Source organism: Toxorhynchites rutilus, chromosome 2, assembly GCF_029784135.1.
Source record: "Toxorhynchites rutilus septentrionalis strain SRP chromosome 2, ASM2978413v1, whole genome shotgun sequence".
Lineage (NCBI taxonomy): Eukaryota > Metazoa > Arthropoda > Insecta > Diptera > Culicidae > Toxorhynchites > Toxorhynchites rutilus.
Window position 1 is genome coordinate 247,394,305 of NC_073745.1, and position 71,327 is coordinate 247,465,631.

The following is a 71,327-nucleotide window of genomic DNA, read 5'->3' on the forward strand; positions in this document are numbered from 1 at the left end:
AACACGAAGAGCGAGAGACGGTCAGTTCATTTGAATCTTACAGCTCACACACTCTCTTCAATTCTACAGCTCTTTTCTCTCCTTCATCATCATCAAAGTGAGCTGAAGAGCTGTTTGATTTTTTTTGCGAGCTGTTCCGCGTCAACTCACTTCAAAGAGTCGATTCTTCGGAACAGCTCATGAGCGGATGGCACATCTCTACCGACATTACCCACCCGTCTTTTTTTTTTGTTAATAATTCATCAGTCCATATATAAAACGAGAGGAAAACATCTTAAAACGATAAAAATGAACATTTTCTAGTTGAAAAACAAGTTTAAACATAATTGATTTAATTGCAAAATTGAATTCGCTGATGGTTATACTTCGGTTTGTGAGTTGACAGAGAAGCGATATTAGGTATGTACGGAAATGTAAATTCATTCGTAAGTGATAAATTTGAATTATTAAAATAATTGCACCGGTGGGGTCGAAATGTGACTGTCCATCCATTGCATGATGGAAAGTGAAGGGAAGGAAGGGAAGGTATTGAATTAGAGAGACTTTAAACTCTGAGAGTTCATTCGTCTCTAGTGAAGGGAAGAATGTTCAACTCGTTTTTATATTGCTTTCTCTTTTTGTTCTATTTCAGTTACTGGACGCACAAACACTGAGATAGATCGAAATTATTCCTCTCGCGAGCGACAAACTTCTACGCTTCGTATATTATTGACCTGTCCATATTCCCCCCACTACATGTCCATTATACCCGCATTGATAAAAATGTTCTACTCTTCGGCTTGTTTTAATTAAGTAAAAAACATGAAAAACACATTTTTATTAAACGTTTGGTCAATTATTTCGAAAACCAGTATATTGAACTGTAAGAAACTGCTTTTACGTTTTGGAAAACATGAGTTTCCAAAGAAACAATTGAAGTTTTCCTTAACATGTCCGTCTTACCCCCATCTCCCCTATATCGTTTTGGACTAATACAGCCATATCTCAAGGATGCTTAAAATAATTTTCAAAAAGCCAACTTAAAAAAGCGATTGTTCCAAAACATTTATTTGACAATGATAAAAAAATAAGTATTTCGAATGTAAATATATACTTTTGAGTTCGTTAAGGCACTTATGGGAATTTTCCTTCTAAGCTATACATTCACACCTCAAAGCACAGCCCGTGTTTCTTGGATTTACGGCCTTCTCTTCTCGTAAACAATCTATGAGCTCAGTCAACAGAAGTTTGCTTCCGTTTCTTCCATAAAATTTTCATGTGATACACTGTTTCCTTGTGCTTCCTTTCCCAAAGTAACTTCGTCATCCTACCAAGTGTTGGTTCATCATCGTTACGAGTCCAGTCCAACACAAAATGATATATTTGCTAAAATTGAAAAAAAAAAGATCTGCTTAACAATCCAACAATCGTAACAACGCTTTAAATAAACCTCTGAAAGCGTTCTGTTGTCACATTCGAATGATTCAATCTGACCATCGGAGTAACATAAGCTCCTGGCGAAGCTTTTCCATTCGTATCCCAAATGTCTGGATATTGTCTCCATCATGCCAGTGTCCAAATCATCTTCGCATTCCATCATCTGCTTGATAGTGTCCGAAAGTTTTAAATTGGCCCACTTTACCTGTCCATTGCCGGTGATTGATTTCGCTCGTTCCTCTCCTGTTTCGCAATTGAATGTGAAACTGTTTCCGATGTGAACATTCTTTGAACCTTTAATCTGATAAACTTGAACTCCCGCAGTGTTTGTTATTGACGTCTGTGGGGCAGTCAGCGTGTTGTTCTGAACATTATTAACTACATTTTGCGTTAGAGCTCCCGCGGTGGGACTAGCTAATTGCAGCTGCTGCCCCGATATCGCCGAATCGAAAGGTGTCACTAAATAACCAGTGGTATTTACTTCCGAAACAGCCACCTGAGAGTTATTTTGATTTGCAGGTTTATCACTGTCTTCATCATTAGTTCTTCTAGGAACAACAGCCGCATCGATTTCTAGTTTTGAACTAGATTTAGGAAATAGATTTGACAGAATATTTTTAAATTTGGCCATTGAGCATGCGTTTAATGCAACATAAAACGAAAAACAAAACTTTTCTTTGTTACGAAGAAATACATCATTCGTAAAATGTAAATCACAAACTATTTTGTATATGTCACGCAGGGTTGTTATGGAACGAGGGGTGAGCCTGAAAATTTTGGTATTCTTGTAATCGGAACTAAACTTTATGAAATGATAGAAATAATAAACCGTTCATTGAGTGAATATCATCCAAGTTCCTCCACGAAAACGGAACTGTGAAAAATGTTCCATTGGGGTGGGCTGTACGAAGATTCAAACTCCAAAAAAATAGAATGGATAACTCTCATTAGTGAAACAATTTCTAAATTTCATCTTTGATATTTTGCTTGTAACTCAAACCATATCCATAAAACTAATAATTAAAACCGTATGTAACTGGAAACGTGCTCCCGTGGCCGAATGGTGGCACTATCATGCCGGGGGTTCGGGTTCGATTCCCGTTCTGGCCGGGAGATTTTTCGTCAAAGAAAATACTTCCGGCTTGCACTGTGATCACGCGTATTCTAGAGCTTGCCACTCCAGAGTACATTTAAGGCGTGTTATTCGGCATAGAAATCTCAACCAAGTATCTATATATATGGAAATGGATTTCTGTCTGTCTGTCTGATTCCTATGGACTCGGAAACTACTGAACCGATCGACAATTTTCATGTCGATCGGTTCAGTAGTTTCCGAGTCCATAAAAATCAGACAGAAAGACAGAAATCCATTTATATATATATATATATATATATATATATATATATATATATATATATATATATATATATATATATATATATATATATATAGTATGTAGGGGTTTTTGGGGCAGGGGAAGGTTTTCGTGATAGTTTGAGACCCCTACCCACTCTCTAAGGAGGGGGGGGGGGCTGCCATACAAATTAAACACAAGTTTATACGTTAATCAAGCAAATGAAACGAAATTTGACATATTTAAGTTTTAGGATGCAATAAATGTTTCTATGATGGTTAGACTCTCCACCCCCCTCTCTAAGGGGGGCTGCCATACGAATGAAAATCAAGTTTCTACATTACTCGAGATTTATTCAAGCAGATGAAATCAAATTTGGCATGTGAATGTTTTAGCGTGCAATAAAGGTTTCTATGGTGGTTAGACTCTCGACCCCGCTCTTCATGATGGGCTGCCATACAAATGAAACTCAAATTTCTGCATAACTCGAGAATTAATCAAGAAAACTAAACAAAATTTGGCAAGTGGGGGTTTTATGGTGCAATAAATGTTTTTACGGTGGTTAGACACTCCACCGTCTCTCTCTAAGGGGGAGCTGCCACACAAAATTCAACGGGGTCGATTAGAAGATCAATCAATGAACAGTTCTGCGATTGGACCCATGAACTTGCTCATAGTAAGAAAACGTGAATGTTTGAAGGTATTGATAACAAAAAACAAATTTTGGGCGGGACGAAATTTGCCGGGTCAGCTAGTTACTAACCTGATCATCATCTAACCAATTTTCCAAAAAACATCCTAACATTTCCATTACAACTTTTATCATACATGACAATAACTCATGGCATTTTCGGAAATGTAAAATGAAAGTGATTCTTTACTCCATTTTCTTATGTCAGTCATTTTGAATTGATTCATTTTAGTGATATCAGTATTTCTTCTGGGCATACTTGTAACTGCTACTCGGGAATAAAACTAAGTGCTGGATTGCGTGAATTTTTACCGCTTCAAGCCTTAACCTTTTCTCTGCTGCCCAGTCTCGGACAAATTCATCTGCAGGTACGGCGCGTTATGCGCATGTCAGTCGTTGTATTGCACCAGACCAGTGACTATTGTGAAGAAGTGAAAGGCTGGCGAGAGCGTATATATACGCCTTTCGTAGTGAAAAGGTTAAGGCAGGTTTAGAGTTCCCGTGAACGCGAACGTGAACAAACACATTTTTGTTAATAATTCATCAGTCCTTATAAAAAACCCGAGGAAAATATCTTGAAACGATAGGAAGAAACAATTTGTAGTTGAAAAACATGTTTCATATTTCACAACGATTCTGAATTTCCACCGTGGAATCGAGATGTTGGTGAACTCACCGTAGTTCACCGACTTTGGTGAACGTGAACGTGAAAACAGTGGTGAATATAGACGTCAAAATATTTCCCCGTTCATGTTCATGTTCGAAAGTCCCAAGGCATTCTGAAAATTATTTCACCGTGAACTGTAAAGGTAGGTTTAAAGTTCCCGTGAACGTGAACGCGGATAAACACTTTTTTGTTAATAATTCATCAGTCCATATAGAACCCGAGGAAAACATCTTGAAACGATAGGAAGAAACAGCTAGTTGAAAAACATGTTTAAACACAATTCATATTGATAAAAGTGGATTAATTCAATATTTCACAACGATTCTGAATTTCCACCGTGGAATCGAGATGTTGGTGAACTCACCGTAGTTCACCGACTTCGGTGAACGTGAACGTGAAAACAGTGGTAAATATAGACGTCAAAATATTTCCCCGTTCATGTTCACGTTCGAATGTCCCAAGGTATTCTGAAAATTATTTCACCGTGAACTGTATAAGGATATGTTTAGTAATTCTCAAGTTTTCAATGAAAATTTTGATATGGATGCAATTTCATTCAATCGGATTTTTGCGCGGGTTGAAAAACTTCGTTGCTTCGGGATGATTCGTGAACAACTGTATATTTTTTCCGAATTACTTTATTGAAGATCGATGTTTATTTACTTCACGTTTACTGCCGAAATTTTAATATGAACGTGAACGTGAACAAAACCATTCTATTCACCACGATTTTATTAGTTGTTTGTTCGCAATGTAGTTCACCGTGAAATGATCGTACTATTCCACCACCTGTTCAAGTTCACGTTGCGTAGGTAATTGTTGGTGTGCAGAAAACGCTATGTAGCATAAAAATTAGACCTGATTTGTTCATAAACAAAAAGACGGGTAGGTAATGTCGGGGACATAACCGGAGAGATGTAGGACTACACCAAGGGGTGTCCATTATTCGAATATCATGCAGCACAGATCCCAGAATGATCAACTTTTCATGTATAAAATTACAGAAAAAAATCAAAAGATAAAATAAAATCTCAGCGCTCAGTAAACACTCAAACGTTTAGATTCAAATACGAAATAATCAAAATTTGTCGTGTAAATGTCGTGCCGGCAACACATACTTGATGGCAAGCATATCGTAATAGGAATTTACCGTCTGGTATCGTGATATAACTGGGCTTTGCACTCCTCATGAATAACTGTGTTCTACTAGTCAAGTCCTTTATTTGATACCCATATTGATGGGGCTTAGAGAAAATATGTCAACCGCCATTTTGTGGTGGTGGCCATAGGCTCTCCTGCTCTCCTGCTCCTGTCTCTCACTCTTGCGGTATCGCACCGCATACATCCCCGGCAAATGCAGCAATCTCTTATGCTGAAAATCAATTTCAAGATAGCGTCTTTCCAGCTTGGCGTCCGATGATAGAATGTGGCCAAGCCCCACCATCGCTCGCTTTATATAGCCATATAGTTAACGTTGTAGCGACCGCCTATATTTATTTATAATCTCTTTTTTGTCTCCCTCCTTCACCTTGTCTATACGTTTCGCCCGTACCCGTGGTTGCTTGTAATGAATAGCTGTTTGCTGCGAGAGCGCAGACAAAATGTATGGGAAAGTAGGGAATTCTTTCTTCCAATTTTTCATCAATTTGAACTTTATATGAGCTGGAAAATCGTAATGTATAGCATATAAACAATTGCTGAGGATATTTTCTATCAATATGTGTATTTGGAACCAAAATCCATTCATTAATAGAGGATGTATTAACGTTCAAAAACTGAACACTTTTTCACACCGAAATATTGAAATGGGCCCCTATATTGAAAGGTTAGACGTAGTCCTACGTCAAAATAATCGCCGTCATTTTTCATCCCCTCTCGCATTTTTCATGCCTTATCCTCATACTGTCTAAAACGAACCACCTGACAATCCCAGCTCCTTGGGGTGGCCGCTGATCAGTCGCCATCGCTGACGTAAGCAGAGATTCCAGGTGATTTCTTGGAATGTCTTTCACATTTCATTACGAAAAGGAGTATCTTCGAGTGTATTCACAGTCATATCGGAGGAGACTGAGATTAATGACTTACTTTTGAACAAGGTTTGATGGAATGTTCAATGTTTGTTTTAATTGGTATTGTTGTGTGGCGCATTTGATTGAACTTGCCTTGAGATTTTGAGGTTTGTTTCGGTGAATGTGAACAAAGTATATATTGCGCAACGGCGAACTATATTTGTGTATTTGGAAATGATACTCGGCTTGATGGACCGTTGACTGTGTGAATATGGCCCCAGTTATTTCACAAAAACGGAACTGTGATAACTCAATATGTCCATTTCAGCTTTGTAGTTTTGGTTGTAACTCAAACAATATCCATAAAACTGATTATTGAAACGGTATGAAAACGAAATTTCTTCGATTCGTGGAGTGGTTGTTTGAAAAATATAAAATATATTGTATAGTATAGGTCCAATAATAAAATACAAAGTCACAGTCATTCGAACTCTCGGGTGCAAATGAACTAATGTCTTCTAGAGACAATATGTATTCAGACCGCTGGAAGTTCTCCAGAGTTTGAAGTAAAAGTCGCTTTGTTGTTGAATTCATTATGTATGCTTGTGGATTTTCTGCTTGGAAAAGTTTAAAAAAAATTATAATGATAAGAGTGCGGATCGGGACGACCGTGATGTGTAAAAATGGAAATGAAAATATTCGCGGATCGGGACGACCGTATGGAAAAAAATGATAGTGAGTGATAAAGAGTGCGGATCGGGACGACTGTGCTGTGTAAAAATGGAAATGAAAATATTTGCGGATCAGGACGACCGTTTTAAAAAATGATAATGATAAGAGTGCGGATCGGGACGACCGTGCTGTGTAAAAATGGAAGTAAAAAGATTTGCGGGTCGGGATAACCGTGCTGTATAAAAATGGAAGTAAAAACATATTAAAATTATCCACAACATACTGACATCAGCAAATCTTCATAGGATATATTTGTTGTTCTCATTCGACAGCGGGTCGGGATGGTGACTGGATGATGCAGGTGACTGCGTTTTTCTAAATCGACAACAGATCGAATCGACCATGTATGGTTTTGTTTACAGCGGACCGCGTAGGGGGCCGATTCCGGACCACTTTTGCTGTCAAACTCGGACCACTTGCAACTAAGCTTCTGATTGGTTGATGAGGAAAATAATTGACAAAGATAAATTTACAAAAATGGGATTTCCAACATTTTCACAGTGTTGCCAAATATATTCAAAATTGAATATAGTTGTACTCAAATTTCATTTTAGCGAAAATTTCTATTATGGATTCTTTGTATGTTTTCGTTTCTATTATGTCTATTATGTGATTCTCTTAAAACTCATAAAACAAAATTTAATGGCACGTCGTTCATTTTTTTTTTCATCGTGAAGTGTAAACGGTAAGGCCCATAATCTCCTGATAAATAAAATGAACTATGAATTTAATTCATGTATTTCAACATATCATACTCCTACTATCCGACCGAGCGTTAGCGAGCGTCGGACGGCATACGTTTGCCCGGTTAAGTTTTGCTTTGAAATATATCGTTTATATTTCAGTGCAAAAATTAACCGGGCGCTAACGCTCGGTCGGACCTAACTAAAGGATCGTCTCCTATGTTTCAAACTAACCGGGCAATCGATGGAACACAGGTTTGCTTGCGAAAGGCCGCCGCTTCCGACGATGTAACAATAAAAAATGACAAAACACTACAAATAACAAGGCAACAACAATACAAAAGATATCTGAGTGCCAGTGTGTACAATAAAATTGCTATCTATTGAATTTCGGCTCCGGTGACGCTAATACGAAAAACCCGATTCAATCAATCAAATTCAATGTTAAAAGATTTGAATTTATAAATCTGAATCTCGCCAAACGGCAAAAAAAACCGAACGATTACTGTGGTAGTATTTACATCAAAATTATTTTTCTGAGTGTATAACCAAAAATTGACCATGTTATAAATGTCGTGATGACAGGGATTCACAAAGAGAGCAAAGAGAAGAAGAGTTACAAAGAAAATAATATTGACAAAACAGAATACGCAACATAGAGGAAGGAAAACAAACAAAATAGTTTGTTGTGTTTTTTGAGGCGGTGCAACAATGTCTAAATCTTGTTGAAATGATAATTGTTGGAATCAAGCATATTTCGCTGTATATTTTCATTGTATTTATATACTCTATAATTTTGTTCTGTTATGGCTTCTTTCCGTTATCGTTCTCTCCTGCTACAAAATCAGATATTTCCAATCTACCCGGATCGATAGATAATGTCAAGTACGTAAAACATCGGTTCAAACTTATCGGATGCTAAAGGTATAAATATATTTTCAGGCTCAACCCCGAGCAGTACAAATCACGCCACTCCAAAATAGTATCTATGATCATCGACGCGTTGCGAACCGATTTTACCACAGAAGACGGAAACATGAAGTTCCTTAACGAACTGATTACCAATGGAACTGCCTGCAAATATAAGCTACAAGTGCATCCTCCGACAGTCACCATGCCTAGGATAAAAGCGATGACGTCCGGAGCCATCCCAAGTTTTCTCGATGTTGTCTTGAACCTGGGAAGTCCCGAGATGACACTGGATACTTTCCTGTATCAAATGGTTCGCCAACGGCAAAATATAGTGTTTTACGGGGACAACACATGGACGAAAATGTTCCCAGCGATGTTTCTTAGAAAAGGCGAGAATGTGGATTCGCTGTATGTGAATGATTTCTATGAGGTAAAGTCGGTAGTATCGGTTTAGATAATAATTTCTAACAAAATGTCTCTTGCAGGGTGATCGTAATGTGACAGACAAGATGCGCAGTGAACTTAACAATTATGACTGGAAGCTGATGATTCTCCACTTTCTAGGATTAGATCACATTGGACATGTTGAAGGTCCCTTTAGTGATAAAGTGCCAACAAAGTTACACGAAATGGATAACGTGATAAGTGAAATATACCAGGCGATGAAGATATGGGTTAGCTCTATTGATTGCATTTGTGCGCTGTATAGGCCAATTCTGTACTATTTCAGGACAATAAATTTCACACTAAATCCCTACTGATTATTACGGGAGACCATGGGATGCGCGACTCCGGTGGCCATGGTGGGTCAACTTTTCCAGAAACTCACGTTCCACTCGTAGTGGTTGGGAATAATTGCTCTAAATGCGATGAAACTTATTTGCAAATCGATTTGGCGCCGACTTTTGCAACGATGTTGGGAGTGCCCATTCCATATTCATCCATCGGCTCGCTAATACAGCCACTCCTTAGCGGTGCTAAGCCAATGGAGAAACTATACGCCGTTCACTACAACACCAAAAGACTGATAGATAAAGTATTGCCATTTTATGATAACAACATCAAGCAGCAAGGTACACGACCATGACGCTTAGACAATTTGATATGAATTTAATCCAATTTTCTTGGAATGTCAGATTTTTTCATCCTTTATCAGGATGCCAAACTATTGCACGCAATATTTCTGGAGGATTCGGATGATGAGACAATCGCAAAGAAGGCCATTGACAAATATGTGGCCGCAAGTCAGAAGCTGACGAAGATTCTGATAAAGAATTACATTCGATACGATATGTTCAGTATTATGGTTGGAATAATTCTCGGTATCTCGGTAAGCATGAAAACTTTTCTTTCAATTGTGCAATTCCAAATGAAATCGTACTAAAAATGCAGATTTTAAAAACTTGTATTTTTGATTCGTACGAAAGTTTGTGTTCCGTTTGGGTTGGAGGAAATATGAGTTTTCCACAGCATTTGGGAATTTTTTGACTCAAGTGTAACTTTTGAATAGGGCGTATCGATTTTAGTGAGAGGAAGCTTTGATAATTTATATCCCAAAAACTATGAGTCCTACCGCAATAGTATCTTAGAAACAGTTATAGACTATTGATGTTAAAACGTGAAAAAAATATACACTGAGAAAAAAAATGAGCACTCTTTTTTTATTTGCAAAAAAACATTAATTTGAAATATCTAAAATACACATTTTTAATATTTTTTTAAATTTTAACCCACATGTCTTCGAATGTTTTTCAACGTAACTCCTAGACATATATTTTTACCATAATAATGTATTTGGAGAAGTTTTTGAAAATTATAAATTATTATGAACATGGCGATATAACACGACAAACATATTAAAAGAACCTATTTACTGTAAAAAAGACGATAAATTAGAAATATTTTTTTAAACATCTAGAGAATGGAATTTAGAACGAGATTGATAATGAGCTTTTTTGTTTTAAATCACATAAGGATTTAAGTGCTCCCGTGGTCGAGTGGTTAGCGTCCCACATTATCATGCCGGGGGTTCGAGTTCGAGAAATTTCTTCCGGCTTGCACTGTGGTCACGCGTATTCTCTAGAGCTTCCCATTCCAGAATAAATTCAACGCGTTTTATCCGACATATAAATCTCAACTACTATTAAAAATGACGCAACCTACGTTGAGAAGGCCAAAGTTCCAATGGGAACGTTAGTGCCATCCAAGAAGAAGGGAAAGAAGAGAGATTCATGATTTGTGCCTAAAAATGATTGTTAACATACAAGAATTCCAAGTTTCGAAAATTCATAAAAATTCGATGTTCCACAAAGTTTGTCAAAAATAGTTTTACCATCTTGGACTCATTTTTTAAATTTTCTACATGACTTCTATTTTATACTATCTGACCTGGCAAACTTCGTTACGCCCAAAATTTATTTTTCGTTATCGCATCCACGTTTTCTTACTAAGCGTTTATGGGTCCAATCGCAGAACTGTTCATTGGTTGATCTTCTAATCTACCCTTTAAAATAATGTTTTACTATAAAATTTCAGTGCTTCTACCAAAACTCGACATTACAATTTCAGATTATTTTCAGATACAATTCTCGTGCAAGATTTTTTATCTACAGTACATTAATTATGGCTACTGGCTTGATTATTCTTTGGTACTGAATAATCCCGAATTCAGGCAGCTCGCGCACACTTTGAAAATGCGTTTGAAGAACAGTGCCTTCGTGAACAAAATGTAACGTATAATGGAACACTGCATAGAACTAGTTTAGCATGATCGAGATGTCCTAGCTTTATTCTGCATCCTACGCTAAGAGACACAATGAGCTTATGTTTTCCAGCCATGCCAAAACCATGATTCGGTAGATTAACGCGATATTTGAGATTCATTAAGCGATGCCTGCATACTGCCCATTACAACACGTGCTTTATCATCTTGGCTCAAGAAACACACCTCTTTCGGTCTAAGTATCGAAATTAGGGGCGCGTGATTCCACGAATAAAAATGGAATTTTGTTACGTAACGATCATGGCTACCACAACCACATTGAGTTGCATTGGTGTGGTTACATTGCTTCTGTAAAAGATGCCCAATACGCAAACTCGGTTGAAGCGAAGGAATCAACCTTGAGAATCTGGATTGGCACTTTACAGGGTTGAAGTAAGAAGGTGTCGAGTGAATTATCCTTGTTCCTGGAACAAATTGAATTGACTGCCTTCTCACTAATTCCCCACGGAACGAGCCACGAACGGAAGCTAATCAGAATTATTCCTTTCAATAAATTGAACTGACTGCCTTCGCACTAATTCCTTACGGAACGAGTAACGAACAGGAGCTGATCAATCTATTAAATATCAACTAAGCGGGAGGATCAACGTGTACAAGATATTCACGAACTCCGAGCGCAGATTATACAACTATTACTGCGGACGTTGGAAAACTTGAATCTGAAGCACTCTCGTCAGTCGATTCAATAGGAAGTTTCGGACTTAAATCGTACGCCAAGATTCCAAAGACTACTTGCTTTATTCAGAGAACCTTGGGTTTTTATACAATTTTTTGTATCCTAATTCTAGCCTAAATTTAAATATAACATGTGAAAGAAAGAGAAAATTATAAACGTTCTTGCTCCTTTGCATATAAGTCCTTTACCTATCGCTTATCTGTGATTCAACAGATACAACTCCTGGCTAAAGCTTATCTAATGGAGGGTTTAGACTAGTGATATATTCATGTGAAGAAATATGATGAGATTTATAGAAATCGCATCAAGCGATATATGAATATATTCATTATAGCGTGAACTTCTATAATTAATATATTCATATTCTCGGTGAATTTATCCACCTGAAATAGAACTGCATCCAACTTTAGTGATTTCTCACCAGTGAGAAATTCACAAGCGTTTACATATGCTGAATTTATTCAAGTTATATATCCCTCAAATAAGTGTATCATATTTATTCTCACTCATTTACACTTATTTTCACGTGAATAAATCCATCTATAGCTATAGATCTCCCTAATGTAAACCCGCCATAAGATTCGTAACTGCATTCTAAGGGCAACGGAACCTAGTGCGATAAGAAATGTGTGCCTTGGTCCCTTTTCTTTCATTATTTTATTGCAACCGCTCCCGATAGGTGAGATTGGTATTTTAGGATCGTACACACGGTTCGCTTTTATCATGTATCCTTCCTCCGTTTTCCTTCTGTCCTTCTTTCGATCGTTTACGAAATAAAAATTGAATTGCCTAATTCATTCGATTTCTTACAGCTTCCCTCTTGCTTCGTTCGAATTCGTCAGCTTCTATCGAACAAAATTGTTTATTTCTTCTCGTACAATCAAATTTTCGTGCGTACTCCGATCCAAATGAACCATAGCCTAACTCTTACTAAGATACTATTTCGGACTCATAGTTTTTGAGATACTAAAATCTATACGCCCTTACTAAAATCGATACGCCAAATGCTGTGGAAAACTCATATTTCCTCCAACCCAAACGGTATACAAACTATCATTCGAATCAAAATACTCATGTTTTGTCATTTGTGCTCCCTTGGCCGAGTGGTTAGCGTCATAACTAACATGCCGGGTGTTCGGGTTCGATTCCCGTTCTGGTCGGGGGAATTTTTCGTCAAAGAAATTTCCTCCGACTTGCACTGTGATCACGCGTATTCTAGAGCTTGCCACTCAAAATGCATTCAAGGCGTGTTATTTGGCATAGAAATCTCAACTAAGTACTAATAAAAATGACGCAAGTAATACTACGTTGAGACGGCGAAGTTCCTCTAGGAACGTTAGTGCCATTGAAGAAGAAGAAGATGTTTTGTCATTTGTCGATTTCATTTGGAATTGCTCAATTACGATGGATTAATGGAAGCTTATTTACAGACCACGACTGTATCGGTACTACTCTTGTTACTTCCACAAGATGTGGAGATGATCCAGTTAGGAGTGAAGTCTCTCACCTGGGTGCCCATGTTGATTGTAGTGATCGCATGCAAACATTTCCTTGCATCACATTCCACCATTGATTCTAGTCTTTTGAAGAATAGCTATATAAGCCATATTTGTGCCATGGCAGCAACTTGCTGCCTTTACGTCAATTGGAGCATTTTCCGCAGTTCTCTAGCATTGATATCGAGAAGGACATTTCCCGAGTTCAAATTACGCTCGCTCGGGCTGTTGCTGTTGATTGGATCCATTTTCCATGTGCTATCCTTATCCAGTAGTTCGTTCATCGAGGAAGAGCATCAAACGTGGTACTACATCACGAATTCGCTCTTCCTCATGTTAGCGATGTTGGAGTTAAGAATAATGAATCGGACCATTGTCCAAATAAGCAGCTCACAAATGCACGAGAACCTGCTGGTGCACTGTCGGCGCGAAAGGCAAGAGTTTTGCATCGGCGCCGTTTGTTTCCTTGCAGCTCACATTGCTCTTAGACGCTGGAACCAAACAGGCGATAAGTGGCAACATATCCCCGACGTGGGTGACTGGCTAGGGAGAACAGAGAACAAGTTTTGGTTAAGCCTAGTGTTGTTTTTCGGTAAATGACCTTTGTATTTTAGCGTATGATCTGTACAATAATTTTTTTTTTCAGGTCTGTGTTTCGTGTTGATTGCCTTAGGTCACATTTCGGGATTTCTAACGACGATACTGAGCATGACAGCGTGTTTATTGATCTACTATTACAGATTGATGACAGGAGTCGTCAGCTTATTCGGGGTGGTTCCATCGAGGTTTTATTGGTCGACCGTTTAACCAGCATTCCTAATTTAATAATCGATTCTGCTTTTCAGAACCACAGGGTGTCTCACCATATTCTGGATCAATCTATGGGAAATCTTCTTCATCGGCTTCCTGCCAAAAATCTATCGAGCATTGATGGGCAAACCAGCGTTGAAAACTAGTCAAATGTTAATTAGCGTGATATCCGTAACTGTGCTTCTGTCGTCTCTAATACACAAACCTCATAATGTTATTCTGACGGCGGCTTTGCTTTCTTCGAGTCAATATATAGTGAAACGGATTGATCACATCGCGGACAGTAAGAGCGAGAACTTGATTCTTAAAATCGTCTTCCACATTTGGCTCGGAAAGATGTTTTATTTCTACCAGGTGAGAATAAACTCTATGCGATATAAGCCATCTTACAACCATCGAGCATTTATTTCAGGGCAATTCAAACAATTTGGCAACCGTTGATCTCAACGCTGGATACGTCGGACTGGACAGTTTTGATTTCGTACGAGTTGGAATGCTCCTGACATTAAATACATTCAACGGTCAGATACTAAGTTATCTTATGTTGATATACCATCTCACGAAAGGATGCCAAAATGAACCAAAGAGTAAAGGTTCCAAGCTTGAGCATAACCAAACACACATTTTACAATCGTTACTTAAATGGCTCAATGTACAAGTGATTGTACCCTTAATTTTTTACATAGTCATCGCAACCCTCATGCGTAATCACATTTTCGTTTGGACTGTGTTTTCACCAAAAATCATCTACGACTGCTTCTTCTTAAGCTTAACAATGCTCCAAATGTTGGCTGCATATTTCATGTTTAATGAGAATTGAAATAGACAATAAAGAATGAATAGTACGTTTGAATCACACTTTCACATTTTCCTCCATATTTTTCTCATTCTCATTTTCAATTTCTTGTATCGACAGCAGAGGCGCCATACATCGGACGATGGGCACATTTACATGGAAAAAGTTTTTCGAACAACAACTTTTTCATGTTTTTCTTTGAAAAAATGCTATTAATGTTTAATTCGTTACTTAGAAACATGTCATGAACATGTCAAGCGTGAGAATTTACACACAAAAATGTTACGAGCAAATCATTGGGCCCTATTATAGAAATCGAATCGAGGATTCGATAAAATCACTATCACTATCACACCGAGTAAAATCTGAAATTATAGAAATCGAGGAAAACAGCTCGTTACTCTGCTCGAATATCAGTGGCGGTGCTGAAATATTTTGAAACGAGTTTGAAATGTTTCACAAAGCACTATAGAGAGGATGCCAAATCTTTTTTGGATACATCTCTTATGAAAACTATAAATATCTATGTTTCCAAAGTGTTAATATGGTTATGTTTTGGAGACAACTGATATACCCTCAACGAATGAAGCTTAATAGGCGTAATGCATGCATGAATGTGTAATAAAAACGACATCATGGAACAATTTGCTTTACAAAAAATCCACTTTTTTTAGCAACACAATTTTTTTGCATGTAATTCTTTTTTAACGTCGATTTCTTGTTGTAGCGGCGTCAATAGCTTTATTGTATTGGGCCACCACCTGTTCGCGATAGCGAACGGATATAGTAATAAATTAGCAAATGTGAGAGTAAAACATTCCAGTAATTTTCCGATGCAAGTAAGGAGCACGCTTGAAGAACATGTTCTTACATGTAACATCCAACAACCTCGCGTGGGCAGAATGAGAACAACGAAACTAGCGAGAGACAACCAACACAACTACAGGAGCGATGCTGATTGGTGGGCGCAAATACTGCGCAATTGAAATACGAGCGCATAGTTTGCGATGCAGTATTTTTCCTCATTCAAGTTCTAGATTCCATGAGTGATACATATCCCAAGTGAAATTTACAAAGCGAATAAAACCTAAAAAACTAGTAGTACTCATTTTTTAGTAGTTTAATTTCCAAATGAGCACAATTCCCTTAGAGACTTTTTACCAAAGCGAAATTTATTCCGTTGGCACAACACCAACATAGTGGTCCTTCGAGCCGGATGTAAAACATCCGAGTGATAGTTAGAAAAAAGAGAAATATTCCAGTGACAATATAGTTGAAGTGAACATTTATTACTGCGTCATTTAAATAAGTGAACGTTATAAGTCCAACGACGCAAAGTGTATTAAGTATTGAGTAAAAGTGCGTATAATTACTCAAAGATGCCGATCCAACGATCACCGAAGGAAACGCAGCGTTCCGAAGAGGAATCTGGACTCTTCAAAGGATTTCCTGATGAAGCCGCAGCCAAAGGATCCAACATTGCTGCCGATGCGGCAACCGCGTCGCAACTCAACCCGCTATTCCGGCAACGTAGACAGGTGTTTCAAAAGGTAATCCGTATCAGAGACATCGTAGACAATTCCGACATTCCAGTCAACATTGCCCAGCTGAGATTGTATTCCCGGAAGCTTCCATCGCTGTCCGAAGAGTTCTCCAATTTCCATAATAGAATCCTGGCCATCATTCCCGACAACGAAATGGAAACTCAAGAAGCGGAATGTCTACAGTTTGAAGATGTCTGTGATTTTACATCCACCATCGTAGAGGATTTACTAATGCAATATAACGCACCTGAAATTAAATCGTCAGCACCATCGCAGGTAATCATTCAGCAGCAACCTCTCAAAGCTCCTATCCCGACGTTCGATGGAAAATACGAGAACTGGCCTCGTTTTAAAGCAATGTTCCAGGATATAATTTCTCGGTGTTCTGATTGTGATGCCATCAAGCTTCATCATTTAGATAAAGCTTTGATTGGCGCAGCAGCAGGAATTATTGATGCAAAAACACTTGCTGACAATAATTATACCCACGCGTGGAATTTATTAGTAGATCGATTTGAAAATCCACGAATAATTATTGACTCACACATTGGAGGGTTATTGAACATGAAACCGATGAAAAAGGAGTCCCATGGTGAATTGAGAGAGCTGCTGGATACGTGCACCCGTCATGTTGAAGGACTTAAATTTATGGGACAAACAATCGATGTGATATCTGGCTTGATTGTTGTTAAGATTGCTGGCTTGTTGTTGTTCAAAAGGAATAGCGTGAAAGTGCATACTGCAACATTCGATAGCAACGTTATTTTATGCCAGTTCTGTGGGGAAGATCATTACAATTACTTGTGTCCGGAATTTTGTAAGCTGTCATTACCCGAGAAGTTGCAGAATGTGAAGGATTCACGAGTATGTTTCAATTGCCTTCGTCGTGGACATCGCATAGCTGAGTGTTCATCCAGAAAGTCGTGTTCGGTGTGCAAGAAACGTCATCATAGTTTGCTGCATAACGATGTGAAGAAATCCGAAGAGAATGCTGTATCCTGCGTACGAGACAACACTAGCGGGCCGACCGCCCATTCCCAACAGCGGAGAAGAGAAACTGAATCAACCGTGTCTTCTTCTTGTTCCTTCGGAGGTTCAACAATTCTGCCAAATGTTTTACTCCTCACTGCTATGGTATATTTACGTGGTAAGAATGGTAAAATTGTTTTATGCCGTGCATTTTTAGATTCCGGAGCGCAGACCAATTTAATCTCCATGTCCAAGTATAATGAATTGGGTCTGGAAGGGATTCCGGTTAACATCGACATTGTAGGTGTCAGTAGTGCTCGCAGTAAATCCAATCGTTTAGTAGAAGTTAGTCTCATGTCCACCTATAATAATTATGAAACAGAATTGAAATGTTTAGTTACTCCCAAGATCACAGGAACATTACCTCGTAGCCAAATTGACATCGCCAAGTGGAACATTCCTACTAATTTACATATGGCTGATCCTCAATTTCATAAACCCGCAGAAGTGGACTTATTGATTGGTATAGGTCATTTCTTCAAGTTATTGAAAGGCGGATATATTTATATCGCCGAAGGACTTCCAGAATTGCGTGAAACAGAGTTAGGTTGGGTCGTGTCGAGAGAAATTCAGCTAGGATCATATGTCAGCCCTCAACATGTTAATTCTGTTACAATAGAATCTTTAGATACCATCATAAAGCGATTTTGGGAAGTAGAGGAAATAGAGACGGAAGTAAATCAGTCAAAGGAAGAACAGGAATGTGAAGAATTCTATCGCCGCACTCACAAACGAGACCAAACAGGACGTTTTATTGTGAAACTTCCGTTTCGAGAAATAGTAAACCAAATTGATGATAATCGATCACTTGCACTTCGCCGTTTCATGTTTTTGGAAAAGCGTCTTCGCAAGGATCCCGATATCCAACAGCAATATTCAGATTTTATTAAAGAGTACGAATCGTTAGAACATTGCAAAGAAATTAGAGAAGCAGATGACCCTCCAGGTAAATTGAGATATTACTTGCCACATCATGCCGTATTACGTCCAATGAGTTCCAGCACCAAATTGAGAGTTGTGTTTGATGCTTCAGCTAAATCACCTTCTGGTACATCTCTCAACGATGTTCTACAAGTTGGAGCAGTTGTACAAAGTGATTTATTGGCAATTCTCCTAAGATTTCGTCAGTATCGTTTCGTATTCACTGCAGACATTACTAAAATGTATAGGCAGGTTCTTGTTGATAGTAACGATACGTCTTTCCAACGAATATTCTGGCGTGATCAACCAGCGGATCCTCTTCGTGTTCTGGAACTGGTGACAGTAACATATGGAACGTCTGTGGCACCATACCTGGCAACTCGATCTTTAGTTCAGCTTTGTGAAGATGAAAAAGAACTATATCCATTAGCATCTCGTATTATCAAACAAGATTGTTATATGGACGATATGCTATCAGGTGCTAACACTTTAGAAGATGCGGTTGAAAGTAAACATCAAATCCAAGGATTATTACAACGTGGAGGGTTTCCAGTTCATAAATGGTGCGCCAATAATGGAACTATTTTAGAGGGAATACCAGAAGCGAATCGAGAAAAAGTGGTACAATTCGATCCAGAGTTTGCAAATGAAGGAATCAAAACGCTTGGCCTGATTTGGAATCCCACCAGTGACGAATTCCGTTTCGTAAACAATCTTCCTACTCTCATTGACAATGTATCTATCACAAAGCGACTTGTATTCTCAGATGCTGCAAAATTGTTTGATCCTTTAGGATTACTATCTCCTATAGTTGTAATCGCTAAACACTTGATGCAAAAAACATGGCAGCAAAAGTTAGACTGGGATGCACCTTTGAAGGGCGAGCTTCTATCCGCTTGGTTAAAGTTTCGAAGCTCCCTAGCTCTAGTGAATGAAATCAAAATTCCAAGACCAATTACTATTTCTGATTCTGAAGTTTATGAACTCCACGGTTTTTCCGATGCATCCGAGATTTGTGGTGGTGCTTGCATCTATGCACGCAGCATTAAATCTGATGGGACAATAGCAGTGCAACTAATATGTGCAAAATCAAAAATAGCTCCCCTCCATGAAATGACTATACCGCGTAAAGAGCTTAATGCGGCTGTTCTCCTTTCACGTTTAGTCAACAAAGTTCTGAACGCCCTCAAGATTGAATTCCACAGAGTGTGTCTTTGGTCAGACAGCCAAATAGTTTTAGCATGGCTGAAAAAACCTCCAACAATGTTACAACCTTTTGTAAAAAATCGTGTCGTGGAAATCACTCAAGAAAATAAACATATTGATTGGTACTACGTACGATCAAAGGAAAATCCAGCTGACATGATCTCAAGAGGGCAATTTCCTGGTGCTTTGAAACAAAATTCATTATGGTGGAACGGACCTGCATTCTTGCAGTTGATTGATTATGAAACCAGGGAAATAGAACAGATTCCAGAATCAGAACTTCCAGATATTAAAAAAATGGCCATAATAACGATGCCTGTGACCAATTCAGATGGTCTTACAGTATTCAAAAAATATAGTTCTTTTCGAAAATTGCAACGCGTCATTGCGTATGTCAATCGTTTCATAGCAAATTGTCGTATCAAGGAAAAGGAAAATCGTATACAATCAGAGTATCTGAGTGTTCCAGAGCTCAGAAAGGCTCTCCAATTAATTGTAATGATCATACAAAACGAAGTGCTAGATGATGAAGTTCAACGCGTAAGAGATAATGAACCTTGTAAGAAAATAGGTTCACTTAGTCCATTTATGCATCATGGAATATTACGCGTAGGAGGAAGAATACAAAGGTCTAAATTGCCATTCCATGTAAAACATCAATATATACTTCCTAAACATTACATCACCGATCTAATAATTCGAGCATATCACATCGAAAACCTGCATATTGGTCCAAGTGGTCTTCATTCCGTACTACGTCAACGCTTTTGGTTACTTGATTCCCGGTCTTCCGTGCGAAAAATTACTCGCAGCTGCATTACATGCTTCCATGCCAAACCAAGATGTGCTTCGCAGTATATGGGAAATCTTCCTCCAAGTCGAGTTACTCCGGCTGCCCCGTTTGAAGTATCAGGAATCGATTATGCTGGACCATTTCTAGTGAAGCAAGGATCGAGGAAACCCGGAATTACATGAAATGTTTAAACTTTTCAAAAACGAAGTAGCTGTTAAAGACGTTGGAGAATTTTGTCGAATGAGAGAAATAATGTGGCATTTTATTCCACCCGATGCACCAGAGTTTGTAGGTCTCTGGGAGGCTTCCGTTAAGAGCACAAAGTTCCATTTGAAAAGAATCCTTAAAGATGTACCACTAACGTTCGAAGAATTTTCAACACTGTTGACACAAATAGAGGCGATACTGAATTCTAGACCGCTTTTTGCGCATTCCGACGATCCGACTGAAGAAATAATTACTCCAGCTCACTATTTGATAGGACGACCGTTAATAGCAATTCCAGAACCGTCAAACGAAAATATAAACAAAAATAGATTATCACGATGGCAACATCTTCAGCAAATGCGAGAGCACTTTTGGAGAGTATGGTCACGTGATTATTTAGTTAGTTTACAACCGAGAGGCAAGAATCGCATTCGCCTTCCAAATGTTCGACCAGGAATGGTGGTCTTGTTAGAAGATAGGAATCTCCCCCCACAACAGTGGAAATTAGGAAAGGTGGAACATGTGTATCCGGGTAACGATAATCTTGTCAGAGCAATCGATGTAAAAGTTAAAGACACCATTTTGCGCCGGCCTATTTCAAAAATTGCTATTCTACCAATTGAAGACAACAAATCATCTAGTAAAGAAACAGTGATTTAAATTAATTATACGTTCTTCCGCGCGGGGGAAGATGTTCGCGATAGCGAACAGATATAGTAATAAATTAGCAAATGTGAGAGTAAAACATTCCAGTAATTTTCCGATGCAAGTAAGGAGCACGCTTGAAGAACATGTTCTAACATGTAACATCCAACAACCTCGCGTGGGCAGAATGAGAACAACGAAACTAGCGAGACAACCAACACAACTACAGGAGCGATGCTGATTGGTGGGCGCAAATACTGCGCAATTGAAATACGAGCGCATAGTTTGCGATGCAGTATTTTTCCTCATTCAAGTTCTAGATTCCATGAGTGATACATATCCCAAGTGAAATTTACAAAGCGAATAAAACCTAAAAAACTAGTAGTGCTCATTTTTTAGTAGTTTAATTTCCAAATGAGCACAATTCCCTTAGAGACTTTTTACCAAAGCGAAATTTATTCCGTTGGCACAACACCAACACCACCTGTGGCCCTAAATTCTCGCTTGTTGTGTGTAGTGTTTTCTTTACTTTTCACCTCATTGCAATCCAAATCTGTAATTTAAAAAAAATCATTGTTTTGCAAGACATTTCAGCTTTAGCATATGGTATAGAAAGTTTGGTATAGTATAGCAATAAAAAAGAAAATTGCTGACAAAGGTAACACGTACTAATGTACGCTAGCAGAAATAAGCAATTTTTAGGTAGGAAATTCGGTTGATAGTAATTCAAAGAATATGATAAAATTTACTTATGAAGTTATATGTATCGTAGAAGAAACACTTACTTTCTGCCATTCTGAACCAAGACGCATTGATGGTATCAGTGCATTAAGCTCTTCACTGAATTCCTCCCACTTTTCCTAATACCTCGAGCAATGTTTACTTCGCTTTCATTGGTTCAACGAGTCGTTCAAACTGCTGGTGATTTGTCTGTCCACTCATTTTCAGCCACTGAAATATGCGCTGGACCTTGTATAGACTATTCTGGCGGCACCGTAAAACAAATACTGATCGAAACCAACGAACATCTGTTGAAAATTGCATATATTTAAGCGATTCTGAAATGTTTTCCAAGGGAAAATATCAGGGACGCAAACGAAAACAAAATTATTATCCGAAGTTATGCAACAAGTGAACCAAACAACTCGAAAAGTTCTGACACTTGCATCGATAGCTATCACACGCTCGGTGCTATTGAAATGGTCGATTACTATAATAGTAAAATGGAGCTAACGAGCGAAATTCTTATTGCCTCGATTTCTATAATAGGGCCCATTGCCATTCTTTATTTGGACTTGCATAGACGCCAAAGCTGAAAATCGAAACAAGTTCTATCGTATTAGAAAAACTATAATTTGTAAGTAGAATTAAGTTGTTTATTGGAAATTTTCTCATAATAAAAAAAACCTATTGCAGTTTGAGCTGTACAACCACGAACTGCTACGAGAATTGAGTTTCTAACGAACATCCGAACAGCTATTATTAATAAAGCTAACGTATCAATGTAAAACTGAGATAAGAAAATAGAAATAAATTTAAAACAGAACTGCCCAACAGATTTTCCCAATTTTGTTTCCAAAAAATGGAGAAAAATCCATATTTGCTAAAACCGTGCTTTTTCTGTTTACGTGGTATGTGGAAGGGGCTGTCCTATGCTATTTCCTGAAGAAAATATTGTAACATCTATATGCATCTTCATCATGCATTATTTCCGGTAACACAAAAAACGATACTTCTTAGAAAACATTGCACGCAAGCGACCCAGAACTAAATTTATTGCTTCGTATTCATTCCTCACTGGGTCATAAAATATTATTGCTATCCGACCCTGTTCCTTGTTTACTTTCTGTCTCTCGTCGCGTGTACGCTTTGCGTACAAGCAGCGATGCGTCTTCCGCATGGGCCAACACATGGTTACCATAAAAAACATCTGGTTGTTTTTCAAACACCGTCGATGGCTTGAGTTTGGGTTAAGGATAACTTAGGTTATTATATAAGCTAGTTGGTAAGCAAAGAATATACAGTTGACGAGTTCACTTTTGACCATCGACATGCATCGACATTAATCCGAAAACTTCCCCTAGAAATTTTGTATACATGAATCTTGAATTAGCTGCTCCGCAAAGCTTATGCGATTGAGCCTTACAAATAAATTAATTTAAAAAACCTTTGTAACTAAGCCTGTAAAAATAAACAAATTCATAAAAAAAATACTTGATTAAAACTGATTTCTAATGAAAAAAAATTGTTCAGGAATTGAACAAAAAAAAAACGCCGATAGTTTTTAAAAGACCGAATATAAATTCTTTGTAGGTACTCGACGACACAAATTGTCCTAAAAATAATTCGAATTGACATAAACATTTTCGTTTGAAGAATAAATCGGTTTTTTATTAAAAGTAAAAGTTCGAAGGTTAAAACATAAAACATAACATAACAGAGATCAACTCTAGATTAAATTGCTCGCCTGCAAAGCATAATGTACATCATCGGAGCTTATGTTAAGAAGAATTTTCTGATAGATGTCGTTTCGGGCATTCTCACATATCAGCAGTCGAGAGGCACCTAGTCGACTACAGATTGCGATTGCTCGACCAGGATTCGGTACAGTTATTCCAGCAAACGCGGCCAGTGCTTCAAACTGCGAATAGACCCCTAGGAAGTTACATTCCTCGATTCCAGTGCGCGCAACCTGTTGTAGAGATTCGACATGAAAATTTTTGTGAGAAATCGCTACCGAGTTAGCTTACCTCCGCTGTAACAGCCTGCAAGAACAGCTGTTCCATACGTGAGCAACTTTTGATTGTTTGTACTTTGGCACTAGCTATCATCTCCCCCAGCGCATGTTGCACATGACCCATCGAGACGCTAACAAACTGACCAGTTTTCCGCGATTGATCATCTGCTACTTCGGTTGCGCGACGACAAATATCCAGCGCTCTCCGCGCATCACCCGAAACGGCGGCCACTTTTCGTGCTACCAGTTGAACAGCCTCGGCATCGAACGCGGACATTCCGGTGAGGCGAGCCATCACTATTTCTTGAAGCTGGCGGAAGTTGTACGGTTGGAAGGTGAGCCGCGTGAGCCCCAAACGGGAAGATATTTTCCCCATCAGCAAACGTTCGGGAAGATCCATCGTATTCGCAATTGTAATGACCACCAATTGGGCAGTATTTGCCGTAGGCCAGTTCAGCAAATTGTACACAACATCTTGTCGTTTGTTGCAGAGTATATCAAGTTCATCCACCAACAGAACGGTGGATACCCGGCGTGGCGCTTTGGTGGTAAACCTTTTATTGAGAAGATTGTACGCCTGCTCCCAAGCCAACGTTTTGCCCGTCAGTTGACGATAAATGTGAACATAAGCCTGACGCGGTTCTGTCAAACGCATTCCATTGATTTCTACAAATTCGAACTTAGGGATTTCTCCATCTCCCGCTAAGGCCTGCAGCGATCGGATTACCGCAGTTGTTGTCGCAGTTTTACCAGTTCCAGGTACTCCCGAAACGTACATACATCCACCGCAACCGTCAAAGATTTTGCCTTCAAGGAAATTGTAAATTTCATTGTACTCTTTCTCTCGACAGGGTAGGCTTTCTGGAACAGCAGAAACATGCAAACGTTCGCGTGCCATCGACAGTTGATCACCATTCGGAGTTTCGATAGGAAGATTCCGTTCTTGAATGTTAGGCTTAATAGCACCTGAGCGAATGAGATTCATTTTTGAACTACTTCTGGGAGTTGACTTAGAAATTTTTGAACGGGGGGTTTTGGGCTCATCATTTGTGTTGGACTTCTTCGGAGTTTGTTCCACTTTTCTAGAGCTACGTCTTTCTCCCGAAATTTCTTCTATTATATTAGAGAGTTGGATGTTACGCTTTGGGGTTCCAGTTGCCTCAGTAGCCTTACTACTCGGAGTCTTTAGAATACTTTTCCGCCTCGTTCTTGTACTGGGCGTTGAATGTTCAGTGTCATCTACAATTATGCTTGATTTTCTTGTTTTCCTCGGCGATATCTGTTCGTCAATGGAGTCGATGTTTTCATTAGTCGAACGTTTCCGTGGAGTTTTCTGTCGAGCGACATCATTTGCCACCTTTTTCTGTTGTGAAAGTCTTAATTTGATCTTCATTCCAGCAGCGTTCTCCGATCCATCGTTCACAATTGAGTAATTCGGCATATCCATATCGGAAGACACCGGAGATTCACAACGAAGACTAGCATTCAAATTTCTCCGGAAACTTCCCGTCTTCCTTCTAACATTATTTCTTCGTGCAATTTTCGACGGAGAACCGTTCTCATCGCCACTGATGTCAACCTCGCTGAAACTTTCTGTTACCTCGTCAAGCTTTTTCTTAATGGAATCAGTTACTGTTTCAACAACTTTAACAATCCATTTGTCGTCGTTCAAAGCTTTCTGTGCTGTTTGAATTTCCTCATCATTGAAACTGTCCACATCGATAAATTCTATGGATTTCGAGCGAGTCGTTCTTGATTTTGGAGTTTTCTGGGCACTAGCACTAACGCTGGAACGATGACTGCTCTTTTCTAGCACTGATTTACGTTTGCGTGGAGTAAACTGCTTGGTACCATTCGTGAGCGCTTCCAAATACATTCTTCTCGAACCTGATGCCTGTGTTAGTCTGTAGCGTGCAATGAAAACCGGTAAACTAGTGGTTATCCTAGCCACCGCATCCGAAACAACCGACATTGGATCCAGTGTTTCAACACGGCATAATCCAAAAATAGTTTCGATCGAAATATCTGGGTTGAAACGCGAATCCTCCATTATCTCTTTGTCAAAATCAAATGCATAGTTTTCATCATTCAGAATTCTGGTTGGCATTGCCGCTGGACGTGAATACCACTGCACGATGGCTCGGCATGAGTCAACATTCGGGTTTTCATTCAGTAAGTCATACATATGCTCGATTCGCGCAATATCACAGCCAGAAATTAAATCGGGTTCGGCACTGTCCATGTTGGAAACAAGCACGTAGTTTCCCACCTCCAGCGTTAGTGCTCCGAAGATACATTTTCTATAAATGAAGACTATCGTTATCACCACTAGATTTCGTGTCCGTTTATTACCTGTAGAAAATGGCCGTTTTCGTCCTAAATGTACGTTCGATTTCTGGTTCGTATTGTTTTCCAACCCAGCTTATAAGACACTTGTTATTATTATTCAACTTTTGCTTCATTTTTAACCAAAACCACACGTTCCACTATATATTTATATATTTCCAGTCACAACCAACAACAAGAAAAAATACAATGGTATCTCTCTGTCGCAAGCAAATCAATTGTTTTGCTCCTGCGGTTGATGTTGAATGATTCGCGCGGAATTTTTTGCCGCCAAATTGTTAATCACCTCCCGACAGGGATGCCAGAGGCGAAGACTTTGCTCACTTCGAAAACACTTCAAAGTATGTACACTCTAAGAAAAAATTCGTATACATAACGATTTTTCGGTAAATGCTACCAATCTAATACTTATGACAGACATACAGCTGTACTAGCGTTGTACTTCGAAAATTGTATGTCTGTCACCATGTACAGCGCTAGAACCATGCAAGCAACTCGGTACAATCGCTGTACCTGTACCGACCTGTTTTACCGCTGTACATGGCTACAGTTGTCTTGTGCGCAGCGCCATAGACGGTTAGTGGTGGGTAGCATGAATAAGCAGAATCAAATCACTTGATAAACGTTCTTTTCATTGAATTTCTCTTAAGTTAATAACTCGGTTTGGAAACTTGTTTGTTGTGTTTGATAGTAACCTTTTCCATTGAAATATGTGATGGAAATTGGAAAAATATCTGATTGTCAGTTTGACCATACGGTACAATGTACAACCAAAGTATGTCTGTCATGGTACGATGGTACCTGTACAACGCTGTACACGTACAACGCAAGTACAGCTGTATGTCTGTCCCTGGAATAAGTGGTGCGGACTCAATTCACTTCATTTTCAAGCAAACTCGTGCATTTTTTCAAGCTTTTTCTTGCAATAAATTCTCAAACCACCAGAGATGCCAGATTTACAGATATGTTTCTAAATTCGCAGACATATCTGTAAAATACTTTTTATTTTTGTTGCAGACTTTTTGGATATAACAATATTTCACAGGTGTATGAAAAATGAGAGGCTCTATTCATCAAATTAAAGATATTTGACTCACCGTATGACATTTTTCCATAGTTTTAATACATAAAAAGTTTTCATATTTGGTTTATATCAATACACATGACGTTAGACCTATTTTTGAGTAATTCATTAACACTTTGCCGTCCGGCGTAACCACAATGGTTACGTTCGCAAAATAGGTCGAACCGAAGTGATGATGCAGCATAGTATCGCTCAGTGGTCGACGACAGAACTTCAGTATATTTTGCATTCTGTTGGTGTTTTGTTTGGTAACAATAACTTGTACACGTCAACATTTCTTATGATTTCATAAGTACTTTTGCCCTGACATCATTGGAGACGAAAGAGACGATACGATTCTTCACGATGAATGAAAAATTGCATTCATTTACTAATAATACTATACATTTACTATACTACACTTCGAAATTCATTACAGTGAGGGAACAGAGTCGAGAACCTTTGAGAACTATCGACGAGTTTGGTAAAACTTAACAGATTGTAATTTTTCGAAAATGTCAAAAACGAACGGCGACAAACCAAGTAAACCAAATTAGCGCTGTCGGCGCCGAGCGAATAATTTTTAGCAAAAGTGTGGACGGCAACATGTGCGTGGCTAATTTCCTTAAAAATGACTCTCCTGGAGGGGTCTCTTTTAAGTAAACGACAATGAGTTGATTCTCAAAGCCCTGACTGAACATCTTTGAGTAATATTAAGATTGATTACATACAAGCGATAGCGGAGATCGTTTCATCCCAGTTCATGAGCATCCCTTCAACCTCGCACTGTTATCCTATATCTATCTATATAAATAAAATTAAAAGCTAAATCTGTTCGTAAGCGGAAAACCCGAAGAAGAGGTGGTCCGATTTTAGCCTCCTTTATTTTGTTGTCTTCGTCTCTTCCCGTAGATCAAGACAGTGGAGAGCAAAATCAGAAAATTTTCGGAAAACTCTGAAGGAATGTCGGAAAATTTGGAAAATTGAATTCGCATATGACCGAAAATTACATCATGATAAGCGTTGTTAAGCCATTCGATTTTTGCGTTAGCGAAGTTGATCTTTGTTCGAGAGTGGAAATGCATTTTCAGGCAAAACAACGCATTCTCTATCTTCTATCTATCTATCTATATAAAATGGTAGAAATGGAAGGCCAAACGTGTTGTTAATCGCAAAATCCGAAGAAGAAGAGGTCCCTTTTGAGCCATCTTCATTTTGTTGTATTTGTTGTATTCTACCCATAGAACAATGTTATGATAAGAAAAAGTTTAGAAATTCGTTCTAAAAAATTCATATAAAAACAATAATTTTGGGCGGGACGAAGTTCACCGGGTCAGCTAGTGTACATATTTACAGCCATCCCATGCGTTCTCAAGGGGAAAAATGATTTTTCGGACAACCGGTTAACTTTGAAAAATCATTTCTTTAAAACGAAAAAATTGCATCTCTGAAATCGAGATATGTTATGTAAAACATCCTCATATTTCAAGGAAAAAAATAGCGTCTTCTAGTCCAAAGCCATGAATACAATCGATAATTACGAAAATAAAATCCTATTTTTTTGGAAGTTCAATATTTTTAAAAAGCTAGCTAATTGGCTTCATTTAGATATGTCACTAATCTAAACCGGTTCAGTGGTTGTGAAGTTATGAATTTTTGAAAAAAGTCAGTTTTGGGAAAAAAATATTTTTCGGACCACCCTAAATAGGAAATGGTCACCCTAACGAAAAAAATTAAAAATACGGGTCTAATGTTTTGCAATAAAGGACAAAACTACCACTGAGAACCACTATATCGGTTTGGCATGGAATGGCTGAATATATACAAAATATACAATAATGTACAAAAGACAATCTTAAGCCGGGTTCAGACGGTGCGAGTAAGCATACGAGTCGGTCTAGTCAGTTACTGCAGTGCAGCTACTCACACCGTGTGAACACATCATGCCAGTTATTGTCATGTGTGATCCGGCGTGCGAGCTACTTCAAAGTTTTTTGAATTTACTCGCACTTGCATGCTTCACAACGTCAAAAACAGAATTTAGCGTTCGAATCAGTGATGCCAAATGTAATGAAATGTCTCTATTTTTAAGATATTTGAAAATATGTGAAGATATTTATAGACTTCAAAATTATTGGAAAAACAAATAAAACCCTCATAGTTTCTAAACGAAATAATTGTTATTTCGTTTTGCACGCTGGCGGGGCACGCTTTCTTTTTGAGATAGTTTTCTTGAGAATCTCTAATATAGAATCATTATCAGATCACAACTTACAAAAAAAAGTATTGTTCTAAGAAACAGAATACATATTCGATTTAAAAAAGTACATTTTCATTCATTATTAAAATTTTTGAAGCGTATTTATTGCACCTGCAAATCGACTATCATTTTCATTTCACAAAATAAATAAAATTAAAAAAAAATCTTTTAGACTACCATTTATAACATCACATCCTTTCGGAATTATCTGAGCTATGGATGTTTTCGAGATTCTAAAAAATATCGACAACAATCCCAACGATATTCCAAAACAAAGGCACATCAATGTCATTTCTAATTTAACTCTTGCAGGTACAGCATCCCTCATGACTGTATCTTGGCGTTGTATTCGTGGAGCAATTAAATCCAACAGTTTTTTTCACTTGTTCAGGTGTTATTATCAACACTGCTCTGTAATCTCGGGGATCCTCATCGTAGAGTTCCTTCAATATTGTATTTGTTGCTCCTTTTCTTTGCATCTAATTCCTGGCCCGAATCCTTTTCTCTTTCTGCTTTTTCGGATAGTACCTTCAGTTCAAAGAAATTCAGCACAAAGTATGTATTTTTAAACACGATCAGCGTTTGTTTTGCTATAAAATTGTGTGATGATACATTCAACTGAAAACCTAAGATGAAAACTGCCAATAAAGAAGTCGATTTTGGACCAATCATTTGACAAATTCGGACCTGATTGCTGTTTCTGACTATTTGATGGACATTTGAAAAGTCGCCTGGCATCCCTGGTAAACCCGTGCCGTAGTATCTAGTTTCTCGCCAGCAGCTCACACTGTGTGAACGGACAAGGCGAGTCAACCAATTGTCAAGCGAGTCCACCGGGTCAGTAGCTGCTCATTGTCAAGTCAGCTACTAGCAACGTATAAATGGGCCTTTAAGCCGGGTTCAGACGGTGCGAGTAAGCATACGAGTCGGTCTAGTCAGTTGCTGCAGTGCAGCTACTCACACCGTGTGAACACATCATGCCAGTTAGTGTCATGTGTTTTCCGGCGTGCGAGCTACTTCAAAGTTTTTTGAATTCACTCGCACTCGCATCCCTCAAAACGTCAAAAACAAAATTTAGTGTTCGAATCAGGGATGCCAAATGTAAAGAAATGTCTCTATTTTTAAGATAATTGAAAATATACGAAGATATTTATAAACTTTACAATTATTGGAAAAATAAATAAAAATCTCATAGTTTCTAAACGAAATCGTTGTTATTTTGTTTTGCACGCTGGCGGGCACGCTTTCTTTTTGAGATAGTTTTCTTGAGAATCTCTAATATAGAATCATTATCAGGCACAATTTTCATTCAAAATTCACACACAACTTGCAAAAAAAAAGTATTGATCTAAGAAACAGAATACATATTCGAATTAAAAAAGGACATTTTCATTCATTCACTTGCAAATCTACTATCATTTTTATTTCACGAATTGGTACAAGCTGTTGGCAAGGCGAAATAAATAAAATTTTAAAAAATATTTTAGACTGCCATTTATAGCATCACATACTTCCGGAATTATCTTAGCTATGAATGCTTTCGAGATTCTAAAACATATCGACAACAATCTGAACGATATTCCAGAAGAAAGCCACATCAATGTCGTTTTTTGATTTCACTCTTGCAGGTATAGCACCTCTCATGAGTGTATCATGGCGTTGTATTTTTGGACCAATGAATTCCAACAGTGTTTCCACTTATTCAGGTGTTTTTCTCAACACTGCTCTGTACTCTAGAGGATCATCATCGTAGAGTACCTTCAGTATTACTTTTGTTGCTCCTTTTCCTTGCATCCAATTCCTAGCCCAAATCCTTTTGCCCTTCTGCTTTTTCGGATAGTACCTTCAGTTCGAAGAAATTCAGCTCAAAGTGTTTTTATACACGGTCAGCGTGTATTTCGCGATAAAAATGTGTAAATGTGTAATAAAAAACTGTCAATAGAGAACTCGATTTGGGATCAATCATCTGACAAATTCGGACCTGATTGCTGTTTCTGACTATTTGATGGACATTTGAAAAATCATCTGGCATCCCTGGTAAGCCAATGCAGTAGTATCTAGTTTCTCGTCAGCAGCTCACACTGTGTGAACGGACAAGGCGAGTCAACCAATTGTCAAGCGAGTTCACCGGCCCAGTAGCTGCTCACTGTAAAGTCAGCTACTAGCAACGTATAAATGGGCCTTTACGCGCATCGCAATGTACAAAATATTAATGAATCTACACTGAGAGGAAAATTTAGTAAATATGACGAATTTTTTGGTACATGTTACCAATTCTCTAGTCATTTTCTACCCTACTAATCATTGGTACATGTTACAAAAAAAGAATGGTAGGCACATATGCCAAACAAACTACAAATTGTTGGTCCAACATTGGTGCAATAACAGTGAAAATTTTGCTTCATATTTGTGAGAAGTAATCATCAGGGATAATGATAATATTTTTTAATGATTATTTTTAATTTAAAAATTGTATTTGATTGCGTTTAATTCTACATACTTAGAATACATTATACTAATAACTTATTCTATAAACAAGATCAATAATTCTCGTTGGAATCATTCTATAAACTGCGTACAAGAGGCAAATTTTAATCGCAGCCTCAACCACCTCAATTTGATGAGCATTTCCAAAGCAAGTTCCCGTTCCTCTTCCTGCTGCATCGCTCTGATTTGCATTAGCTGATAAGCAGCTGATTAGCAGAGTGACGGTAGAATTAGCACGTTTCATCTGTATTTTGTTCTCTCGTGTCCCTATGAAGAAAAGAAATACATATGTTAATGATATTAAATATGCAATAAATTATGTATGTTCACCTTAAGTTTTTTACGGTCGATGATGTGTTTAAGAAAGATTCCAATCTTAGCGACAAACTCGCCGTTACCTTCAATCCCATAACTTGGATGGTTTTTGGTAAATAAGTATTACGAGTCTGGGATCATGCCAGCTGTAAAGACAAGGAAAAAGGTCAAAAGTGTTGTAATGTATAGAATATAACTGATGTTTATCCTTGGCGGGAATATGAAAATAGTTTCCCGACCGAGGTGACTGATGTAATGATGTAAAAAAAACGAATACTTATCTCCGATTTGTTTATGATGAATGATTGTACTGCATATAATTTTAAGGTCAACTAAAAAAGAAAAAAATGGTATTAGGTCAATTTTCCCCGCCGAAAATATGAAAACAAATTCTCGGGGGAGATGAATACATAATTGAATTCAATAAAAACAAAGTGCTTACCTCCGAATCGCTTCGTCTCCAAAAGACAAAAGACAAAGTGCGCACATCACAGTTGTTAGGTATGACAATAAAAACAAACATACTAATGGTATGAAGTAAAATATACGAATTCCTGGTAGGAACATTCATTGCGTCTGACATCTTTTTTACGCAATTTTAGTAATATTTACAAAAAATGTGTATATTTTACCAATGTTTTTGCTACTAAAGATTTGGTAGCTGCTTTTACTAAACTATTTCTCCAGTGTATGAAAATTCACGTTAAAAGACATTTCTACAGATCTGTACACTTTTACAGACATTTCCACATTTTGAACAGACTTTCACATATTTTTACAGACTTTTTTCTTTTTACTTCGTTTGTTTTTATTTCGTTCGGAGAAATATTATATCAGGGAATGTGTACATTAAAAATGTGTTGCTCAGTGGAAGGCTGCCCGAATACGAGTGAAAATATCGCGTTAGCTTTTATCGTATACCCTCGGAAACATATTTAATGACGCGCTGGGTCGATTTTTGCGGAGACGACAAACTAGTTCCGACTAAGGCCATCGTAAGCGTCACACGCCCCGCCCAAGCCACACTGACGCCCCGCTGCAGTGAGAACAAAGCATAAGGGTTCCCGTATCTGTGGAGTAAGTGCGATGTTTCAATTTTTGAAAACCAAAAGTGTAGCAAACCTACACATTTTCATGTTCATTTTGATAGAAATACATCGTTACATTTCAACCCGAAAAGAATCCTCGTGAGAAACCGTAATGCTCCACAATTAAGCCGGTAGTTGACTCAGAAGATTACGTCCATCCTCAACACGAAACACAGATTCCTTTACCGCTATATTCATCACCAGGCCTAGCAGAACATAATTAAGCGGATTTCATTCGGTCAGCTTCACTAGCAAAGCTGTTTTCACCGACGTTAGAAAAAAACGTCTCCAAAACATTTCACTTTTGCTATGTATATACGTATCGAAATTCGCCAATGTCGAATTTTGCTCCCACATTAAAATCTTGGAGCGATCTAAGTGTTATTCGTAGGTTGTTTATATTCTGTCAGGTTCTGATACCTTGCAATATAAGATGCTCTTTAAGAGATGCAATGGTCAATTAAAAAATTGACGGAAAAATGTAGTTCGTTCAGTTTATAAGTTTAATTATTTTTGCCTTTGATAACAATACCTTTTTCATAGTGTTGATTATCATAAGAAAAATAACACTCCTGATCATTGGATCCTTTTTGACATTTCAATTGGATCTTTTTCGACAGCCGTTTTGATTCAGTCCGCACTACCTAGCTACCAATTTTTTTGTCGTACAAATTAATTGCCCCACACATACAACGTCCCGTCATCGTGAAAGAATAAAATATCGATATTCTCCCATGGAAATCGTATGGTAGCATTCACATACAGTTGACGGGACGGTTATATCATGGACAGACATATAGCTGTACTAACGTTATATCATGGACAGACATACAACTGTACTAGCGTTGTACGTGTACAGCGTATCATCGTACCATGCCAGACATACTTTGGTTGTACATTGAACCGTATGTCAATCAAATGAAAAAGGTTTTTGTTTAGCGTCTAAATTATCAAACACAATAAACATGTTTCCAATCTGAGTTATTAACTCAAGACAAAGTCAACGAAACTGACGGTTACCAAGTGTTTTGATTCGGTTTGTTCATGCTACCCACCACTAACCGCCTATGGCGCTGCGCACAGTACAACTGTAGACATGTACAGCGGTAAAACAGGTCGGTACAGGTACAGCGATTGTACCGAGTTGCTTGCATGGTTCTAGCGCTGTACATGGTGATAGACATACCATTTTCGAAGTGCAACGCTAGTACAGTTGTATGTCTGTCATAAGTATTACGGTAACGCTGTATGTATAATGCACTTAAGTGCGCTCTAGGACTTATTTTGCAACCTTCAATGTTACCGGTGATGGTGTGTGTGAATGCTATCATATGATTTTTTATCCCTTTTGTTTATTTTAGGCTCATTAGCATTTTAGCTGTAACAGAGCCGAATTTTAATCGTGTACATGTCAGATGTTTATCATATCTATAATTAGCACATTACACAGTTGCCATTTTTCGGCGTCAGAGTATTCCCTTCTATACCATTTGCATACGGTACACATTTACACAGTAGCCGTTTAGGCGTAAGACTTTTTCCTTCTGTTATTCCATTAACCAGTTAGACCACCGGACAGCGGAGACATTTGATTGATCATTGTTGAGTTATTTATAGAACAGCAGCCTGATGTGTCTTGCAGAGCAGAGCAGTTGTATGGATGAATCGATCTTATTTCGACCGTGGATCGATCTCCATCGCAGATGATTGTTGCGTGGACGTAGTTTTTCTATAACAACACAAAGATAGTCAATGAGGGCCCTGAGTTTTGAACTCACGATCGATCGCTTACTAAGCGAACGCGCAACTAATGTGGCTACGGACCCCCCATGATATGATTTTCATGGAAGAATATTTTACATTTCATTCCTTTACGTTGACTTCACGATGACGGGATGGTGTATGTGTAGCGCACTCTAAAGTGCGTCCCGTCACCGTGACGTCAACGTAAAAGAATGAAATGTCAAATATATTCACATGGAAATCGTATGGTAGCATTCACATATACAATCACCGGCAACTTTGACGCCGGAAAAATAAGTCCAAGAGAATAGTTGACGGAACGGTGACGGTGACGCTGTAAGTGTAGCGCACTTTATTCGTACCGCAGTGACATCGCATCGGAGTACATACGAACATTTGACTGTACGATCACTGACACAAAGAAACAAATTATTTTGTTCGCTCAAAGCAGACAATGTAAGCAATGTAATCACGCCAATACAATTCTATGTAGTTTACCCCGAAAATAAGTAGCTTTCATACAGTATTACATATCCCATATTTTGGGTGGTATATGATGCGCCTATGACAGTTAGGTAAGTTACCCTCAATTCGACATACCGAGGCATCACTCAGTGTTGCATTAGAGGCGGTTGTGATCTCTAATTGGACATTCGCGATAACAATAGTACTGTATCGACGTCTGGTGGCGACTTTCAATCTGGAGCCATAGTTTGGGTTCCGAACTCGATGTTCACAAAAGATGACCAATTAGAGGCGAAAATGCCCGATTGTTCGTGTCGTATTACAGGTTTGTCCAATTAGCTAGATGTCAAATTAGAGGTAATTTACTTTACATGCAAAAGTGGAGGCGATATACATAAGTGACAATTGCTTGAAAATTAATTTGAATGAATATACTACTTATACATGCATCTAGTACGACTATTGTCGCACGTATATAGGATTTACTACTAGAATTATTTTTATAACCGCCTCTTGATCGCATTCGTCAAATACCTCCTTCTTTGCTCCTGCATGTTTCGGCTCGCGGTACGAAGCCCTTTTGCTGGGCGTTCAGTTTCTTGAATAATTACCGTGGTTCCCAAGTAAGATGAAGCAACTTCATCTCCTTAAGGCCCATTTATACGTTGCTAGTAGCTGACTTGATAGTGAGCAGCTACTGGGCCGGTGAACTCGCTTGACAATTGGTTGACTCGCCTTGTCCGTTCACATAGTGTGAGCTGCTGACAAGAAACTAGATACTACAGCATGGGCTTATCAGAGATGCCAGGTGATTTTTCAAATGTCTATCAAATAGGCAGAAACAGCAAAAAAAAAATAAATATGTATAAAAATGTGTATAAAAATACTTCGAACTGCAGGTACTATCCGAAAAAAGCAGAAAGGTGAAAGGATTTGGGCCAGGAATTGGATGCAAAGAAAAGGACCAACAAATACAATATTGAAGGAACTCTTCGATGGTGATCCCCTAGAGTACAGAAGTTGTTGAGAAAAACACCTGAATAAATGAAAACACTGTTGGATTTAATTGCTCCAAAAAACCACGCCAAGATACACTCATGAGAGATGCTATACCTACAAGAGTGAAATTCAAAAATGACATTGATGTGCCTTTCTTCTGGGATATCGTTCAGATTGTTGTCGATATTTTTTTAGGATCTCGGAAGCATCCATAGCATCCATGAGGGTTTTATTTGTTTTTCCAATAATTTTCAAGTCTGTAAATATCTTCGCATATTTTTAAATATCTTAAAAATAGATACATTTTTTTAAATTTTGTATTCCTGATTTGAACGCTAAATGCTGTTTTGAGGGATGCGAGTGTGAGTAAAATCAAAAACCTTTGAAGTAGCTCGCACGCCGGTTCACACATGATACTAACTGGCATGATGTGTTCATAAGGTGTGAGTAGCTGCACAGCAGTAACTGACTAGACCTACTCGTATGCTTACTCGCACCGTATAAACTAGGCTTTGTTTGTAAACGAAACACAATACGCTTGTGCCCTAGCACGCTCGTGATCAGTCTGTCTCTTTCACGCTTCAAGCAAATATTTCCCCTTCTGTTTTCTTCCGTACTGTTTTCATATACCGCTCCCTTACCGACTTAGTGACGAAACGGCACCACCTTAGGATATACTTCTAGGCACCTTAGTTCAATCCACTAAAGTACGAATCAAATACAACATCCACGTCACGTTCACGTTCCGTCATGTCACGTTGCGTCAAGTATTCTTCTATGCAATTCCTATTGAAGTATCCACATACACCATCAACGGCAAGTCGAAGTTGCCGTTGCCGGTGTATGTGAATGTTTGCATAAGAACTGCTTGGAAGAATAATTGACGCAACGTGACGGGACCGAACGTGAACGTGACGTGGATGTTGTATGTGAATCGCACTTAATACTTATGACAGACATACAACTGTAGTAGCGTTGTACTTCGAAAATTATATGTCTGTCACCATGTACAGCGCTAGAACCATGCAAGCAACTCGGTACAATCGCTGTACCTGTACCGACCTATTTTACCGCTGTACATGGCTACAGTTGTACTGTGCGCAGCGCCATAGACGGTTAGTGGTGAGTAGCATGAACAAATCGAATAAAAACACTTGGCAAACATTCTTTTCACTGACTTTCTCTTCAGTTAATAACTCAGAGTGGAAATTTTCTTGTTGCGTTTGATAGTTTAGACGCTAAATAAAAACCTTTTTCATTGAAATATGTAGTGAAAATTGGAAAAATTTTGATTGTCAGTTTGGCATACGGTACAATGTACAACCAAAGTATGTCTGTCATGGTACGATTGTACCTGTACAACGCTGTACTCTTACAACACAAGTACAGCTGTATGTCTGCCCAGGGTGTAACACTTATGACAGACATACAACTGTAATAGCGTTGTACTTCGAAAATTGTATGTCTGTCACCATGTACAGCGCTAGAACCATGCAAGCAACTCGGTACAATCGCTGTACCTGTACCGACCTATTTTCAGCTGTACATGGAATTTCGGGCTGACGCACAACTTATTGAAATCGGGTTGCATTCGTATTAATATTGTATTTTCAGTTTTTGCAATAATTACGATGAAAAAAGCATGTTTTGTTAATTTATTTCCATCAAATACAACTTCAACATACAAAATATAATTGTTTCGGAATTGGGCACTTGTTTGGGATCTGGTTTATGTTGGATTGTCAATTTTGTAATTGATATCTGCGCTGTTTTTTTTTGTTGCCGATACCGTCTGGAGTTTTCTTAGAAAAAGAACTGTTCGTAAAGTTCGCTGGCATAATATTTGTGCAATTAACGGAATGGACCGGCTGAAAACTTACTGATGAAGTGATGAAGAGGGAATGATAAGTACGTTCAAAATTTACCTAGTTTAAGTGATATGCCAATGGTTTCACCATCGATGGGCGCAGGAATGTATTTTTTATCGAATTTGTGGTTCAATTGAATAAGTGCCAGTACAAACTGCGGAACACATCTACTACATTTTGAACCACCGCTGCTGCTGGTCGACATAATAGCGTACCTTTTGAGTGCTGTATTCTGTGTGGCCCTGCATTTCCTCCAGCATAAATAGCTTCGCGACTTAAAAGAAATATACAAGTATAATTATAATTAAAATAAAACAAACTGCTTACCTTCGAATTGCATCGCTTCCACAAGAGAAATGGCGAATGCACTCCCGCTCCCCTAACCAACTTAGTGACGAAACGGCCTCACCTAGTACCATAGACCCGTCTTGCTATGAAGTAAAATGTACGAATCGTTGGTAGGGATGTACATTGCATTTGACATTAGTTTTACAAGGATAATGTAATATGTATAAAAAATGTGTACATTTGTAGCTGCGTTCACTAATGTTTTTCTCCAGTATAGGGTCTCTGCTAAAATATAATTTTAGCGCCAACTGTCACGTAGTTCTATAACCACTCAAAATTGCGCGCTTTGTTGTTTACTTTCCATTCATTCGGCTGCAACTGGCTTCAAATTTGATTTTTTAGAACTGCTTTGTAAATTTATCGGAAATACTTGCTAGATTATCTCAGTATTGTTACATACATTATTTTTTGTCTGTTGTGTAATCGTTTATTCGAAAATGTCCAGCCCGGTGGGACCGAATCGAAACCGTTCTCAGAACACTCCTATGAAGCAAGGTAAAACGTATATTTAGGGAACATTCGGCAGGTAGAGCAGAGGCTGATTATTGGTTTAATTCACAGGAATCACCACTAGCCAGACTGAAACGCCGCTGCGAATCGGCAACCGGACACGCGATGCGAGTGTTGTGGTTGAGAACTCGGATAACGTTACAGTACCGACTTCCCCAGCCGGCGGAAGTGGTTCGGCAATGGCGCCACCGACGAGTCCGTTTAATGTTGTTGGTAGTGGCGCAGTGGGAATGAGCGAGATAGACATAAGCTCTCCGCTGAATTATGGCACACCCAGTTCTATGGGATCAATTCGAACGCCCAGGTCCGGAATTCGTGGAACGCCTATGAAGCAACGTCCCGATTTACGTGTTGATCGACCTGTTCGCCAAGTGAACGTCCGTTCCGATCAACTGGAGCCCATTCCAGAGGGATGTCAATCGTCGGAAGTGGATTCTACTCCGAGTCAGCCAAAATTAGTTGTTTGGGGAACCAACGTTGTTGTCTCTGAATGTTTGAAAAAGTTTAAAGATTTTATTATGAGGTATATCGATCCTGACGCAGCACAGGATGAGATTAGCGAGGGGATGAATTTGAATGAGCCACTGTATATTCAAAAGTTGGAAGAAATCCATACGCTTGAGGAACCATTTCTAAATGTAAACTGCGCGCATTTAAAAACTTTCGATGAAGCTCTCTACCGTCAACTGATATGCTATCCCCAAGATGTTATTCCTACGTTTGACGTAGCCGTGAATGAAATGTTCTTTGATCGTTATCCGGCAGCGATTCTTGAACATCAAATTCAGGTTCGGCCATTCAACGCAGAGAAAACCAGAAGTATGCGAGAGCTCAATCCGGAAGATATCGATCAGCTAATCACGATCAGTGGAATGGTTATTCGTACATCAAACCTTATGCCTGAAATGCGTGAGGCTTTCTTCAAGTGCATTGTTTGCAACTTTAGTACCGTAGTCGAGCTGGAACGGGGCAGAATTGCCGAGCCAACGCTCTGTTCTCACTGTAATACGAACCACTGCTTCCAGTTGATTCACAATCGTTCTCAGTTTGCTGATCGTCAAATGGTTAAGTTGCAGGAAGCACCCGATGATATGGCTGCTGGGCAGACTCCTCACAATGTGCTGCTGCTTGCTCATGACGATCTGGTTGATAAAGTTCAAGCGGGAGATCGTGTTACCGTGACGGGAATCTATAAGGCCATGCCGATGCAGGAGAATCCCCGTGCGCGAAATGTGAAATCAGTCTATAAAACACACATTGATGTTGTTCACTTCCGTAAGGTGGACGACAAACGGCTCTACGAAGACGAAGATGGAAAGGACCACAAATTCCCCCCGGAACGTGTTGAATTGTTAAAGAAACTTTCTCAGAAACCCGATGTATACGATCGCCTGGTACGGACAATAGCTCCGTCAATTTATGAAAACACGGATATCAAAAAAGGTATCCTGCTGCAGCTGTTTGGTGGTTCAAAGAAGAAACAAGCGACATCTGGGCGGCAGAACTTCAGAGCAGAGATTCACATTTTACTTTGCGGTGATCCAGGAACTTCAAAATCACAACTGCTGCAATATGTTTATCACTTGGTACCCAGAGCGCAGTACACATCAGGGAAGGGTTCATCGGCAGTTGGTTTAACGGCTTATGTTACCAAAGATCCTGAATCAAGACAGCTTGTCCTACAAACGTAAGACTTTTTATTATTTTCAAATTTCTGTTAATGAGAACACCTTCTACATGCTATTCTATATTATTTAAACCAATGAATACTGATCAAAAGTGAAATAGGGAAACAAAAACCGAAATCGTAAATCGAACATGACTACGCGTGTTGATTTCATTTTTACGGCTTCGATATTAGGCATTTAATTGCAAAATTTAATTCGCTGATGGTTATATTTCGGTTTCTCAGTCGACAGAGAAGCGATATTAGGTATGTACGAAAAAGTAAAATGGTAAATTTAAATTATTGAAATAATTGAACTGGTGCGGTTGAAATGGACAGTCACATCTAATGCATGATGGAAAGTGAAGGGAAGAATATTCAACTCTTTTTTTAAATTACGCGACTCCAGCTGCTGTATAGTCACTCGAAACGTAAGAAACGGCAGGTGTGCACAAAGGGCATCAGAAAATTTGCATAACTAATGCTTTTAACTGGAAAAGTCAGAGAGTGTCGGTTTTACCTTGATATCCCTTATAGGTTTTTTGCGTTTGATCAAGTTTTCGAATTGATTCACAAGGGCTAAAGCGTCGTGCACAAATTACGTAACGCTAAAAATCCGGATTTTGGACCACCTATGAATGTCAAACATTAATAGAAAAATAGCTTTTGTGTGATTCGATTATGTATTGGATTCGAAAATTAACGTTGAAAGTGAAATTGCGATTATATATAATCGAGTCCGACCTGTATAGATATGATAAACATGTGACATGTACACTAGGGTGGCAGCGAAAATGGTCATGTCAAATTTCAAAAACCGACCATGTACATTTTGTTTATTGGCCCAAAAAACGATCTGTGAAAAGTTTCAGCTCGATCGGACATGATTCAGGGTTGCCTCAAAGCGCTCAAAGTTGCGATTTTTTGATCCTCGAAAAACTTCCAAGGGGGGAGTAAAGGAAATTTTGAAAATCTAATTATTTTTTTGATGCCAAATGACTTCAAAATGCATGAAACGTCGAGATCTTTCGAAAAAAAATTTTTGGCCGAAAATCGACCTTTTGGCACTTAGCCTGAGAGGCAGTGAAGGTATGGAAAAAAAATAATTATCGAATTTCAAGAACCGACCATGTAGGGTAGATAGGGGCAATATGGTCCCCCTAAGAACCAAACGTCCTAAATCATGTAGGAACATTTATAAATCACTAGCTAACCCGGCAAACTTCTTTCCGCCCATTTACTTGATTAATTCTCGAGTAATGCAGAAATTTGTGTTTTATTTGTATGGCAGCCACCCCTAAGAGAGGGGGGAAGGGTATCTAACAACCATAGTTTGCACCCTAAAGTTTCCATATGCCTAATTTGGTTTAATTTGCTTGATTAATTCTCGGGTAATGCAAAAATTTGTGTTTCATTTGTACGGCAGCCCCCTCTAAGAGAGGGGGAAGGAGTATCTTAACACCATAGAAACATTTATTGCATCCTAAAACCTCCACATGCCAAATTTGGTTTCATTTGCTTGAATAATTCTCGAGTAATGCAGAAATTTGTGTTTCATTTGTATGGCAGCCCCCCCCCCCCTTTGAGTGGGGGAAGGACTGTCTAACCATCATAGAAACATTTATTGCACCCTAAAACTTTCACATGCCAACTTTGGTTTCGTTTGATTGATTAATTTCCGAGTAATGCAAAAAATTGTGTTTCATTTGTATGGCAGCCCCCTCTAAGAGAGGGGAAGGAGTATCTTATCACCATAGAAACATTTATTTCATCCTAAAACCTCCACATGCCAAATTTGGTTTCATTTGCTTGATTAATTCTCGAGTAATGCAGAAATTTGTGTTTCATTTGTATAGCAGCCCTCCCTTAGAGAGGGGGGAGGGGTCTCAAAATATCACGAAAACCTTCCCCGGCCCCAAAAACCCCTACATACCAATTTTCATGTCGATCGGTTCAGTAGTTTCCGAGACTATAAGAAACAGACAGACAGACAGACATCACTCCATTTTTATATATATATAGATAGATGCTACACATTAAAACCTCTCGATTTAAAACCTTACTGATAAAAAGTAAAAAAATCTCTGATCTCTCTATTTAAATTAGAAATTGGGAGAGATTATCATTGCAAGGAGGGGCATTGTTTGCATCCATTGCTATTGGAAGCATTGCGTTGACAATGGACGGTTGGGGTTTTTGATGTCCCCTCAAATGCTAGGTTGTTCAAATGTGAACTATTCCCACAGAAGCCAGGAGGGACCTGAATTTGCTTGTCCGCTGCACTCGATTTTGTAGGTGTAGTAGTCACATTTCTGCGCCAGGGGTTCTTTGACTCTGAAAACGAACGATGTGCCCTCGTTAACTGCGTCCGCTTCCAATTCGTTAAATTGGCAACGTGGCGAGGACATTGTGTTTTGATTGGTTGTTGTTGTTGCTGTTGCTGTTGTTAAGCCAATGGTGAAGCGCCCTTTAAAGTTTCCACAAAAAGCGTTCCTTTGAAGAGTGTTTAACTCAACGACTCTTGTAAGTTTAACAAGCAAGGGTTCGCCCACATATTACTCACCGCAAGTGGCACATCGCTCCTTGTTGACACAATAAGCTGCAATGTGATCAGCTAACTTGCATTTTCGACAAATCATGAGCTTTGGCACAAAGAGCCGCACCGATAGCCTCAATTCGCCCACCATAAAGTAGTCAGGGAGAGTAGAGCCAGTAATTCGAAACTTTACCAAGTTGGCGACAGTCCAAGACTTTGGATCCCATCAAGGGGAGCCCCTTGAACTTGCCGACTCCTTTGCTCTTCATAGTCTCGCAGGTTTCAGTGACCAACGAAATACCGAAGGCGAGAACGAGGGTTGATCTAAAACGGGAACAAAAGAGGGGAAAGAGAAATCATGGGTTGGATGGGAATATTCGAAGGTTGAGAATTTGCCATTTTTTTGAGGGGGTTTGGTGGGGTGAGGTTACTCGCCCCGGGAGAAATACGTACGTTTGAGGAGCTTACTACTCTCTGGTTCAGCAAATGAGAGGGAGTTTGAAATCTCCATGTCTGAAAATCCTTCACCCTCTTTTTTTTATCTGTATTATAGTGATTTTCAACTCATTTGGCTGGTTCGTCACTTTTACTTCCATTTTTGGAAGAATGTCGGGAGTGAGAATTGAACTCGTGACCTTTAGCGTGAGAGGCATGGATGTTACCACTACGCCAGATCGCCTCCTCACCTTCACCCTCTGCCATTCTTGAAGTGGACGATGTTTACTATAAAAAATGTAGAAAAATAATACTAATAATGCAATAGCCAAAACAATAACGCATTAAGCGACAGTTAAGTTTACTCCTCAAGAGTTGGATAGCGAATGAAACAAATTGGTTAAAATCATTATTACTTTATTTGACAGTGGCGCTCTGGTTCTGGCAGACAACGGTGTATGCTGCATTGATGAGTTCGATAAGATGAATGACTCAACGAGAAGCGTTCTTCACGAAGTGATGGAGCAGCAAACACTAAGCATTGCCAAAGCTGGCATTATTTGTCAGTTGAATGCTCGTACATCAATCCTAGCGGCGGCGAATCCATCCGAATCGCAATGGAATAAGAATAAGACTATTATCGATAACGTTCAACTGCCTCACACCTTGATGTCCAGATTCGACTTGATATTCCTTGTTCTAGACCCGCAAGATGAAGTTTTTGATCGTCGGCTCGCTGCACATTTAGTCTCATTGTACTACGCATCTCGGGAAGACGAGGAAGATACATTATTCGTGAGTATTTCATTCAAGTCATGTACATTATCAGATTTATAAATTAATTCCACAAATAAACCAGGATATGAGCGTTCTTCGGGATTACATTGCTTACGCTAAGGAGCACATCAATCCAGTTCTATCGGAGGAAGCACAACAACGTCTCATCCAAGCCTATGTAGATATGCGCAAGGTAGGCGCTGGAAGGGGCCAAATTTCGGCCTATCCACGACAACTCGAAAGTTTGATTCGGCTTTCGGAAGCACACGCTAAAGTAAGGCTGAGTGAAACGGTCGATATAGTTGATGTTGAGGAAGCCTGGCGTTTACATCGAGAAGCGCTGAAACAATCCGCGACCGATCCACTTTCGGGCAAGATTGATGTTGGCATCTTGACTACCGGTTTATCGAGTGCCGCACGAAAGAAACGAGCTGAACTTGTTGCTAGTATTAAAGAAAACCTCAAGATGAAGGGTAAAATTTCTACATTGCCGTATCAAAAGTTATTTGGCGAAATTAAGGAAGCATCCCAAGTGGTACGTAATAAGAAGTATGCATTTTTTTTGTTCCTGATCTCACCTTTCTTTTTCAGCTTATAACCAAGGAGCAATTTGAAGATGCCCTCAAGGAATTGCAAGACGAAGGCGTCATTGTAATTGTCGGCAACAATACTATAAGAATATGCTAGTAAATACGTGCTCTTGTTAATGCATTTTTATTATTATATTTTAAGAGTAAAGATACACAGTTTCATCGCATTCTTGGTGACTGAGTTAAAAGATCTTTCTCATAGTTCAAGACCACCGGAGACTATTGAATCAGTGAACACAGTTGTTTTTGTATTTTTAGCTACTTCTCAAATCACAAATATACATTTTAGTTGCTCAAGCTAATGAATTCTTGAAATTTGCGTTATCATTCAGTGGCTTAAGGTCCTTCAAATAAATGGAGTGTCGTTCAAAAAGATCCACCAGTGGCTCGTTCGGTTTATTGCACTCATGATCATACTTTGCACCAATGGCCCAGAGTGACTCCAGGTCATACTGTTGCCGAGCAGACTCCGCGAAAATATGAAGCGCAATATTCCCTAGATCCATCGCCATCCAATCTCGGCTGTTTTCTCCTTCGATTTTAGGAATAATATCACCAGCATTCCGTTTCATTTTGAAAACTTTCCGGACAAACTCCGCAACGCCTCGCATATGTCTGAAACTCATTCCAGACACCACACAGATGTAGTCTACGTATTTGATTTCCCTAGGTACAGTGCAGACGAATATGTTCTCAGCATTATTCAAACGCAAAACTTTGACCAGATCTTCGATTTCGTATACTCCAGTTTTACCGCCTGTAAACGATCTTCTTCAATTATAATTATTCAATACTTTTGATTTGTTCAACCTACGTTGCAGATTAATGCCTTTAAATATATCCGGTAGTTCCTCTTGATCCGGTTCGTCAGTTTCTAGTGCCGAGTGTGAATCACGTTGCAGCTGAAGTTGGCGCTCTTCTTCCACATCTAGGATGACTGTGGCGTCAATGTCCCGGAAAACTTGGTACTTATCAGAGATAGAACCCGGGGCCGGTGCTTTTAACTGTGCTTCTTTTTCGTTACGTGTATTCCTTTGTAGTTCTGGTGAGGTAAACTCTTCATTGAAGAACCGAACAGAAGGTCTGATGATTTGTCTTAACACTTTCCGTAACACAAAAGCCATATCGTATATAGGTTCAACAAATTAAATATTACCTGAAATGCAGAAACAGTAAAATATTTGATTTGATTTCATACGCAGAATGTAAATATAAACAAACAGAAAAAATATACGAAACAACAGTTTCGTCTTTCAAGGTATCCTACTCAGGTCCAAGACGGGTCCAAGGCGCCTAGAAGTATATACCAAGACGGGTCTATGGTACTAGGTGAGGCCGTTTCGTCACTAAGTTGGGTAGGGGAGCGGTAAATGAAAACAGTACGGAAGAAAGCAGAAGGGGAATTATTTGCTTGAAGCGTGAAAGAGACAGACTGATCAAGAACGAGCTTCGGCACTAGCGTATTGTGTTTTGTTTACAAACAAAACACAGTAGACTTCCAAGATGGCTGAAGAATGGTTTTAGCAAGTTGGCCCACCTTAGGATATACTTCTACGCGCCTTGGTATATACATGCATGAAATGCATGTAGCATGAAAGAGACAGACTGATCACGAGCGAGCTTCGACACAAGACGGGTCTATGGTACTAGGTGAGGCCGTTTCGTCACTATGTTGGTTAGGTGAGCGGTATATGAAAACAGTACGGAAGAATTGTGGAGGCGATCTGGCGTAGTGGTAACATCCATGCCTCTCACGCTAAAGGTCACGAGTTCAATACTCACTCCCGACATTCTTCCAAAAATGGAAGTAAAAGTGACGAACCAGCCAAATGAGTTGAAAGTCACTATAATACAGATAAAAAAAAAAAAAGTACGGAAGAAAGCAGAAGGGGAATTAATTGCTTGTAGCGTGAAAGAGACAGACTGATCAGGAGCGAGCTTCGGCACTAGCGTATTGTGTTTTGTTTACAAACAAAATACAGTAGACTTCCAAGATGGCTGAAGAGTGGTTTTAGCAAGTTGGCCCACCTTAGGATATACTTCTAGGCGCCTTGCTCAGGTCCATGTAGTATTGTCAAACAGTGATTCCCCTCTAATTGGTCATCTAGCTAATACCCTTAGAAAAATCCTCGGTCGAAAACTACTAAATACATTTGGTAATGCAAAATTAGTAGAATGTACAAATTTTTTGTACATATTGTCAACAAACCCGCATCCCTACCAGAGATTAGTATATTTTACTCGATAACATTAGTAAGCTTGGATATTGTCATATCTGAAAATTGGTGAGAAAAGCGCGTATTAACAATTTTCATTGTTCCCACAAGGCAATACGGAGGTATAATAAGGATATAATTCTGATACTTGCATTTTCGGCGAGAAAATGTAGCCGATATTGGGCTTCCGAATCATGGTTCTGTTTGACATATGTGTTTATTAGTACGGTTGAAAATGACTATAGATTGGTAGTATTTACCAAAAAATTCGTTATATTTACTAATTATTTCTCTCAGTGTAGCCAGTAAAGTGCGCTACACATACAATGTCCCTTCACCATGAAGCAGTGGCGTAGCGTGACCAGGTTACACCCATGTTGAACTTTAAATTTCTGTAATACAGATTTTAAATATCAAATATTAATTGCTTAATTTTAATTCAACATTTTAGCATGAATACTGCTCGGGAAAACTACTTTAAATGCTTTTTAATATGATGTCATTCAAAGGTTCAATAAAAAAAGAGTTATAAATATGTGTAATAAATAAAAACTTAGCCCTCGTGTCTTCCATTGTAATATTTCCACAGCGGTACACACTCAGATAGGGGAACCGCGGGTAAGACGGATAATGGGGGTATAATGGACAGGTGGTTGATTTGTATAGTTGCATTATAAATTTCAAATTTCTGTTAATGGGAACCCCCTCTACATGTTATTCTATAATATTTAAACCTATGACAACGAATAATGATCAAAAGTGAAATAGGGAAACAAAAACCGAAAATCAAACATGATTCTGCGTGTGCATCCAATTTTTGCGGCTTCGATATTAAACATTTTGAATGGTTTAATTGCAAAACTGAATTCGCTGATGGTTATATTTCGGTTTGTGAGTTGACAGAGAAGCGATATTAATTATGTACGGAAAAGTAAATTCATTCGTAAGTGGTAAATTTAAATTATTGAAATGATTGCACTGGTGGGGTTGAAATGGACAGTCACATCCATAATCACATACTATGAATGGTGGAAAGTGAAGGGAAGAATATTCAACTCCTTTTTATATAGTTTTCTCTTTTTGTTCTATTTCAGTTACTGGACACACAAACACTGAGAGAGAGCGAAAGGATTCCTCTCGCGAGCATTTGACCAATTATTTCGAAAACCAGTATATTGAACTGTAATAAACTGCTTTTAAGTTTTGGAAAAGATGATACAATTGAAGTTCTTCTTAACATGTCCGTCTTACCCCCATTCCCTTACACACGGCGAGTTGGTTGATAAAAGCAAGAATTTCACTCAATCTCACATCCGATAAAATATAAATAAATAATAAATTATGATGCGAAGTGACTTCCTACGATTGCCGCACGAAAAAAACAAGCATTCCACCACTAAAACGATACAGTGCTGCAACCACAAGACACAAATCGATATCTGTTATATAATATCCTCATTAAAAATCAGTGAAAAAGTGTGAAAGTTCGAAAGTGCGAAAGTAAGAAAATGTGAAAGTGTAAAATCGAGAAAGTGTGAAAGTGCGAAAGTGAGAGAATGTGAAAATTTGAAAGTAAAGAACACATTTCTGTGAGTGTAAAATTGTGGGAGTGAAAAAGTGAGGAAATGTGAAAGTGAGATATTGTGAAAGAATGAAAGTGAGAAATTGAGTAAGTGTGAAAGCTCGAAAGTGAGAGAAGGCGTGGTACACAAATTACGTAATGCGAGAAGGGGGGGAGGGGGGTCGAGGTTGCGTTACTTACTGTATATTAGAGATAGGAAGTAGCGTTACATGGGGGGGGGGAGGCTTGAAGGTCCAAAATCCGGATTTTTAGCGTTAAGTAATTTGTGCACGACGCCAAACGTGAAAGTGTAAAAGTGCGAGAGTGAAAAAGTGTGAAAGTGAGTGAGAAAGTGTGAATGCGTGAAAGTTTGAAAGTGAGAAGATGTGAGAGTGTAAAATTGCAGAAGTGGAAAAGTGTGAAAGTGAGAAATTGAGTAAGTGTGAAAGTTCGAAAGTGAGAAAATGTGAAATATAAAAGTGTGGAAGTAAAAATATGAGAAGTGTGAAAGTAAGAGTGAGAAGGTGTGAAAATGGGGAAATGAAAAATTGTGAAAGTGAGAAAAAGTAAAGGGGTGGAAGTGAAGAAGTGCGAAAATTAGTAAGTGAGAAAGTGTAAAAGTGCGGCAATGAGAAAGTGAGAAATTTTGAGAATGTAAGGAAGTGAAGTGTTAAAGTGACAAAGTGGGAGAATGAAGAAGTGTGAAAATGAGGAAGTGTAAAAGTCCTTGAGTGAGAAAGTGTGGAAGTAAGAAGCTGAAACAGCAACGAGTAGGCACACTCCTTTCGTTGTCTTCAGCCGTTCATTGTCCTGTTTCAAGTTTTCATTTCATATTCAAGACACTTCGTTCGGCTTTCTGCTTCCTGAATTTCTGCATCATCAACCATCAATCTCTGAAATATCAATTGGTTTCCAATCAAACATGAGGGGCTTAGAATGAAAGAGGTGTAAGTGATTTGATCGATTTCTCTTCATAGACTCTCTCTTTTGGTCATAACTTAGCTGCAAACTCATTCCCAGCTGTATTTGACAATGTGGAAGGTAGGTCAGAGCCTCATCTATCAGATTCTATAGCAAACTCAAATTGGAACGTTTTTGCAGTTGAGTTATTAATCAAAGAAAAAGTTGACGAAGAGAAATCGATCAAGTCACTTACACCCATTGCATTCTGAGCCCCTCACATATCTCCGTTATCATCCGCGATATATGTGTCATTTGGGTACCAACGACGGGGGAGTTTCATTCTCGATAAAATCCATATGCGAATGAATGTTACTCCAAGCCTCATGTATGGTGCTTATCGCTTGGAACTAGTGGTGACGGAGTTTCATTCTCAATCCAGTCCACGTCTGGATAGATGTAAACTGTATTGCTGACTGGTTCAAATAGAAAACGAACTTTTTTCGGTCTACCTCCATCAACTCCTGCTTCCTGAGAGGTCCGAGAGCTTTTGGGACCACTTAATTCTGTCGAAATTATCGATTGGAAAGTAATTGGCTTCATTTTCGATGCTGATGATTATATTTGCATATTTTTTCTTTCTGACATTGTTGTGTGTGCGCCCATTCATACCTCTGTCTGGCTATGACTGATCTGTTCGCTTGGAAATTCGTTCATTATTGGAGGGAATGGAATGAGTCTCGAAACATGTTTCCCGAGAACGGTTCTTTCTAAAGTGACATGATATCTGACTTTGAATTTAAAAATAATATCTGTTACTTTGATTGTGTTCAACACATTTGAGTGGTAGCCAAGAAGTCATCAGGAGAGCGGAAAGAATGTTAGTATAGTATAGTTAGGGGAGGTAAGAATCAGGACTAACTGTGATGAATAATGCGATTCGGAGTTTATACATTTTTTTCCTCGTATAACAACCATGGATAACCGCTATTACAACCATCCTCCTTAGGGTCTTTCTGGGTTCTCAATAGTTTCAGGTAATTTTTTGGAATCCGTCATTCGCAGGCGGAGTTCTTTTTTTTTAGTTTTTGCATTGCAAGTCGTGACGGGTAATGAAAAATTAAGAATTTACAACAATATTGATCAATATTTTAAAACAATCGACATAAACCATTAGCTATTCCCAAAGCCGGCCTCCATCTGAAGAGAGTCATGCTCTGTGTCTGGTGGTACTGGTAAGAAATTGTATGTTATGGTTATACCAAACAATCAATCGATAAATTCCAATAAATATAGCTCGCAACTGGACGAAATAAAGTCATGGATGCGTTCAGTATTAAATAATATGATAGGCGTCGTGTTACGCTAGAGTAAGAGCTCATGTCATTTTGACAACCCAGCGAAGAATTTTGGAGTTTAGCCGGGATGAATCGATTACAATTACTAAGCTACTGCCGTGTTAATCTTTTGACAAGGTTCCTTGTAGCTTAGATTTGTGTTCTGTGAAAGCGGGGTGGTATCATTGTTGCATTGATTATCTGTGTCCAAGTCAAGTAATTTGGAAAATATTTCGCAATATGAAACTAGTTTTAATGGGATGATGAATCTGCGAATCAGCACTGGCATCCGAAATTGGCCACTGATGAACGACTATGAGTTTGAGCTCTTGTGTTGAATAGCCCAAAACTATATCACACTACGCACCATTTGTATAACTTGAACATCGTGATAGAAATACCATATGATCAGAAAGAACCGAGAATTTTTAAATAAAACAAAATAGAGTAAATTTCAGGCAAATTTATGTTATTTGAATATACATGTTATTATTATTATGTATATTCAAAATATGATCCATCTGAAGCAACACACATGTGCCAAGGCTTGACCCAGTCCTCCAAGTATTTCTGGTAGATCGACAAAGGAATGGCCTTTAGTTGCCTCATAGCATTCTCTTTGATCTACTCGATCGACTGACATCTCTTTCTACGAAGTGGTAACTTCAACTTGGGGAACAAATAAAATTCACACGGAACCATGTCAGGAGAATATGGTGTTTGTTCGATGGCATTTACTTGATGTTTGGTCAAACAATTCAGTACAATTCGGGCTCGGTGCAATGACGCGTTATCATCATGCAAAATCTAAGAATTGTTGGCTCACAATTCCGGCCGTTTGCGACATACAGGCAGACACTAATGATCGGATGGTACTTAAGGTTTTACCAACATATGAAAAAAAATAACCTGTTCCCACATGCACGGTACGTTTGAATAAAAAATTCCGGGTACTTTCTGAACATAGTGTATTACAATTGCAACCATATCGTCGTGACTTTTCGAACTAGCAATGCAAATGAAATTCAAACGCAATTTAATTATTTTCTTTGATGTTTTTTCAAAAACATTAAAGAATGTTCAAGTGGAAAAAGAGGGAAGGGGTATAAGAAATGTCCACGCTTGTCCACGGAGGGAGAGAAGGTGTCTGAAACCATGTGAAACCGGTGAAACCGGAAAACAAATACTTTTGAGCAATCAGCATTCAGCAAAATGAGCAATTGTTGTATGTACAGCGTCGTCGTATTATGACATAAAGTGCAACCGGTTAACAATGAACGACGTAACATGAATTGCATAGAATGGAAAGATGGATATTATCCGCAGTTACCTTGCAGGTATCTAACGAAACGTGAACATGGTAAATGAAACGAAAAAATACATAAAGTTCAACAGCAATATTCTAGAACAGTGGTGGCTCTACATGGAGCGGGCCACATTAGAATTTTCATTACAGCCGTGGGCCCAGGTGTATCTCACGATTATCGCTATCTCACTCTACCTACCGACACCGCCTATCTCACTATCCCTCTGCTGTAAAAGTTTTTTTTTTTTTTTTATCTGTATTATAGTGACTTTCAACTCATTTGGCTGGTTCGTCACTTTTTACTTCCATTTTTTGGAAGAATGTCGGGAGTGAGAGTTGAACTCGTGACCTTTAGCGTGAGAGGCATGGATGTTACCACTACGCCAGATCGCCTCCTGCTGTAAAAGTTCATCATCGACATCACGGTATGTCAGATGGTGGTAAATTGGTAATTCGCGATAACGTCGACGTCTGGTGGCGACTTCAAGTTTGAGTCATAATTTGGGTCCCAAAATCGTTAGTGTAATCTCTACCAGATTAGAAGACACGAAGCCGGTTTTCAAATTTTAAAATTTGAATGAAAATTTTCACATTATGTTATTCAATTATTAGAAACACGTATTTCTGACTTTCATTCAACTATATGGTCATACAATTCCAACATTGTTGCTGATTTTTTTCTTTATAATATAAAGTTGTCTTCATAAACAATTTTCGTATGAGACTTTTTCCCCACCTGCAAACAAAAATGTTTTTAATTTAAACAGAATACTAATTTGATATGGGAAAGCTAATTTTCATTCATAATTTTAATTTTGAAAACGTTCACTCCGACTGAAAATCAGCTGTTCTTTGACGCTCCCCTAAACTAGTAAACGAAGCTCACTGCCGTCAACGCGGATCGCTGTTTTGAAGAAAACAAATACTTCTGTATTCAACTGGTACTTTTTTAGACTCACTTTTTATTTCAAATTAGAAAGGATTCAGTTCTATACCTGTAAAATTCATAGCTCAAGATCAAAATGAGATAAAACCCCAAAACATTTATTGAAGGTATAATTAACATTTTTGGCAAAATTATTCGACCATTCTCTTCTTCACACAGAGTCGAAAACGCTAAGGCCAATCGTTAATCGCTGCAGCTTCTCGATGGTGTTTTTTAACGATTAGTAATTCCAATGCAATCTGGGCGTCAATAAATGACTCACACATCGATCCACACACGCACCAATTAATATATCCAATTTATTTCGACTGACGAACGTTTTCCTTTCCGAAGAGGATTAGACAACATTGTGCAGCCGTACTGACCTCGGACGTCCCTTTTTGGGCCTATCGCGCACACCAGCTATTTATTTGTACTGCTGTAGTGTACGGAACACGAATCGTTCATTGATGAAAAACGGTTTGAGCAGCTCATAGATCTATTTTGACGTTTTTCCGCTCTTAAATAACGCGACAATTACCACACGCTTCTTGTACAGACCGAACTTTATCGTTGCTAGGAAACCGAACAAATACTGATGGAATCACGAAACATAGTAAGAGTGAAGGGGAACATCGAACTACACGACTGCAATGTTACCACTTTTTTTTTTCCCTGTTGGATGTGAACCACTGCGTCCATTATTCTGAACTATTGTGGTATATCCCATTTTTTTGTACTCCGCTTCAAGCTTACCTACTGCTTATTGATGAAGAAGTAGACTGAAAGCTATAACGAGATAGGTGCCAATCAGGAATACTCTGTTTGATAAATTTTATAATCCTGATCGGCGACGCAGACCAAATTTCCTTGGGCTCCAGAATAGCCTTATCAAGGTATTGAAGTCTGCGTCTAGTTAGAGCTCCACAATTACAGAGCAAATGTTCCGAGGTTTCGCTTTCGGTATTACAAAAACGACAAATATCATCTTGCACTAAACCTATGTTTTTGAGATGGTATTTGCTCGGACAGTGTCCTGTTATAAGGCCTGTGATTGTGCCTAAGTCTTTCTTATTAAGACTCAGCAATTGTTGAGTAATTTTAATACTCGGCGTGATAATTTTTTTTGACTGGTTAAGTTGTACCGCCAACCAGTTGGCTAACACTTCCCGGTCTTCCCAGTTCTTCAGCTCACCTTTCAACACACAGTCAGATATTCCACAGAATGGTTCTGGACCAGTGAAAGGTGAGCTTGAGCCGTTCCTGGCAAGTTCATCTGCTCGCTCGTTTCCCTCTATTCCACAATGGCCAGGAATCCAGTACAGTTGTACCGAACTTATCCGACTTAGTTGCCGTAAGAGGAGAATGCATTCCCAGACAATTTTTGAGGAGCATTTAAAAGCATTTAGAGCTTTAAGTGCCGCTTGACTGTCTGAGAATATGCAGATGTTAGCATGTCTATATTTTCTTTTAAGGCAGACATTTGAGCATTCTATTATCGCAGCTATTTCAGCTTGAAAAACTGTTGGCCAGTTTCCCATAGCTACAGAGATTTTTGTTCTGGGACCATACACTCCAGCACCTGTTCTGATTCCCATTTTTGACCCATGAGTGTAGAACATGATCGAACCATTACGAACACTGGGACCGCCTTCATCCCATATTGAACGAGAAGGTTCGATTACACTGTATGGAATGTCGTAGTTAGTCCTAGGTTCCATCCAATCACTGTTCATCTCTGAGGATGGTCCTACGGGTAAGAGATTCAGGATGCTCAAGTGACCAATTTTGTCTCCGTCTAGTATTTTTTTCCATTGTTTAAGCTTTAGAGCGCTTTTCTTAGCCTCTAGCTGAACATGTTGGTTCAGAGGTAGTAAGTGAAGGATAGCCTCCAGTGCCTTCGAGGGTGTGCTTCGCATTGCTCCAGTAATTGCAATGCATGCTAGTCGTTGGAGTTTGTTTAGCTTTTTTGTAGCTACAGTCTCCTTGGTCTTTGGCCACCAGACTAATGAGGCATAGGCTATTCTAGGCCGCACAATGGCAGTGTAGACCCACATTACCATTTTTGGTTTAAGACCCCATGTTCTTCCTATCATTTTAGAACATGCCCATAGGGCTGTATTGGCCTTACTGATTATTACATCTAAGTGCGCATTCCAGTTGAGTTTAGCCTAGATATTTCACTGAAGCGCTGCATTTTATTTCCACTCCCCCAAGATATAAAGACTGCAGATGCTGTTTTTTCTTTTTGGTGAATGAACCAATTGTTGTTTTTGAGGGATTTATGCTCAGACCTTCTGTGGTACACCAAGTTTGTGTAAGGTTTAAGGCCATCTGCATTCCGCTCGATATCACGTCGTCGAACTTGCCTCGTATCATTATGACTAGATCATCGGCGAAGCCCACAATTTCAAAACCTTTTGCCTCTAAACTTGTCAGAAGGTCGTCAACTACTAGTGACCAAAGGAGAGGTGATAGAACGCCTCCTTGTAGGCAACCCTTTGTTGCAATCACATAATTAGACGACCCGCCCAGCTCCGAGGTGATTTTCCTGTGTGTGAGCATGCCATGGATCCATTCGACTATACAATTATCGAAGTGTCTTCTTCTCATTGCCTGTGCCATTGATAGATAAGAAGCATTATCAAAAGCACCTTCGATGTCAAGAAACGCACATAATGCGGTTTCTTTTGACAAGAGAGATTTTTCAATTTGTGTCACAAGCATGTGTAGTGCTGTTATTGTGGATTTGCCTGATTGGTAGGCAAACTGGTATTTGGATAGTGGGTGTTTGGACATGAATACAGACTTTATGTATTCATATAATACTTTTTCCATAGTTTTCAACAGTATTGATGATAAACTAATTGGTCTGAAAGCCTTTGGAAGTGATTTGTCGCGTTTTCCGGCTTTTGGAATGAAAACTACTTTCACAAGTCTCTATATCGAAGGAATGTGCTCTAGTATCAGACTTGCCTTAAAGATCTCGATTAGAGACGGAATTAGTTTTGATTCTCCATTTTGAATCAGGGCTGGAAAAATCCCATCTGCACCTGCAGATTTGTAAGGTAGAAAGGATCTCACCGCGTTTACTACTCTGGCCCTCGTGAAGACTAACCCAGCAACTATGTTAGCGACATCCTTTGCACTTTCGGGTCCTATGAGACGCCTTCGAGAGCATATTGTGTCGCCATTATAGCCAGGATTTGTATCCGAGTGGACAGATGTAGATCCCGAAAAGTGAGTCTTCATCAGGAAGTCTAGTACTTCTGAGGGGGTTTTTGTGAACGAATCGTCATCCTTTTTAAGCGATCCAAGCCCGTTCGAGTGGTCTTTTGCCAAAGTCTTGTTGAGTCTAGCAACGATTGGGGTATTTTCAATGCTTTCGCAGTTATATACCCAGGATTTTCGTTTAGATCGTCTCAGTTCTCTACTGTACTCAGTTAGGGCTCTCTTAATTGAGACCAGTCCGAGGTAATTTTTGCTCTGTTGAACAGTTTACGCGCCGTTTTGCGAAGCCGTTCGAGCCTTTTATTCCACCAAGGAACGTTTCTTGTCGAAGAAACTTTTCTCAGTGGGCAATTACTGTTGTAGGCAGAGACTATCGTTTCATTTAGTTCTTTTGTAGCTGATTCAAGCTGCTGAATCGACCTTATTTTCGAGTTTAGAGTTTTAGACTCGAGTTCAAGTGCATACCGATCCCAATTGGTTTTTTTGGGATCTCGGTATTCTCTATGAACTTCCATGCCACCATTCCATTCAAAAATAATGTGTCTATGATCAGACAAAGACGCCTTATCGGAAACGTGCCAGTTATGGATATTTTCTTGAATAGCGTTAGATCTAAGACTTCTTGTCTGATAGCGTTAATGAAGGTTGGTTCAATCCCTTTGTTAGCAATATCTATGTTGTTTGACGAGAGAAATTCTAAGAGACACTCGCCTCGGTAGTTGATATCCGTACTTGCCCACATGGTGTGATGAGCGTTGGCATCACATCCGATAATGAAGTCCTTGTTAATTTCCCTGCAGTAGTTTACAAATGCCGCTACCTCTCGTGGAGGAACCTCAGGAACATCGCCTGGAAAGTAAGCCGACGCAACTAAGACAGCAGCTCTTGGGGAGTCATGCTTGTCATCATAGAACAACTTACATGAACCTGTTTGAATACCTAGTATTCTTCCTTTGTGAACCCAAGGCTCTTGTATAAGAGCTAGATCCACAGCGTCTTTTGTAAACCTCCTGGATAGCACGCTCGACGCTGCTTCGGCGTGGTGGAGGTTTATTTGCAGAACTTTAGTGTTCTGCATTAGGTTGGGTTATCCGATCTGGTGGTTCATTTGGGAGGATCGGAGTCCCATCTGTTTATTTGAAAATCAGGTCATGTTTTTTGCTTGTTCCAGCTTCCGTATTCGTTTTGGATCTGGGATAGGTTTGAAGAAACTCACCTTTTTTACTTGGCACAATCGAGGTTCCTAACCTGTTTGCGATAACCGTTGAGTTTGTACCGCTTGGGCCGGGAATACTCAGGATGCCAAGCTTCTTGTTTTTCGGAGAAGCTTCACGAGGGCGCTTTTGTTTGCCAGAAACCCTTCTGACGACTTCTTGAGCATTTCGTGGTTCCACTATTTTGGAGTCACTAGTCTCTGAAGACTTCAGGTTTCCTGGGTTTTTGGAATTTTTAGGTTCCCCGTTTTTTGGCCCCAGATCTCCTTTGAATACACCGGAGTTTTTATGGATTATGACTTGGCGCTGCTTTGGATTTGTTTTCCTCAGCTTAGTTTCGCCAAATCGGAAGTTTATGTTGAAGTTTGTGCTAGTTAGTTGACGCTTCGAAGCTTCGTCGACTGTTAGCGTCCGGTCCGCGTGAATTGCGTTGGGATTGGATCTCTTTAGTATTCGCCATTTATCGGTGGAGAGATTTTCATTTTGACTCTCAATGAGGCTTTTGAGTCTCTCGTCGCTGAATGTTGCGCTTTGTGGGAAAAAGGCATGGAGAATTTCTGGACGCGGAATATTTTTGGCGTCTAGAGCAACCAGTTTGATGTTGTCGTCTAGGATTATTCCGGGAACCACTTTCTTCAACCATTTCGAAGTTTGATGATCTTTGCACGAAAGGATTAGATAACCTGACTTATACGAGCAATTGAAAATTTTGGGCTTAACCGGCTCGTTTCTTTGGTACTCTATTGCAGTGAGTAGAGCATTCTGGATGGAATCTAACTGAGCCGTAGTAAGATCGGTGTTGGGATAGTCCTCCGGGAGTATTCCAACTTTGATCTGTTCCACAGCTTCCTTGGAGGAGATTCCAGTTTCGACAGAAGTTATTGTGGAGTCTTTGTTTTGAAGAGTGTTTTGGGCATTTTTTTTTTGCTCATTCAACCCCGCTCTTTTACGGGGGCAGAGATTTTGTTTAGATTTTTTAAGAATCGGTTTTTCGTCACTACTAGGTAGTTCCGATCCTCGGGGGCGTTTTGCTGGTCCAGAGATGTGCTGACTCAGTGCTTGCTGCCGAGCTTCCTTTGCAGGGATCCCAGCTGCGACCAAGTTCTTCAGCCTCCTTCTCTGACCCTTGGTGAGGTTTTTTTCCACGAAGAGTGGACCTCAGCTGAATCTAGCATTTTAGGTTCAGTTTTTGTAGTGACGTTACTTTTGTCACTTTCATCCTCTAGCGACTCACAACGAGTCGGGGTGTTGAGGATGGAAGAGGAGCAGGACTGAACATCCGCAGGTGCGTCGCTCAGTACTTCATCCTCTTCGACATTCATAGAGTCGACCTCTATGACGATTTTTTCCGACAGAGAGAGGCTGCCGGAACCCGGAAGATTTTTGTTATTTGTTGAATTATTCATGAAATTCCCACGAGTTGCGCGGTAAAGAAGGTCAACTGCATCAGTGACCCGCTTAATGCAGAGGGGGCAGACGATACTGTGGAGGGTGCCCTGGTACTCCACAGGCTCCGTTAGAGGCAGGGTATTTGATTGAAACCCCCCCCCAACCATTCATCCCTCAGCACGGGTCGCGTCGCACCTTAGATTAGGGGTTTATCCATTACCTTCTTTCCATAATAACCATGGATAACAGCTATTACAACCATCCTCCTTTTAGGGGCTTTGGACCCACTGCTCTGGTTCTCAATAGTTTCAGGTTCTTATACGGACAAGCTATTATCAAGATAATTTCAGGTTCCTATAAGGACATGCCATTATCGAGATCCGTCATTCGCAGGCGGAGTTGTTACCACTATTCTTCGTTCCAAATTTTTCTGCTAAGAGCAGTCACGATTTCACTGACAGAATTATGGCTATACTTGATAATGTGAATACGGTATCACGATTAAATTGGGCGTTCTTTCAATCATCAAAAAGTTTTTACAATATTTTTTTGTTTGTTTCAATATAGAAAATCCTCAAATGCAAACATACTCCAACACCGCTTCGTTTTTACTCGAACTACTTTTCTTGAGCCATTTTACCTAAATCAACTTGAATGTGAGAGATAGTCACTGATAGTGACTGTCAGTGATTCTGTTCCATGACTTTGATTTCACTTCTTTCCTAACTGAAACAATTGCTAACAGATATTTGTGGATTTAAAGAAAGAAGTAAAAAAATGAGCATGTTTTATTAGTTCTGGAAATCGCGCTTCTGGAACAAATTTGGAGTAGAAATTCAATACATCATGGTTTTTAAGTTTGTCACGCAACTCTAAAACACACTGCGTTTCAATGAGTTCCATCAGCATGTTTTCAGCGGTATGTATGTCATCGAAACTGAATGGGATAAAGAAAATTGAAGATTCTTACATATGCTTTGAAGTACAAAAATCTGCTAGAAAAATCAGCATGAATCGACTGGAGTGCATCAACATTTATCCTAGTTGTTGATACTTTAGAAATTCTCAATGTCAGAAAATGGGTAAAATTAAAATTTCCCATTTGTTGTTTCAACTTGAATTAATTTTCGAGTAAAAAAAAAGAATAAAGAAAAGAAGAAAAGAAGCTTGGAACTCACAATGAAGCGTGCGAGCTTCATTATAAATCAAATAAACCATGATTTATGCACTTAAAAAAGTATACTCCAGACAATTTTCCGTGGAATACACGTCCTTCGTCAGCCTCTTTTCTTTTTTTACAAGTGATCCATTATGCTTCAATTTACGCAACACACACAGCGATAAAAAAGCGATTGCCAATAGACACTGAAATAGTGAATGAACTCTACTGCCCTCTAATAGCGAGAGCATAGCAAAATCGAATGAATTTTCTCCTAAACTTTCTCTCTTATGAACTTACGCGTACACACATCTCGTTCTCTCTCATAAGACTCTTGAAAACTCTTGAATACATACAAATCAAATGTCAAATTCTTTTCTTTTTTTCTTAACTTTTTTTTTACTCGAAAATTAATTCAAGTTGAAACAACAAATGGGAAATTTCAATTTTACCCATTTTCTGACATTGAGAATTTCTCAAGTATCAACAACTAGGAGAAATGTTGATGCACTCCAGTCGATTCATGCTGATTTTTGGTATGGATACGTTCATAATTCTTCGGATCGTTTGACGTTTACTCGTAACTGAGTAACTGACAAGGTAAAAACCCGGAATTTATGCTAGTGTAAGCAGAACAGAAACAAAAACGTGAAAAGTCCTTTGAGTACTAACAAGAACAATCGTCAGAAGGTTAAATTAGCATGAAAAAAACGGAAAAGAAAACAGAAAATGATCAGCTTGGATACGCACGATTAACAAGAATTACTCATAAAGTTTGTTTTTTGCAATTGCATGGAAGAATTTTCAACTATATTCTTATTTTCGTTCATCTGATTTTTTTTAAATCGTTGAGGTGGTGGCGTGCGGGCCGCATGAACAAGGCTGGAGGGCCGCAGGTTGGCCACCACTGTTCTTGAAGGACTCTCACTGTCTGCTGTGAAAAAGAAGAAAGTAAACTCCATTCAATTGTAAACATTTTGATGGAAGAAGCCTAAAGAAGGTAGTCCAGTCCCAATGAAGTGTCGTATTTTAACCCTTTATAAGGCAGGGGAAACTATATTGCCAATCAAAAAAAATTTGTTTGTTTACTTGGAGTGTTGTTTCAATATTTTGCTAAACCAAAGACTTCTAAAGATATCTGGCAGTACTCCAATTTTTTATAGCTGCGTTGAAAATCCAACAAGTTGATAAGTTTTTCACTGGAAACGTTCTATTTAAGATCTACTGTGTAAGATTCTTTCAATAAAATAAATGATGTATTTGATGAAAATTCGAAATGTTCTATTTTATCTTTGTAAGGCTATACAAAAAAAAATCTCGCTGCACTAGAAATATTGCTTCAATTTTTGCATAACCATGAACTTACAAGGCAACGGTAAACATAATTTTTGGGGTCAACGGGCAGTGGCAACTATATTGCCACCAATTTTTTCAACTGTTTTAACAGTTTATTTTTTATCAAAGATAAATATGTGTTCTTGCTCATGTGTAGATTATGTCTTACTGAAGATTGAGTCGATTCCTTGCCTAGTTTCCCTGGCTTTATAAAGGGTTCGAAAACTGTTTATGATGAAGAATTTCATGTTTATTTGAAACTATCTTCTTCATTCTGCGCCGCGAGTGACGTGAGATAACAATGTTTTTCGCTCTTTTCTGGAAGCCATCTTTTTAACTCCTTCTTGATACCCGAGTCGATAAAATATAGCGACACGAGCTCAAATCTAATTTAATGACGAACTACAGTCATGCCAATTGTCTTCAAGAATACTGTCATTTGATCAGTTTCATGTCATTCGCCGCACGGAATAGAGGGGTATTTTGAGCTCATATGATGATGATGCCTGGAATCCTGTACAACACAAACTGAATTGCTCTCGGAGTATTTACTCACATAAACATATACACATATAAACCACTACGGTTGCTACAACTTGTTTATGGGGTGGACAGATAAAGCAAAAACCCATTATAAATGGAATGCAATTACTTCTACTCTTCATTCATTCTTTCAAATTTCTTCTTGGCCATCGTCCAAATGTGTTGACCATAATAAAAGCAGCAGATCCCATTTTTGAATTCAAAGTCAGACATCATTTCACTTTCGAAAGAACCGTTCTCGGGAAACTTGTTTCTAGACTCATTCCATTTCTCTTCCAATTATGAACGAAGTTCCAAGCAAGCAGATCAGTCGTAGCCAGACAGAGGTACGAATAAGCGCCACGCGTCGCAAAAACTCGCTTTTGGCTTAAGTAGACAGCATTTTGTTTTGGCCAGACGCATTACATATTCGGTCGGAGCCGGTAGCTTTCCAGTAGAAGCATCGCCACGAGCAGATTCGGGTTTCCGTGCGCTTTTTTCTTATCAGCAAAGAATGTACGAGAGATGATAAGAGACATTCGAAATAAGGTTTTTGAGTTTGATTTTCAATATTAGTGAGCTGCTCGCGTCTGTCCTTTTGCATCTTGCAGTTGAGGACAACACTTCGGTGCGTCGGAGTTTATTTTGGTCAGTGTTTTGTTATCGGTGTGAATATATCTGAGCTGAAATCATGAGCAGTCTATCGCGGTTCCGTCTAATCACATTTGATGTACATAATACGTTGCTACAGATCCGATCTGCACCGGGCAAAAAGTATGGTGAACTCGGTGCCATGTTCGGAATTAGCAATAACAATAATCAGCTAGTGGCTAATTATGCACAGAGCTGGTAAGTAACCTAACAGTGGCGAATACAGATCAATGTGCCTTGTTACAATAAATTTTCGTCTGCGTATAGGCACAAAATGAACCGGTTGCATCCTAATTTTGGGTTGAAGACTAAAATTGGATACAAGCAATGGTGGCAAATGATGATCGGAGGTGAGTATATGCAACTTATAACAAATTATCAGAACAAATATGAAAGCCACAGTACACGTTCAATATGACAATGATGTAAAACACAAAATGAAGTGATATATAGTAGGACTGATTGAACAATTCAACATAGGACAATCGCTGGACAAACTAGTTTCTGTGCGAGTGTCAAATTATATTGCTTTTCCTTTCTGATATCTGTGACATGATCTTCAAAGAATCGAAACTGGTTTTCGTTTCGACTTAGGAAAGCTTGTCTACCTGTAATGTTTCTAGATGTACCTGAGATAAATTGTCTATTCCTTTTCGATTACTGCCGTTTATGTTAGTCTCCCGCTTCTATTTTCATCTCCTTTTCTTCCTGTGGAGCATGTGTACGTATGAGTTTTTGATTGTCGTATACAGTAGACGCAAAACGTTTTTTTCTTCAATTCAAAGGAGAAATATGCATGTCGATTGCATAATAAATAACGAATCTATTATATAACCAGATCTAATATTTATATAGATATACCTACTCACTTCAACCGTCCCAAGAATATAAAGTTGAGAGAGACTTTTTTCTTGCTTGAATATTCACGAACAGGAACATTATAAGGATAGTAACAAATTTTCCTTGCATAAATATCTTATGTTTTTCTTATCGATAATCAGTAATCAGATGTTATCTTCTGCCCGAATTTCCACAGCTGAAAACAAACGAAAGTCTAATTTTTTATGGATGGCATAGATATTTATTTAAAACTAGCTGACCCAACGAACTTCGTCCCGCCCAAAATAGATTTTTGATTTGAATAATTTCAAACATCCACGTTTTCTTACTAAGTGAACGTTAGTGAGTCCATTCATTGAACTCTTCATTGATTGATTACCCTTTGACCCTTTACAATTTCCTTTTTTCTATAAATTGGCTAGTACTTCTACAAAAATTGGTCCTTATGATATAAAATTATTTTCAGACACAATTCTCGTTCAAGATTCTTCAAGCATTTGAAAATAACATATTTCTCCGTTGCATGGAATACATGTTTGATACAGAGAATATTACAAAATAAAGACAGCTCAAATTGGATCATTCCTTCCTCGGGTTTAGGGCACACCAACACATTTGGCCTTCCATTTTTGTTTATATAGATAGAAGATATGGGAATGCGTTATTCCGTCTAAAAATCCTTTTCCACTTTCGAACAAAAATCAATTTCGTTAGCGCCAACATCAAATGGACTAACAACGCTTAGATAATTGTAGGACATATGGGAATTCAATTTTTCGAATTTTCCGATTTTTCTCTCCGCTATATTGATCTACGGGAAGAGACGGAAACAACGAAACATAGATGACTAAAATTGAACCATTCCTTCCTCGTGTTTTGCGCTTACCAACACATTTGGCCTTCCATTTTTATTTATAGAAGATATAAGATATGGAAATGCGTTATTTCGCCTGAAAATCCATTTCCACTTACGAACAAAGATCAATTTCGAAAGCGCAAACATCGAATGGACTAACAACGCTTATTATGATGTAATTTTCGAACATGTGGGAATTCAATTTTCCAAATTTTCCGACCTTCCTTCAGAGTTTTCCGAAAATTTTCCGATTTTTCTCTCCACTAAAATCGGACCATCCCTTCTCCGGCGTTTCCGCTTACCAACAGATTTTGCCTTACATTTTTATTTATATAGATTATATTCCATCCAATTCAAATTCAACATGATTCCAGAAATATGTACATTCCAAAATCTGAACTAGGGTTTAATTGAAATGACGTAAATATATTAGAATAATTTATTTTATAACGATACGTTTGCCGTTATTGGTGTAAATCATAATTTTTTTTTGTGGGAATGCCATCGAAGAAGGCTTACTGTATTCTTTTTGAAATTTTGAAAGGTATCTGATCGTGAAATGAAACTTGACACCAAATACGGAGAAGCATTGTTGATATCGAATTGCAATCCACAAATTTGAAACACAATCTTGTATTTGGGCTCAGTGCTTTGTTTATCGTATTAATGTTTAAACTGAAACTATGAGCAGTTTATCACGTTTTCGTCTCATCACATTTGGTGTGTTCAATACGCTGCTACAAATTCGGTCTGCGCCAGGCAAAAAGTATGCTGAGCTTGGGACCATATTTGACATCGCCATTAAGGATAACCTGAGAAGGATAACCAGTTAGTGGCAAATTATGTACAGAGTTGGTGAGCAATTTCATAGTGGACAAACAACCGCCAATTTCCCTATATTATAAGCATTTCATGACGTATAGGCGCAGAATGAACGGACTGCACCCTAACTTCGGTTTGAGGACTAAAATTGGATATAGACAGTGGTGGAAAAAGATGATCGAAGGTGACTATACACAACTTGAAACTGTTCTTATGTAAAATATTTGAGAAGCCTACAGGATGTAATTATTTACATTCAATATGCTTTAAATGGACTAATCGGATTTTCAAGAAAAACCTAAAAGTATTCGAATGGGAAGATTTTTGGCATTACTAAATACCAAATGCCCAAATGCTGATGAACTGCACTTCTCACTGAATTCCATATGCTCGTACCCAATGCTCGCTGTGTACTTTTCTCTGACCATCCGCTGCACTTTCTCATAGCGCGTCCCAAATCTCTCAATCTCCTGCAATCGCATTAACTTGAGATAATTGAACTATCGTACTTTAATGTTTTTCATAAGCGAACCCAATATTCTAAGGCAGTAAATAAACTCTATAAAAGTTCAACCACAAGCGAAGTTTGATTTGATACTTAATTTCATTAATCCTCAATGATCTATCCTAAAAGATTCTCAACACACGATATATGATACCAGAGGATTTGATTTTTTTTTTAGAATGACGACTTACGCAAATTTAGTTTCATGTTAAACAGATATGTCTGACACTTTTGGAGTCTGAAAATGATTTGGTTGTTATATATAAATAAATAATTTAAAACACAAAGTGCAGCTGGATGACTAAGTTGTCGAAATTGTGTAAAAATGCCACAAAAATGACTTATACAATATTTCGAGAACGGTTCTGAAGTCTGAAGATAATACTGTTTTTACAGTTGTTTATACAGAGTCGATTTATTGTATTACTCTCCTTCCAATTGGTAACTTGCAGAGTATCGGTATTTAATAAATTTCTAAAACATAATATCCACATTATCCTGAATTCTTTTATACAACACTAGTCACCAAATTCAATTTTTGAGTTGAATAGATTGGCCAATATTTTGTTTTTCAAAAACTTAATTTATTTTGCAAAGAAAAACATCGCCAATTTTCAAGGAAAGTAATACATCATATTTAACAGATAGTTGGCTTTCGGTTTTCTAAAAGAAAATGTTTGTAGATACCCCCTTAAAAACATACAGTGAAACTTGTGATTCAGGTAGTCTCCAACGTATGTACGAAATTTAAAACAAAATATCGGGATGGACCGAGGCGACGACCAGTTGATTTAGCGTGAAATTGCTCTATTGGGTACTTTACACGATCAAACTGATTGACAATAAGTGTCTTCAATATCGTGACAGCTAAGCTTTCGACATCCGATCTAACCTCAATCAATATTTTGCCACCTTACACGGTCAATATCGCCCTCAACCCGAGACAACGAAAATATCCGCGATGGCTAGTGGCGACATTCGAGTTTGGGATCCAAACTATTCTCCATCAGATTAGAAGGCTAAAAGGCAATTTTCAATTGGTAAAATTTGAATGAAAATATCTACTTGGTATTATTTAATTAGTTGAAGCGCGTAGTCCTAACTCTAACTTAACCTATTTTGTATGAATTTTCAGATATTCCTACTAAAATTTATTATTATTATATAACGTCAGTTTCAGATACAATTTTTGTATGGGATTTTCTCACCACTTGCAGAAAAAAAGTGATTTGCATTCACATAGAATACTAATTTGATTTGGAAAAGTTAATTTTCATTCATAATTTACACTTTAAAACTCGTTTTTCCTTCTCAAAAACACATCATAATACTCGCTTCACAAATACAGACTGATCCTTCCAGTTTCAGGGATGCCAGATTATTTTAGATTGCGAAAATATATGCAAATTATATTATCTGCAAGCAAATGTTTTTATTCGATTAATAAGACTATGACAGTAGAACCCCGATTATCTGTATCTGTATCTATTTCTGTATTGATAAAACATAGTTTCTATGTTTAAACATCATCCCGTCTATTCTCGGATAATCGGGATTCTACTGTAACTTGAATTAACACGTGATGTTTTTTCACCTGTGATTTTCCCAGATCTTCTCATTCTTCAAATTTTATAGCGGAGTGTAAAGAATAACACAACTTAGACTAAAGTAGCTGCCCCACTCGCTAGCGCAAAGAATGACCGAGTTCAATGTTAAAAAATTCCTAAGACGTTGTTCATTTTCATTCACTCTCTCACCATCACATTGTCAGTTTACTTTTAGGTTTTGATGTGTATCGCGAAAAGTACTGTAATTACATTTAATGCGACATTTTTCTAATTGGACAGACCTGTATGCGACACGTTTAGTTAGACATTTTTGTAAACATCGAGTTCGGGCCCAAATTATGGCCCCACATTGAAATTCGCCGCCAGACGTCGACGCTGTACCACTCTCATCTTCAATTACAGGTCAAATCGTCTCCAATGCGACACTGAGTGGTTCCTCGGCATGTCGCATTAAATGTAAATTACTGTATTAGTTTTCCAAACCAAAAGCTTTCATTTATGATTCCTACAATTTCAGAAGTTTATAAATTTTAATTGCAATCGCAAAAAAGACTAACAAACATTAAATGTCCGCTTGCAAATCTGGCAACTCAGTCTGGAAGTCCGTGAGGTAAAACGTCATCATCACGCATCCATATGAAATGTCACGATATTGATGCCCGAAAATCAGAAAATCCAGATTTCTGCGTTGTCGGCCATGTTCAGCTGCCATTATGCTTTCAACTGTCATCATATTGTCAATAAATTTGACCGTGTAAGGTCCGCTTATAGTGAACTGTGCATGGAGGTGATATTTTAATGTAAGAGTTTGCGGTAGAGAACCAAAACAACACAAAAGACATCCTAAAAAAGTCACAGGAGGGTTGTGTCCAAGACACCACCGCATAGTTAACGTAGGATTCCGTTAGGCTATCTGCTGCATGCTAATTTTGGATATTTTTGAAGAATTACATTGTTGACCACTTATACATCGAACCACACTCGTCGTGATTAGACTGTGCCAGAACGTACAACATCAAACGACTAAATGTGCTCGTGTTTGGGCCCTGTTACTGGAAATTAAATCGTACGGCAAGGGGTTAAACTGTTCGATAATGATTTAGATCCGTTTTGTATGGTTGTTAGGTATTGTTTGTTCACTCCACCAGTGTCCATAACCGAGTGAAAATGATAGAAGAATGGTGAATAGTCATTAGATGGTGCGTATTACGTACCAAAGCCGCCCTCTGTGGTCCTGGACAAGATGGCACTTGTGTTATGTATGGATGAAGTAAAGGAAAAAGCTCATCAATGTAATATAAGTTAATTATCATTATCGAACACAAGTTTTCTCACCAGAAAGAAAGTGTTACTTTAGTATAGAGAAAATATATTGGAAAAGGTTATTTCATTTATATTTAAGGAAAAGGTTATTTCATTTATATTTTTTTATTTTCTGAGTGTTTATTCAACCCATTTCTTTTTCGCTTTAAACCCAACGGAATACGATGCTACATGCCTCAATGCGAATTTCAATTGGACTAACAGCACCCAATACGATATGTAGAGCATATGTGAAATCACTTTTTCGAATATTCCTTCATTTTTCCAATTTTGCTCATTGCATGAACTTTCCTTGGGAGAAGAAAACTCGTTTCATATTTCAAGATTATTTTTAACACATTTGCTACCATATACAATTTTACACTTACAGTTGTACTAAAAGTTTTACAATACATGATTGGTCATTGATATGAAATTTCACAAAGCAACCAACATAAAAGTTCCAAATTTAATTTTTATTTATATTCTATCAATCATAAGATCTATTCAGTTCATTGAAACATCATTACTCAATCAACCCATCGAAAGATTCTTATTGGAACGAATATAACAAAAAAAAAACACTCGTTCATCGCTCCCAACTTATTCGCCAGCACGTATGCAATCAGCAATGTCCACGCTAGTTACAATGAGCACTATTCATTTGTGCGCGTCGTTAGTTAAACTATCGACCACGAGGGTATTTACATGCTGATTTCCCCCAGACACCTTTGATTTGAAATCTTTGTTAGGGAATACATGTCGGTGGGAAAAAAGCTCCCCCTTCTTTCATGTGTTTGCAATGCCGATTGCCCCCAGGTAGCTTGGTTTTGATTTCTCTGTTAGGGACCCGCCGCATGTGTCGTCAATAGTTAGTTTCAGGAAATATATTGTTTTATTCAATGTAAAAAATTGTTATGGAGTGCCGAAATTGATTGACGCAAAAATCTCATCAATCCATCATGAAATGACTGAGCAATAAGCATTTGAAATTGTACAATTTTCACGGTGCGCTCGATTTTCCGATTTTCAATTTGTATCCCAATATGTTCCCGAAAGACGTAATCCTACGTCGAAAAATGAAGAGCAATACAAAACTATGCTTGAAAAATCAAGCTATGGTTAATTAAGATCTTTCCATTCATGATTCAAGATTTTAATGAAACAAGATTTACGTTACAGGCTCCAAAAACAAAGCAATATTGCCTTACTTCTAAAGAATGATGGCTCCATTGAGTCTTTATTTCCTAAACTTACAATTTATTTACTTGAATCACTTTATTAATTATTTTTATTATTTAAAAAATTCGAGGGGTTGTATTCGAGACACGCCCGCTTAGGACGTAGGACTACGCAATCTTTTTGTTTGGAATTTGTTGGTTTATCATTTCGGATATTATTAGCGAATACGTCGAAATTTCATAAATACTCTTTAATAATAAATTCCGGAACCCCTAAAAAAGTTTAATGGCTTGCGTGGTTTTGTAGAATCATTTCGAGATTCTTTCTTGCCTTTGCGATTAAAATACACTAATTGATCATAGGTCGCAATTTATTTCTTTATATCAATGCACGCATTGCACTGAGTTTTTCTGTATGTTGACAGGTGGTACGCGCCGGCGTAAACATGTTAAACAGATGGCCGATGGTTGGCCGACAGAATAGTTTGTAGGCAATCACGTTTTTCTGTCAAAATTCGACTCTCTGGAACTAATTTACGGAATACAAGGTAGGGGTAGTGGGGGCAAAGTGGTCACCTGCTTGTTTGGTAGTAGAACTATTGACTATAAATATTGTATAAAAGATAATAGTCACCTTATGTTTGAAGATTTTCATCACTTTTGAGTCACCCTGTACGTCAGTAGAGCTGTCGCATGTCAAAATATAAATAAAAATAGAAATCACTCTCTCGATAGCCATTCAGCCTTGGTTCTGTGCGCATCGTACCTAAGAAATTTCTCGTGAAATTTAGTTCATCAAATCTGATATATTGGACAAATCATCAGTTTGGACGACTGTTCACATATTCTAGGAGAGGTGAACAGATATTTTGTTTAAACTGAGCGATTAATTAGCATAGAAATT

The 71,327-nt window shown here is 38.5% G+C and overlaps 7 protein-coding genes and 1 long non-coding RNA gene across 9 annotated transcripts in view; 4 read left to right on the forward strand and 4 right to left on the reverse strand.

Moving 5' to 3' along the window:
• Positions 1–1,031: 1,031 nt before the first annotated feature.
• LOC129768753 (protein immune deficiency) lies at positions 1,032–2,140 on the reverse strand. Its single transcript, XM_055770615.1, has 2 exons — positions 1,430–2,140; positions 1,032–1,365 (listed from the first exon to the last, which is right to left on the reverse strand). Exons 1-2 carry the CDS (start codon positions 2,045–2,047, stop codon positions 1,213–1,215), a joined length of 771 nt encoding a protein of 256 aa, XP_055626590.1. The 5' UTR covers positions 2,048–2,140; the 3' UTR covers positions 1,032–1,212.
• A 6,021-nt stretch (positions 2,141–8,161) lies between these two features.
• LOC129767407 (GPI ethanolamine phosphate transferase 2) lies at positions 8,162–15,168 on the forward strand. Its single transcript, XM_055768272.1, has 9 exons — positions 8,162–8,438; positions 8,496–8,895; positions 8,951–9,139; positions 9,196–9,538; positions 9,602–9,795; positions 13,354–14,011; positions 14,066–14,204; positions 14,265–14,583; positions 14,642–15,168. Exons 1-9 carry the CDS (start codon positions 8,284–8,286, stop codon positions 15,047–15,049), a joined length of 2,805 nt encoding a protein of 934 aa, XP_055624247.1. The 5' UTR covers positions 8,162–8,283; the 3' UTR covers positions 15,050–15,168.
• Positions 15,169–16,404: 1,236 nt separating this feature from the next.
• Positions 16,405–19,312, forward strand: LOC129766794 (uncharacterized). Its single transcript, XM_055767390.1, has 2 exons — positions 16,405–19,224; positions 19,286–19,312. Exons 1-2 carry the CDS (start codon positions 16,405–16,407, stop codon positions 19,310–19,312), a joined length of 2,847 nt encoding a protein of 948 aa, XP_055623365.1.
• A 4,421-nt stretch (positions 19,313–23,733) lies between these two features.
• On the reverse strand, positions 23,734–26,724 carry LOC129767409 (origin recognition complex subunit 1). Its single transcript, XM_055768273.1, has 3 exons — positions 26,460–26,724; positions 24,121–26,407; positions 23,734–24,062 (listed from the first exon to the last, which is right to left on the reverse strand). The coding sequence occupies exons 1-3, from the start codon at positions 26,567–26,569 to the stop codon at positions 23,820–23,822; spliced, it is 2,640 nt and encodes an 879-aa protein (XP_055624248.1). The 5' UTR covers positions 26,570–26,724; the 3' UTR covers positions 23,734–23,819.
• A 5,682-nt stretch (positions 26,725–32,406) lies between these two features.
• LOC129764374 (uncharacterized) lies at positions 32,407–33,252 on the reverse strand. Its single transcript, XR_008741125.1, has 3 exons — positions 33,021–33,252; positions 32,594–32,910; positions 32,407–32,530 (listed from the first exon to the last, which is right to left on the reverse strand). It is a non-coding gene; the product is annotated as an uncharacterized LOC129764374 (long non-coding RNA).
• A 6,098-nt stretch (positions 33,253–39,350) lies between these two features.
• Positions 39,351–45,918, forward strand: LOC129770167 (DNA replication licensing factor MCM4). The gene is made up of 5 exons (XM_055772829.1): positions 39,351–39,584; positions 39,651–41,286; positions 44,665–45,031; positions 45,096–45,548; positions 45,605–45,918. The coding sequence occupies exons 1-5, from the start codon at positions 39,527–39,529 to the stop codon at positions 45,698–45,700; spliced, it is 2,610 nt and encodes an 869-aa protein (XP_055628804.1). The 5' UTR covers positions 39,351–39,526; the 3' UTR covers positions 45,701–45,918.
• On the reverse strand, positions 45,831–46,974 carry LOC129770168 (uncharacterized). 2 transcript variants are annotated; one of them, XM_055772830.1, is made up of 3 exons: positions 46,825–46,974; positions 46,418–46,759; positions 45,831–46,360 (listed from the first exon to the last, which is right to left on the reverse strand). In XM_055772830.1, the coding sequence occupies exons 2-3, from the start codon at positions 46,725–46,727 to the stop codon at positions 45,897–45,899; spliced, it is 774 nt and encodes a 257-aa protein (XP_055628805.1). In that variant the 5' UTR covers positions 46,728–46,759; positions 46,825–46,974; the 3' UTR covers positions 45,831–45,896. The 2 variants fall into 2 exon arrangements, with proteins under 2 accessions (XP_055628805.1, XP_055628806.1); XM_055772831.1 differs by having other exon boundaries at positions 46,418–46,660; positions 46,760–46,907.
• A 15,893-nt stretch (positions 46,975–62,867) lies between these two features.
• Positions 62,868–71,327, forward strand: part of LOC129770895 (rhythmically expressed gene 2 protein-like) — an 11,643-nt gene continuing 3,183 nt past the window's right edge. Inside the window, exons 1-2 of the mRNA XM_055774067.1 lie at positions 62,868–63,547; positions 63,617–63,699. Coding sequence (XP_055630042.1) covers positions 63,390–63,547; positions 63,617–63,699 — 241 coding nt within the window. The 5' untranslated portion in view covers positions 62,868–63,389. The remainder of the gene's footprint in view (positions 63,548–63,616; positions 63,700–71,327) is intronic.

Bases quoted from the DNA above. Each gene is read 5' to 3' on its own strand.
- LOC129768753 (XM_055770615.1), bottom strand. From the start codon at position 2,047: ATGGCCAAATTTAAAAATATTCTGTCAAATCTATTTCCTAAATCTAGT. The intron at 1,366-1,429 runs GTTTATTTAAAG...TTTCAATTTTAG, and splicing joins ACAACAGAACGCTTTCAGAG to CAAATATATCATTTTGTGTT.
- LOC129767407 (XM_055768272.1), top strand. From the start codon at position 8,284: ATGATAATTGTTGGAATCAAGCATATTTCGCTGTATATTTTCATTGTA. The intron at 9,140-9,195 runs GTTAGCTCTATT...GTACTATTTCAG, and splicing joins ACCAGGCGATGAAGATATGG to GACAATAAATTTCACACTAA. The intron at 9,539-9,601 runs GTACACGACCAT...TTGGAATGTCAG, and splicing joins TAACAACATCAAGCAGCAAG to ATTTTTTCATCCTTTATCAG.
- LOC129766794 (XM_055767390.1), top strand. From the start codon at position 16,405: ATGCCGATCCAACGATCACCGAAGGAAACGCAGCGTTCCGAAGAGGAA. The intron at 19,225-19,285 runs GTAAACAATCTT...TTGTATTCTCAG, and splicing joins CCAGTGACGAATTCCGTTTC to ATGCTGCAAAATTGTTTGAT.
- LOC129767409 (XM_055768273.1), bottom strand. From the start codon at position 26,569: ATGAAGCAAAAGTTGAATAATAATAACAAGTGTCTTATAAGCTGGGTT. The intron at 26,408-26,459 runs GTAATAAACGGA...CTTCATTTATAG, and splicing joins AAAACGGCCATTTTCTACAG to AAAATGTATCTTCGGAGCAC. The intron at 24,063-24,120 runs GTAAGCTAACTC...TCTCTACAACAG, and splicing joins TGCAGGCTGTTACAGCGGAG to GTTGCGCGCACTGGAATCGA.
- LOC129770167 (XM_055772829.1), top strand. From the start codon at position 39,527: ATGTCCAGCCCGGTGGGACCGAATCGAAACCGTTCTCAGAACACTCCT. The intron at 39,585-39,650 runs GTAAAACGTATA...TTTAATTCACAG, and splicing joins GAACACTCCTATGAAGCAAG to GAATCACCACTAGCCAGACT. The intron at 45,549-45,604 runs GTACGTAATAAG...TTTCTTTTTCAG, and splicing joins TTAAGGAAGCATCCCAAGTG to CTTATAACCAAGGAGCAATT.
- LOC129770168 (XM_055772830.1), bottom strand. From the start codon at position 46,727: ATGGCTTTTGTGTTACGGAAAGTGTTAAGACAAATCATCAGACCTTCT. The intron at 46,361-46,417 runs GTAGGTTGAACA...GATCGTTTACAG, and splicing joins TAAAGGCATTAATCTGCAAC to GCGGTAAAACTGGAGTATAC.